Raw genomic sequence first — 72,089 nt, 5'->3', positions numbered from 1 at the left:
GGCTATCTTTCATAACGGGGATCCTGGGTAAGTGGAGGCGCTGCACCAGGTAATGGTAAGGGTTTCCCCAGGCTCCCAGCTAGCGGAGGCTCAGATCTCCTGGAGCCACAGGTGTTATGCAGTACTAGTAGTCCCTTAGAGCAGGTGTGTTGCGGGGAAAGGAACCGGTGAGACCACGAGGGGCCAATGTGAGATTGGGTGGGTCGGCCGGTTCACAAAAAGGGCTACATACTCAAGATACACTAACTCAATGGTCATTATGTACAAATGTCACTTAACAACTGATGTTATTGTTCTATATAGTTGCTCCTGGAGGACATGTGTCACCTGAGACTGAGCAAGTGTCTTCACCTGGGTCATGCAGCTCATCGCACCTGGAAGCAGAGTGTATGAGTTGCCGGACATATAATATGTTCAATTGTATATGTTATGTTGTCATGTTAATTAATGGTTTAAGACATGTGGTTTAAATTTGATCACTTAGTGTCACTGAAAAAGAAGTTTTTTTAGAGAACATGTACTGTATTGTGTTTGGGATGTACAGTATCATGTAGGAGTTGTGAGGTTTCAACAACCTTTCATTCATTCTTATTTCACACTGAGTCCAAACATAATTCTTAAGTCAAGGTACATTTTAATGTGACGTCATAAAACGTCTGGAAACATGTTAGGTGATAGTTGTTATCACAGTGTATAATTACATAGTAAAACAGCAGACATTAGCATGCCATTTCATCATGTGTTCATTTATTTTTAGAACATGATGATGCCAAAGACACAGAAATGCAATCAAGTGCGCATGAAGAGGTTCCCATTCAAAGAGTAACACAGGCAATTCCTCCATCAAGTAACACATACGCAGCAATAGCAGCTTCTGAAGAAAAAATTGTTGAAGCAGAAAATCGTCGTCATTCAGATCTGATGTCAGTGTGCGAAAGGATGATATCACTGCAGAAAGAAACCATATCACAATTGGCACATCTTCACAGAGTCTTCATTGAAGTTCCTAAACAAATACAAAAATTAAACACCACATTAGAAGCAGGAGTTGTTCAGCTAACCCAAGCTAATCACTTGAGAATGACTACAACAGCACATCAATTCAACTTCACCCCATCACAGGATGGATCTTTAGATGCTGCTACTTTTTCACCCCATGCATCTGATACTCATTCCCCAGGACGGGATGTTACCGGTACAGTAGCTGAAAGTTCTGTGCATGTTCCTCTCAACATCCAACCGCTGCCATCTGTAGAAAATCTGGAGCTGACACCTACAAAGGAGGCACCAAAAAGAAAAATGCACAAGCAATTACTAATAACCAGTTTTTGGAAACAAACTAAAAAACAAAAACATGAAACGGACCAAGCATCAGTTGTGCACTGTGTACCAACTTGTTCACAACTGGCACTGCCCACAAGCCCTGCCCGTGAAGTGCCACAGGCCAGTCAAACTGGCTCTGTTTTACTTAAAGTTGTTGGCAAACGGAAAGAAAAAACCCAACCGACAACAAGCAGGCCTGTGACTCGGTCTCAAAAGGAAAAAAAATAATACATTTTCTAATTAAGTAAATCTGTATTTGGCCTTGTGTTGTTGACTTGCGATTATCTAATGAATATTGTATGTATGATCAAGAGCTGTTATTTCCAAACATTCAAGTATGTCCTTGTACACGTGAAGGTTTGGAAATGTTCACAGTCCCAATGAATGCATAATGTAATTAATATTTATGTATTAATCATCTGTTCAGTAATGGTCCAACATTACACACTTGCAATGTTTAGAGAAGGTGATATTCACTTAGCTACAAAACATTTTATTGGGGTGTGTTTGGTAGGTAATTTAGGTAGTCATTGCATGTTAATATTAATCACATGCAAGTAAAAAAATATATCTATTTAACTGCTAACATCTTGCATGTAAGTTTATAGCAGGATAACTGTAAAATATTACTTACCTTCACCTTCCTTGAAGCTTCTTAATGTTGTCCTTTCATCATGTATGTGTACTGCTTACAATAACATATCTGTGAATGTGTAGTAATATATATGTAGTATCTATGTATATATGTACACACACACACAGTGTATAACTAATATATATATATATATATATATATATATATATATATATATATATATATATATATATATATATATATATATATATATAAAGATGTAAATTTGTATATTGCTTTTTGTACACAAGATATATATGATGTTTTCTTGTGAAAACACAGTATTGACATAATTCAGGCCTTATGTTAGTGAAATATACATGATCTTACCCTTGAACAATATGGGCCTAATATTATGAAGCACATAATTCACTCACCTTGATCACCATTTAAATAGTTTTCAAACAAGGCCTACTTACTGCCATCAATATGTTCAGTCTAGAACTGGATTAAATAGATATATTATATGTTGTAACACTACAGCCCTTGTAAACTCACAAAAGGCCTTGTTTGATGTTAACTCCAAATTGGACACAGCTGACTGTAATAGGCCCTCAAACATACTTACCCTGTAATGTTTAAACCTTAAAATAAGTCTGACCAATATAACAATCCCTGTTTACATAGAAGGCCTTAACTACAGTAACATACACACACACACATATATATATATATTTATATATATATATATATATATATATATATATATATATATATATATATATATATTTCATTGTTGGTTTTAGATTATATATATATATATATATATATATATATATATATATATATATATATATATATAGACAAATGGAGACCAGGGGATCCTGATAGCCAAAAAGAGACAGCACACTGCAGGTATGGTATCAAAAAAGTGTATTCAGTAACACAAGGCCGCCAACATTTCGGTCCTCCCAACGGGACCTTCCTCAGGTCTGCCAGAGGCTGATCTCTGTGTGAGTGCGGGGCTGATCTCTGTGTCATTGCGGGGCTGATCTCTGTGTGAGTGCTGGGCTGATCTCTGTGTGAGTGCTGGGCTGATCTCTGTGTGAGTACGGGGCTGATCTCTGTGTGAGTGCGGGGCTGATCTCTGTGTGAGTGCTTAGGGAGACGGAGGTCAGGTGCTCCCTTGCGGCCAATAGGGCTGGAGGAAGCTCAGCCCGGGAATATAGAGACATTTCCCGGGCTTTGGCAGAGAGAGAGTCAGGCAGAGGAGAAGGAAGAAGTAGGAAGGGTGCAGGGAGCGCGTGGCTCCTGTACCAGGTAAGGGTTCTCCCTAGATCCCCAGGCAGGCCCCAATTCCCGGTAAGGGCAGGGGGTAACTGAAGAGGGACGGCCCTAGCTAGGGAGGTCACCCTTAGGTGCGGAAGGTGCAGGTTTGGCAGTGCCACAGCGGAGAGGGCTGTGGGCACTGGCAAATAGGCAATGCGTGCAAGCAGTGCAAGCAGTGGATTTGCTGCGGGATTCAGGTGGCTGTGTGTGAGTGCAGCTGCGTGTGTGTGTCGCTGCATGTGCTGGGCGCAGTGTGTGCAGCGTGTGTGAAGTCTGCAGGCTGACAGAGAGCTGTGCTGCAGGCTGTTAGGATTAGTAGATACAGATAGGACTGGGTCGCTAGGGGAGAGGGGGGGCAGGTTATTGTTCCACAGGCCCTAGGAGTTTCCCCCAAGCCATCCCAGGTTGCGGTTCATCAGGGACAGGCCCTAGGTTAGGGTTCCTGTCCTGATAGGGTTAGTTAGGGATAGCGGCGGTTGCTGTTCCCATGCGGTTGGTGTTGCCGTGATTCTGTTGCTGTTCCCGGGAAGCGGTGGGACCCTCGTTGGGGTCCACGGAGAGAAGTACCTGGAAAGGATCAGACGGACGTCTGACCCTTTGAGAAGTGTGTTGCGGTCCCGAGAATCGGAGTGCTCGGAAGGTACTTCTGTATATAAGTGCACCAACTGGGCCCTAGCTTAATTTAGTGACTGCGCAGTCACCCACGACCTCCGTAGGAGTACGGGACATTGGGTGTGGGGGATCACAGGATACTGGGTGGGAACACCAGACATTGGGCTGAGGTGATGCGGATAGAGCATCAGGTTATGTTATGTTATGTGATGTGTGACATGTCGTGTTAGTAAAGTGTTAGTATTATATACGTGTGTTATTGTATTTCTTACCCAGGGCTATCTTTCATAACGGGGATCCTGGGTAAGTGGAGGCGCTGCACCAGGTAATGGTAAGGGTTTCCCCAGGCTCCCAGCTAGCGGAGGCTCAGATCTCCTGGAGCCACAGGTGTTATGCAGTACTAGTAGTCCCTTAGAGCAGGTGTGTTGCGGGGAAAGGAACCGGTGAGACCACGAGGGGCCAATGTGAGATTGGGTGGGTCGGCCAGTTCACAAAAAGGGCTACATACTCAAGATACACTAACTCAATGGTCATTATGTACAAATGTCACTTAACAACTGATGTTATTGTTCTATATAGTTGCTCCTGGAGGACATGTGTCACCTGAGACTGAGCAAGTGTCTTCACCTGGGTCATGCAGCTCATCGCACCTGGAAGCAGAGTGTATGAGTTGCCGGACATATAATATGTTCAATTGTATATGTTATGTTGTCATGTTAATTAATGGTTTAAGACATGTGGTTTAAATTTGATCACTTAGTGTCACTGAAAAAGAAGTTTTTTTAGAGAACATGTATTGTGTTTGGGATGTACAGTATCATGTAGGAGTTGTGAGGTTTCAACAACCTTTCATTCATTCTTATTTCACACTGAGTCCAAACATAATTCTTAAGTCAAGGTACATTTTAATGTGACGTCATAAAACGTCTGGAAACATGTTAGGTGATAGTTGTTATCACAGTGTATAATTACATAGTAAAACAGCAGACATTAGCATGCCATTTCATCATGTGTTCATTTATTTTTAGAACATGATGATGCCAAAGACACAGAAATGCAATCAAGTGCGCATGAAGAGGTTCCCATTCAAAGAGTAACACAGGCAATTCCTCCATCAAGTAACACATACGCAGCAATAGCAGCTTCTGAAGAAAAAATTGTTGAAGCAGAAAATCGTCGTCATTCAGATCTGATGTCAGTGTGCGAAAGGATGATATCACTGCAGGAAGAAACCATATCACAATTGGCACATCTTCACAGAGTCTTCATTGAAGTTCCTAAACAAATACAAAAATTAAACACCACATTAGAAGCAGGAGTTGTTCAGCTAACCCAAGCTAATCACTTGAGAATGACTACAACAGCACATCAATTCAACTTCACCCCATCACAGGATGGATCTTTAGATGCTGCTACTTTTTCACCCCATGCATCTGATACTCATTCCCCAGGACGGGATGTTACCGGTACAGTAGCTGAAAGTTCTGTGCATGTTCCTCTCAACATCCAACCGCTGCCATCTGTAGAAAATCTGGAGCTGACACCTACAAAGGAGGCACCAAAAAGAAAAATGCACAAGCAATTACTAATAACCAGTTTTTGGAAACAAACTAAAAAACAAAAACATGAAACGGACCAAGCATCAGTTGTGCACTGTGTACCAACTTGTTCACAACTGGCACTGCCCACAAGCCCTGCCCGTGAAGTGCCACAGGCCAGTCAAACTGGCTCTGTTTTACTTAAAGTTGTTGGCAGACGGAAAGAAAAAACCCAACCGACAACAAGCAGGCCTGTGACTCGGTCTCAAAAGGAAAAAAAATAATACATTTTCTAATTAAGTAAATCTGTATTTGGCCTTGTGTTGTTGACTTGCGATTATCTAATGAATATTGTATGTATGATCAAGAGCTGTTATTTCCAAACATTCAAGTATGTCCTTGTACACGTGAAGGTTTGGAAATGTTCACAGTCCCAATGAATGCATAATGTAATTAATATTTATGTATTAATCATCTGTTCAGTAATGGTCCAACATTACACACTTGCAATGTTTAGAGAAGGTGATATTCACTTAGCTACAAAACATTTTATTGGGGTGTGTTTGGTAGGTAATTTAGGTAGTCATTGCATGTTAATATTAATCACATGCAAGTAAAAAAATATATCTATTTAACTGCTAACATCTTGCATGTAAGTTTATAGCAGGATAACTGTAAAATATTACTTACCTTCACCTTCCTTGAAGCTTCTTAATGTTGTCCTTTCATCATGTATGTGTACTGCTTACAATAACATATCTGTGAATGTGTAGTAATATATATGTAGTATCTATGTATATATGTACACACACACACAGTGTATAACTAATATATATATATATATATATATATATATATATATATATATATATATATATATATATATATATATATATATATATATATATATAAAGATGTAAATTTGTATATTGCTTTTTGTACACAAGATATATATGATGTTTTCTTGTGAAAACACAGTATTGACATAATTCAGGCCTTATGTTAGTGAAATATACATGATCTTACCCTTGAACAATATGGGCCTAATATTATGAAGCACATAATTCACTCACCTTGATCACCATTTAAATAGTTTTCAAACAAGGCCTACTTACTGCCATCAATATGTTCAGTCTAGAACTGGATTAAATAGATATATTATATGTTGTAACACTACAGCCCTTGTAAACTCACAAAAGGCCTTGTTTGATGTTAACTCCAAATTGGACACAGCTGACTGTAATAGGCCCTCAAACATACTTACCCTGTAATGTTTAAACCTATATATATATATAGACAAATGGAGACCATGGGATCCTGGTAGCCAAAAAGAGACAGCACACTGCAGGTATGGTATCAAAAAAGTGTATTCAGTAACACAAGGCCGCCAACATTTCGGTCCTCCCAACGGGACCTTCCTCAGGTCTGCCAGAGGCTGATCTCTGTGTGAGTGCGGGGCTGATCTCTGTGTCATTGCGGGGCTGATCTCTGTGTGAGTGCTGGGCTGATCTCTGTGTGAGTGCTGGGCTGATCTCTGTGTGAGTGCGGGGCTGATCTCCCTTGATAAAGGTCCTGTTTTTAGGACCGAAACGTTGGTGTTTTGTGCCTGCTTCACTAATACAATTCTTTTTGCTAACAAGTGTGCTGTCTCTTCCTTGCTGTGCCTGCTTTGGATTCCCTGGATTCTCTGGTCTGCCTGGTAAGGAGCCTTTGATTATATATATACTGCACCGACACACTTTATTCGAGCAAATACCCGGTATGTACCTGGCAGATACCTGGAATGCGCCGCTCCTCACCTCTGGCAAGCCCCGTTGCATTTGCCTTCCCAGCCTGGGTTCATGCCTGGCTGATGGGCGGCTGATCTGTTAAATGATAATGATTAGGATTTAATAGGCTGCAATGCTTCACGTGTCTACCAGATGGCATAAATTCATGAATTGTAATGCAGTATATATATATGTACTGTGCAGTATTGCAGCCAGCGGGAATAAAATGCTTCAATCCCTGCCGGAAAATAACTCAATGCACTGGGGCAGAAAACAGTCACAAACCTCAAAACACCCGGGTATACCCGAATTCGTGGGACTAGCCGAGCTCGAATAAAGTGTGTCGCCAGTGTATATATATATATATATATATAGCAACTGTAAATATTACTGTATGTTCATTTGCATGACTTAGACAGGTCTGCAACCCTGTCTTTCCCCATTGTCACCCAGCATACAGCGCTTCCACTGCAGCAAGGGATTCTGGGAAATGACATGCAAATGAGCACTCAGTGCCACCTTTTGTCTCAAGCTCGTATTACACAAGCCAATCCTCAAGCCACTGCATGCTGTTTTAAACACAGCTTTTAAACAGAGGCTGGGATGAGATGCAAAGCCATTAGACCTACTCACATACATGTTTCAACCTTGATGGGTATCATCAGTGTGAGGCTGGTCTTAATGGCTTGCAGGTTTGAGACTAGACTAGGTAATCACCACTGTCATTAAGGTTATGGTGGGTAAAAAAAAGTGACAAAAACCCTCCACAGTAAAGCATAAAGCAACTGTAAATATTACTGTATGTTCATTTGCATGTCTTAGACAGGTCTGCAACCCTGTCTTTCCCCATTGTCACCCAGCATACAGCGCTTCCACTGCAGCAAGGGATTCTGAGAAATGACATGCAAATGAGCACTCAGTGCCACCTTTTGTCTCAAGCTCGTATTACACAAGCCAATATATATATATATATATATATATATATATATATATATATATATATATATATATATATACACACAGATAGTCAAAATGTTTGACACAGACAGAGAGTTAACCAGACAGAAAGATACACACAGTGAAATTTGGAACAAAAGACAGAGAGAAAAACATTAGCAGGTGTGTTTATATCTCATTATGTCAATGTAGGCAGTATTTTCATTATGGGAACACTACATTTTCTCAGCCACATTGTTTTTTAATTAAATTCGAACACTTGTTTTGAGAATGTAGATTACGGGAAAACCAATGGCACTTTCACTACTATCTTATCCCAAAACATGTGTGCCAATTACTTAGACACATTCGAATTGGTGCAGGAAATAAGGAGTGCAACATTGAAATTTTATATTGACCTTGGAGAAAGCCACAAAAGATAAGATTTAAATAGTTTCACATTCAGCTGAAGAAAACTGCAACTCCTGGTTCACACATTATTTGAGAGGCAGCAATGGCAGACCATACTACAGAGAACAGCCATCCACACAAACCTTATAAAATAATGATTGCAGAGGCTATCATGTCAAGTGCACTACAGAAAGCCAACGTTGGTGTAATCTATGACTTGATCAGAACTAAATATCCATATTACCAAGACCCGAGCCGCGCTGAAAATTTTAAATCATCTGTACGATTCACTTTAACAACAAATGAGTTATTTGAACGTGTCCAAGATAACCTACAGGAAAGGTATGGTTTTTGGCAGATTGCACCACAATTTAAACTTACCATGGAACATGGCACATATATTCTGATAAATAGCATATTTATTCCTAATACCAATAGCAATGGATCCGCTACTACTGTTCCGTCAGAATCGATACCTGCTGCAATATCTGCACCCTCCATTCCTGAAGCACAGATGCAAGATGAACATAACTATGATGATGTGTTTCCCAACCTTTTGGGTCAAAACCCATTTGATTGGCAAAACCAAGAACTGTATGTACCTCCGGACGTATCGTTTGAAGAAGGCAGTGCCGATTCCTATGAGCGCCTCATGGAGATGTGTCTCCTACAGGATACAACGGTTGCCTCAACCATGGATGAAAATGCAGTGTCTTTCTGGAGCGAACAGTTGCAGCCAAACGAACTGTTACTTCTACAAGAAAGGTAAATATAATAATCGTTATGCGTTAACTCACCGTTAAAAGTTGTAACTTTTAAATATCCACCATTTTTACGCTAAATGCGTGGATACAGCGTAACATTGCAGACAGCATTACATGTAGCGTTCACAAACACATTGTTTCCTATTACAATATACTACAACCAGAAACCTTACTACACATTGCTAACGGAGAAAATATACCTAGTTTCCTATCTCTTAAAACATATCATTGCAACATGTTACCATAAGTGTAACACACACCTCTTTGTTTATCATGCAACATCTAAAAATAAAGAGGGTCGGCCACATATGACGTGGGACCCTTGTCATGTGCCAAGGCATCCTTAAAAAGGATTACGGATGTAAGCCCCGCCCCCAACTGACGTGCACGCGTCAAAGCCTATTGGCTGTGTGCGTTTGTTATAGTTACGGTCACTGCACTGTGTCATGCGCGCGCGTCTGTGTTTGTGTGCGTGCTAAGGGCGGTAGGCCAATGTTAATTAAGTGGGAGGAGTGTTTGCATGCACTTAACGCTGCCTTATCATCACGTCACACGTATTGTATTCGCTCATTGGCTGATCTGCCGTTGTTTCCGTCCACACACGTCCGTTTAAAAAGTTTATAGAAGTACGTGTTCAGAACGATTTTGGTGTACCGTTCATTGGATTTCAAATACATATTATATGCTTAATGCTAGTAACAACATGTATTGAACGCACAGCGTACACATTGTTTAGCGCATGCGCTAACACTTAGTCGACCCAATCGTGAAGTGCGTGCGCAAATTAAGATGTGCGCGCACATTATTATGTATACAGGCACCGGAAATATCATATCCATAGTTCTGCCTGCAACGCAATTAACAAAAGGATACATAATGATGTTTACTTGTAACCTTGCACTTCTAACATATAAGTGAATTACGCGTGGATATACACAATCATATAGAGATGTGTAACGCGTTGTCACGGCTACACATATATAAAGGTGCCATCTGTGACCATCATGTGTTTGCTGTATTTCAGAGATGTCGGGGAAGAATCAATGGGATCAATGTATGATTTCAGAAGAGTCAAAACTTATATGAGATGATTGTGAGGAGGAGCGACCGACTAATATACTACATATGCAACAATGTTTATAATGCTTGTAGCGCATATTAACAAACAATACAAAATGTGATCCGGTTATGCCTATATTTCATAACCACTTAATTAACATAATGATGTTGCTAAACAGTGCTTTTTTTAAATTTTATGTGTGTACTTTTTTTTGTACTAACATTATATGCCATGCTCTGTTTCATATATAACAACCATTCCCACTCTGCAAACACATTTGTGTATTATATTGTATAATGGGACGTATGAGTGTAGAAAGTATGTAATGGAGACTTAAAACCAAGTAGCCATTTTATGTATAACTTCTCATGTTACATGGGGATGTTGTTTCAATTGTTTAGGAGTGTGGCAAAAAAGTTTTATGCCAACATGTAGTACTGAACTATAATGCATGATGTTAGGAAAATTAGGTAATGATATTGTAAACATTAAAGTTTCTGTGTATATTTCATTTAGCAAACTAACTACACTACCGACACACTTTATTGAAGTGTGGTCGGTACCGCAAGCCGGGAAATCTCCCGGCTTGCTAGTGGCCGCCCCTCGGCGTGCCGCGCGTCATAGACGCGCGGTCACGCGTCATCGGGAGCGTGCGCCCCCTGCACGCGTGTCCAGGGGCTCCCCGAGGGAGCCCTGGTGTCCCGCGATCGCGGGACAGCGGCAGGGGGTTCCGGGGGACCCGGCGGACCCGGCAGCGGTAGGGAGAGCGCCCCGATCGGAGGGCGCTCTTCCGCTGCTTCGGCGCGCGCCCGTCACACTCGGGCGCGCGCCAGGCTACTGCTGCGGCACAGAACGGGCAAATGCTCGAATAAACTGTGCCGCAGCAGTATAGTTTACTGTGTTTAGTAAACGTTCAACACATACAGAGTAAAGTGAGTATGATGATATAAGCTAACATAATAAACCTGATGTTATGATTTGACGGTTTAATACATGCATCATACACAAATTGATACAGACACAAACAGTGGTCTTGAAATGTCTGCCTATGCAAATGTGCACGTGATTTACGTTCATATGTTGAGAATACTTGTAAATGATCATCATAATAATGATGAACTGACGTGTATGACATTCCAACTATATTAACAACATTGTCATTGGGTGAAATGAATTATGCAAAATTACTAATACGTTTTTGGAATATTTTGCTTTGTGTTAACAGTTTGACACTTGTTACATGTAGGTCACATCAACACACATGTGTGACTTATACATACACATGTGACAATGTAAAAATAATCTTTACCATTAATTGATAGCATTAATAATCACATACATTGCAACATACAAGATGTACAAAGCATTGGTGTGATTACAGACATTCATGTATGGAGTGTTATGATCACTCATGTGCATCCGTGGTTAATCACCTCCTCTAAGCAAAACACTTGCAGCATTTATCCCCTTGTCTCCACCCACCCCTATATTAGAATAATGGAATTTTTAAGGGTACATACATTAAATGTGATGTCATGTCACTAATAATTTTCACATACAATGCACATGAAACATCAAGAGTATCTATGCATGTACATGATAGAGAAACGAGATGTATGTAAGATTTCAAGTTGACAACTATGTTGGGTTTATACATCCTATAATTATACGTATATAGAGGTAGGCACATCTCATGACAGATGTCAGTTCATATACATACCATGGTCAGTCATAGAGGAGATATACCTATAACAAAATAGAACAATACATAAATTGCTAACATTGACATGACATCTTCATTAACATAAGCAACACACCAAAGTGTCTATTTGGTGTTACATATGAAACACCATGTATATTTTATCACATAAAATATGAAAAGCTGCCTGGTGTACACATCATATTGATGCACATGTAACACTGTAACAATAAGATTGTATGTAACCATACTGCAATAATGAATGACTATGGCCATACTATGTGTATTGAGTTTGCATAATCAACAACACAATGTTACTAAATTACTTGTTTCTAACACTTGTTGTAATCACATACACACAACTAGTTTACATTCGAACAAGGATTATATAACCTGAGCAAGAATAACATACCGGTGCCACATGCCTTTGTCAACACAGCAGAGAAGAGAAAGATGTGCGACCCATATTCATCTGTGTCCTAACAGAAGGTTATTATAATAAATGTAGTGTTAATATAACATAATTAATATATGAAAGTAGTACTAGGAACATATATGTATTTACTTACATGAAAAAAAAGTATTTATGACATTCTGGCGTGTCTCTGCACCACTGGCTGTTTGTTCATTTTCAGCTGCTACATTGGTGGAATGCTTCTCTTCCAAAGCCTGACCTATGTCTGTGTGTACATTATGTCTGAGTGCCACATTGTGCAAAATGCAACAGGTAATGATAATATCAGACACTTTTTGTGGCTTATATTGAAGAGAACCACCAGTTCTGTCGAGACACCTAAATCTAGTTTTGAGAAGGCCAAATGTCCTCTCTATAACGGATCTGGTAGATATATGGGCAGCATTGTAGCTCTCCTCTGCTTCAGTTTGAGGGTTTAGCACCGGTGTCAACAGCCACGGCCTAATTCCGTATCCTGAGTCACCTATAATCAATGTAGCACACATAAGGTAACATTAGTGATAACATTCTAACATAAAATCATTCCTAAACAAAAAAGAGGTTTGTGTTACAACATCCAAATATGTACTCACCCAACAGCCAACCAGGTCCAAAATGGGCTTCTTCGAAAGCATGGAAGACTGATGAGTTCCTCAGGATAGAGGAATCGTGACTGGAACCAGGGAATTTGGCTACCACATGCATAATCTTCATCGTGGCATCGCATACCACCTGTACATTCAGGGAATGGTAGTGCTTACGGTTGCGGTAAGCATGCTCACTCTGACTAGGCACAATCAAAGCAACATGGGTGCAATCGATTGCACCCATCATACATGGTATCCCTGCTATGGCATAAAAGCCATTCCTGACTTCCAGCCACTGTGTATGCTCTTTAGGAAAATAAATATAATTCCTAGCGCGTCTATTGAGTGCATAGAGAAACTGGGTAAAGGCCCGCGAGAATGTAGATTGTGAGACCCCGCCCACTATGCCCACAGTTGTCTGGAATGACGCGGAAGCAAGATAATATAATGAGCACAGCATTTTAACAAGCCCAGGGACTGCACGACCTCTGGCTGTCACAAAATCTAAATCTCCCCTTATCTCTTCATAAAGAGATAAGATTGCTGCAGAACTCAACCAATAGCGACTTACTATCTCCTCCTCACTCATCCCATCTAACAGGGTTCTCTCCCTGTACACACGCGGGCGAGCCACAACTTCTCTCCTCTGTCTTCTCCTCTGATCTCCTGTCCCTCTCCCTGTCCCTCTCCCGGTCCCTCTCCCTGTCCCTGTCGTGTCCGCACGCCTGTCACTGTCACTGTCCCTGCCTCTGTCCCTCCCTTGCCCTATGTCATTCTGTTCATCAGCAAGCCACTCGTGCAAAAGAATGTTCCTCCGTCTCCTAAACATGCGCATCATTTTGAAATCTGTAGCTGTGAATAAGCAGGTAATGGCCGTCCTTTAAATAGCTATGTGATGATGTCAGGTGAGTTTGTAAAATGCAACGTGTTACATTAACATATTAAAGTACTTGGCTCCCAAGCTGTCTCCATTTGATCTAACAAGTGTAACCATGCTGTAAAATGGTTGCAGTCATCTCTCCTGCTGACAGTAAGGCCTGGTAAGTTATGGGCATGCCAGCAGTAATTATGGAGGTTTGCCCTCACACCCTGTTGAGGTGCCCTGTGTATGGATGGGAGTGGTCACAAGCTCTGACTCCATGGTTAGTGATGTCAGAGTTGTGCCAGCCCCCAGAGAATACATAAGGCACAGCACTGTGTCAAAAAGCAGTTCTAATGCTGTAGGAGTTGTTGGAGAGTAGGAGAAGGAGTAGATACAAGGATTATGTTATAGGAGCTGATTAATGAGACTGTGACCAGGGACCTGGCACAGAGTAGTTATCCCTGCGGGGATAGGGAATCCCTAATTCAGGAGGACATTACCTTTCAAAGGGAAGTACGGTGAACGATGGAGGGCTGATTACACCCCATTGTGGAGGGCAGCATGGCCCACCGTACAATAAAGATGTCCTTGATTATCAACACTCTCGTGTGCAAGTGTGGAGTTATTGCACAGAGAGGGGCACCACGGAGGAGTTCCTCATCAGACTCATCCCCATGCGGACGCAGGGATCCTGATGAGGTGGAGGCGCTGCACTGGATATAGGTAGGACTCAGCACACTACCTCAGCTGCCTGTCTGGACGGGTCTTCCCCACACACCATCATGCGGGAGACTCAGGAGTCCTGTAGCCAACAGGTGCACCACCAGACATCACACTGTAATGGGGACTGGTTAGACCACAGGGGCCAATATGAGATTGGGTGGGTCAGGCCAGTTCAGAAAACCCGTTACATTTGGAGGCGCTGCTGAGATACCAGACCTGTCAACAGGACAGGCTTTAGCTAGGTCACTTGGAAACAGGGAGAAGTGTCTGCTGCCACTTTGTGCTGCGTTGGGACGGTGCCTAGGGGTAGTCAGGGGGCTGATGGTGTTTGTCAGTTCGCAGGGACGACCTAGGGGCCGGAAAGGAGTGAGGGGTTTGGAGCAGGGCTATAGCTGACCGAGTCACCTTGAGGCAGTGCTAGTTGGTAGGATGCCTAAAGGGATAGCCTGTTAACGTGGTCAGGAATCCTGGAGAGGGTCTGCGCTAGGCTGACCAAGAAAGGTAGACGCCCCAGTACTGCATGGAAGCCCCAGAGTACTCTAGCCCATTCCAGATCACTTACTGTAGGGAGCACAGACTGGGAGGAAGGAGATACAGCAGACACTGAGAGAGTGAGCCTAGCCTGAGGTAGTGCAACACGAGTCTAGCCTACATCAGGTACACAAGGTGGTGCATCAGGGCAAATCTTTATTGTACCGGTGTGGTGGCTTCCCCGCAGAACGGAGCCCCATGTACGATAATTGTTACGAAAGAATGCCGACCCCAAGAATGGAGTATCCGCGCGGCGCGGATAGTCCAAAATGGCGTCCGGAGGCTGATGGGGAAAGCACACGTGGCGTGCGCCCCACTGAAGAGCAAACTGTTGCGGAAATGTCTTTGACAAGCCTGCTCTGGAGTGGAGCGAAAGCTGTGGCCGCACCATTTTGGTCCTGCCTAGGACACCGAGGCGCCCCCCTAGAGAACTGTATTGAGGACATTGTGGTAACCGGAGAAGAACACAGTGAGAATGAATGTCAGTTGACTTGCAAACAGATTGACAGTGCTACCCAAAATGGCAGCTCCAACTTAACTGGGAGGCCGCGTGGGCCAGTTGCAGAAAATTCTGCAAATGGGAAAATTGCAGAGAGTTGGCCAGGAGCAGCGCGAACAGGAGAGCCCCGCCCTGAGGGGGGGTATGGCGCGAAAGCTGTGGCCGCGCCTTCCGGGACAGTGACTCACTCAGTCCCAGTGCTGAGCCAACCGATTAGTCTGTGGAACCCTCCCCTGATTTCAACCAGGGGGAGTGGCTTTCAGCTATGGCCTGTGGGTATGCATCCGCTGGGCCCAGGGACTGAAGTACGGACGGCGCAACTACCTGAAGTAGTTCCGGCCGCGGAGGTAGCGTGCAAAAAGATGGGCTACTTTGCACGCAAGGCAGCTGAAAGGAAGAGGCTGGAATTGGCGGCAAAAGAAGAACCCCACCCTGTTGAGGACAAGGGTGCGAAAACTCTGACCGCGCCCGCTAGGACTGAGAAGGGCACGGCCTTAATTAAGGGACATCCTATTCCCTTGTGGGACCCACCCATAATTACTACCATTGGGGGCGGGTTTCAACTGTGTCAGAGCAAGGAGGAGCCGAACCAGGGAGTGGCTGGTCCTGCAACTTCTGCTGGTCATTCACGAGGAACCAGCTCCAAGGACAGACCTGTGCAAAGAGTGGCTCCCACTAAGACCATGGCCTGCTCCTCGACCGTGACCACCATGGTAACCACACAGCCTTATGCGGTGCCCGGCGGGGTACTAGTGGTCAGGGTGGCCAACACTGAGACCGTGGTGGGGCTCTGCTTACAATGCAGACTGCCCGGAGGCACTGTGGGCACGGCATCGCGCTGTCCGCAATGTGGGACTCAATATCTTTGGCCGATGCCTACTTTCGTACTGATACAATTCAGCGACCCCCCGGGGGATACGGCAAGGCTGTCCGCCAATTCCCCTCGTGCACTGTGGCTTAACAGTGCAGGTCCCGGAGAACGGGGATCGGAGCCGATTCAATCGGCTGTGTCAGAGACAAAGGAAAGCCGGAGGCAGTCGCCCCGAGCGGTGACCCCTAAGCAAGGGAAAGGAGACTCCTCCGACGAGGATCTCCGAGAACTATCAAGGTCCCGGCCTGGAATCAAGGAGGCCTCCGGTAAGGAGAAAGGGAGAGCGACACCCCTCGCCGTGAGTAGCGGTCAGGAGAGTCGGGCGTCACCCGCAGAACGGCGGATCGAAAGGCGGAGTCCTTCCGTTCTAGGGATCGGCAGATCCGGTGGCAACAGGCGAGACACGTCTACCCCCCTGCGGAGTAGTAAGAACAGCCCTTGTACTTACCTAGCTCCGGTCGCAGGTGTTGCGGAGGAGAGGCCGTGCCAGGCCCGAGCGGAGCGGAGAACAGAACCATCACTTCCGGCGGCGGATGTCGTAGTGGAGGAAGAGATCCCGCATGGGGGTCCCACCCAAGATGGCCGCACATCCGGATCCGGGGAGGACGTCATTTCCGGCAGATGCAGCGGAACGGCCGGAAGAGGAGAACCAACGCTTCGGCAATCGGGTGGATGTCCCCGATCATCACAATGGACACGGAGCTGGCAGACCGAGCAACGGTCTGCGGAGGGTGAGATCTCATCTAATGAACAGTCCACTGACAGCCGGGAATGGGTCGTAACCCCATGGCGGCCGATCGCTTGTCCCTATGCCCAACCCCACGCCCTAGATAAGACCATTGTCCCTGCCACTTGTCCCCGGGGTTCCCTGCCTAGCTTGGAGGTGGTGGAGGTGTCCTTGGGGGTGGATGATGAACGGACTGGGGAGAGACTAAGTAGTTGCGCTACGGAAGGTGTTTCCAGGGGTGGCGGGCAACTGGGTAAAGCAGCTGTGGACTGGTGGGTGTCTAACGTACCTGAGCAGCCAGAGGGAAAAGCACCGGGGTCATCCTGTTGGTCCAAACCGCGCTCTGAACGGACATCGGGGGTATTTTCATGGGGGGATGCGGAGGAAGGCAACTCCATGGACTCAGATAAGTTTAAGGAGACCCGATGGTGGGCCCCCTTATTTGAGGGCTATGTGGCCTGGATGGATCGTACGCGATTCCTCATCCGAAGGGAGGACGTGGTAGATTATTGGTGGGCCGTAGGAGAGTTCACACCTGCACAGAGGGATAGGGAACTACAGGAGAGGTGGTTCAAAATCGAGCGTAGGGAGATAGAGCCTATGGGCCCTGACACCTTATCGGACCCAGTAGACCCTGATGAACCCCTATCATGGGTGCTGCCTGGTCAAGCAGGGAATGCTGAGCTGACCAGAATAAGCAGGGCTGAGAGGGCCATTATTTCCAAATACAAAGCATCCCACGGGTTGGAGTACCCGTATGTCCCAGAACCCCTCATGGAGGAAATTGAGGAGAATAGGGATAGGTGGCTACGGGAAACTATTGAGGGATACCTGGTAAATAAGGGGAGTGCTATAACTGGACGCAAGGCCGAGGATAGGATAGATCACCTAATGAGGGTTTGGAGTATTGGGCGGAATATCCACAAGCACAGGGTAACATATAGACCCGAGAGGGGATTGCCGCGCCATTACCACGTTACTGTCCAGGACATGGGTGGTTGGGAGGTTAAAAAGCCTGACCCTAGTCACTATTATTAGGAGGTACTAGCTATATTGTTGTGCAAGTTTGCGGCTGCTGGACGGGGTGGGCTTGGCGCAATGGGATGTCAATTATGTAAAATGTTATGTGTTCACTAATGATGTGTATGTTTCCATTTTACAGTGCTTCCTGGAGAAAGGTACTTCAAATTTAGGTCCCAGCCAGGGACGGTGGGATTCACCAAGGGGAGAATGTAACCATTCTGTAAAATGGTTGCAGTCATCTCTCCTGCTGACAGTAAGACCTGGTAAGTTATTGGCATGCCAGCAGTAATTATGGAGGTTTGCCCTCACACCCTGGTGAGGTGCCCTGTGTATGGATGGGAGTGGTCACAAGCTCTGACTCCATGGTTAGTGATGTCAGAGTTGTGCCACCCCCAGAGAATACATAAGGCACAGCACTGTGTCAAAAAGCAGTTCTAATGCTGTAGGAGTTGTTGGAGAGTAGAAGAAGGAGTAGTTACAAGGATTATGTTATAGGAGCTGATTAATGAGACTGTGACCAGGGACCTGGCACAGAGTAGTTATCCCTGCGGGGATAGGGAATCCCTAATTCAGGAGGACATTACCTTTCAAAGGGAAGTACGGTGAACGATGGAGGGCTGATTACACCCCATTGTGGAGGGCAGCATGGCCCACCGTACAATAAAGATGTCCTTGATTATCAACACTCTCGTGTGCAAGTGTGGAGTTATTGCACAGAGAGGGGCACCACGGAGGAGTTCCTCATCAGACTCATCCCCATGCGGACGCAGGGATCCTGATGAGGTGGAGGCGCTGCACTGGATATAGGTAGGACTCAGCACACTACCTCAGCTGCCTGTCTGGACGGGTCTTCCCCACACACCATCATGCGGGAGACTCAGGAGTCCTGTAGCCAACAGGTGCACCACCAGACATCACACTGTAATGGGGACTGGTTAGACCACAGGGGCCAATATGAGATTGGTGGGTCAGGCCAGTTCAGAAAACCCGTTACACAAGTATTATTTCTGTGTATTCAGCAGCCAATCGTGATATTTGACAATGATGTAACGTGAAGCTTTGTTCAAGCATTCATTGTAAATTCTTAGTGTAATGTGTAATGCATGTAGCACTTATGAACGCAACAATCAGTCATGTAATGATGCTAAAAGCATGAGATTGACGTAGAAAAAGTTTGCTGCAACATGTCTAATTTGCCATGTTAGTGTCACATGTTCCCAACAATTAAATCTCGTGTGCATATGCATACATTGATGGCATCAGGATAGTTGCTATTGAATCAGTTTGAAAGGTGTAACAATGAGTAAGTATTGTAGATGTGTGTATAAGTTAGCATGAAGTGCTTGTAATGCAACGTTTACAATGTAAACATGCAATGTGATTGACTGTCCAATAGCGGACGTCATGAAAAAAGGGAGGACACAAAGTACATGTAAACATGAGAAGAAAGATGTACATGAACGTTTGATGATGCGTTACACATTACAAGCATTGTGTAATGTAAAGCAACATGAATATACGGTGGCTGTGTTAGATGTGTGACATGGGTAACATCATATAATAAATTGTCGCACAGTTCAGTAACATGTCTGATATGATGTGATCTTCTCCTTTAAGAGTTGAGTATAGGGTTTTCCATTGACACATCATCACATGATGAGTAATGTGAGACGCAAATGATGAAAACATATAAAAGTACAATGTTATGCAAATAATAAACGTCAGCTGTGACACAATGCAGTGAATGCCCCCGACACTGTAATGCTCAACACATTTGTATTGTGAGCAATCGAACGTAAACAGTACTATAATGTTATACGTCCCCGCTCCATTGACTCCATTGAATTACAGATGAGTTTTTTTTTCTAAATGCCGTTCCAGCAACCTTAGCGATCGTTCTCCCCTCCAACTTGCCAACTTTAGTTGGCGGGACAAATTGGCCATGAAGTCTCAATTTCTTCGTGCCGATCAGCCCCGATAAGCTGATTTTGCTACTTGAATACAGCCGAATTAAAAAAGTAGCGAAAAGTGCCAAAAAACGGCTTATCGCCAGGCGACTGGCCATAACAAATTTATCGGACACCAAAACTGGCGAATTCAAGCACTTATCGGCGCAAACTGAATCTCAAACCCAATTTTGGCGTAGAAATGGCGAAAAAAGCCTTATCAACGCTTACTGCATAGAGCCCAAAGTCTTTATTAAAACAGAAATAAAATAAAAAAAGGTAAACAAAAGAATGCTGCGAACTATAAGAGTAAGCAGCACCAAAACGGATAAGAAAGCCAGTCTCTGTGGAATATAATGCAGGACTCGTGGTGCACTGCAAACTTTTTCTGCGTCCGGATACAGTGCTGTGCTTCCGTTGTCCCACTCCAGACGGTGGCTGTGAAGGTTCAAAATACTGGGGGATTTCGAGCTCTGGGGCAGGATTTTATCACTCCAAACTTCCTTTGGACCATGGTTTGAAGATTGCAGGAGGAGCAACAAAGATACCATTCCAAGTGTGGGCTCACACTTGGCCGTGTGAGTATTAGTACTCTGTTACAACGTTTTATCCCATTCTCACTGTCCATTCAGTTTTAATAGAGATTTCATCCCTATTTGAGAGGCTAATCTGTTTGCTGAAGTTTAAAGAAACCTCCCCAAAGACTGCACTCACACGTGCCCGTGTGAGTGTTATACTGCCTTTTTAGCCCTGTTTCTTTCTTTTAGACATTTTAACTATTTTTGTCTGTTCATTATGTTCATTCGTTTATTCTGAGGGTGATACTGCATTAAAGAACCAGGAGCAGAAGTACACAGACGGAGAGAGAAGAAGAACTACACAAGACAGAGAGGAGAAGACCGAAAGATACCTTGATGCGACAGCATTTGCACAAGGCCGTGTAAGTGTTAAGAGTTAATACACACGTTGACACCACTACCGTCATTGTTTCAGGGATTAACACACCTGAATCATATTTTGTTCCATTTCCCCCCTCTACCTGTGCTCCCTCTTCTCCTTTTATTGTTTCCCTGTACAACTAAGGATCCTGGGTAGATCCTTTTTTGGGGTCTTTTGAGTCACAGGAGGAGACCGAGAAGTGGAGGGACACCTTATGAACTCCTAAGGTTGTAACCACACTTTTATTCCCTCCTACCCTTATCATATACAGAGGTAGCGCCCGGGTTTTCTCTCTCTGACGTTGCTTGCCTGCCATGTGACTACCTACATATGTTCAATTGTTCATTTTAAGTGTCCTCTTCCAGCTGTGGACGTTGAGTTTTGGGATAGCAAAATAACTCTGTGTATGGCTCTTTATTCTTTTCGTTGCTCTGTGACTTATTAGACCCATATTGGGGTATCAGTCCCTCAGCTAGGACCCACCTAGTCCATTTGTATGCATCAAGCGTCCCCATCCATCTATGGACGATATACATTTCTCCCCTTATGATGACTTACCGCAATCCAAATGTATGATTTGTGTCCTCTTCCATCTGTGGACATTGCTTGCCTGCCCTGTGACTACTTACCTATGTTCATATGTTCGATTTAAGTGTCCTCTTCCATCTGTGGACGTAGCGTTTTGGGATAGTATAATAAATCTGTGTATGGCTCTATATTTCTTTTCACCGCTCTATGACTCATTAGACCCATTTTTGGGTATTAACATTTGAGACGACTTCTGATGGATGTATCTGTATATTTCATACCTCATTCCATCAGCAGATCGTTTTATACTAAGTTATTCACTTCCTTTTTCTGTTGTTAAAACATGTATACCCATCAGACTAGATATGTATCTCCCGGTCTCTCAGCACGACATGTCTGTCTATTTTATGAGTTATTACGACTCCAATAGACTCCCTGTATTGATTCCCTGTTGTGCCATGCTCACATGCACCTATTGAGAGGCTTGGCCTGGTATTCACTTACCATTGGCCGGTATCACGGCTCCTCCTAGACATTAGACTTTAAATACGGCATCCACTATTCTGATACGTGACTCCTCCCCCTGAAGAAGCGTGCCAAGCACATGAAACGTACATCGGGGTATGGTGACGTCAGACGCATGACGTACACTAGGAGAGACGGCTTGTTTGTACAGTATGGCGATATGAAGAGAAGGTAGTATAGCGGCAGACACATTGAGATGTTTATATTTTCCCTTATATAGGAGTATATACATGTCCGGGGAGGATATATATATTACATATGTTTATACCCCTTGGTGGCGAGATCTATATACACCCGATAACCCGAATATTAATTTATTTATACGTTTATGGTATATACCCCCTATTATTATTATTCACGCTGCGATTATGTCCCAAAATCATTTTGGGTTCATGGAGAAACCATTATATGTGTCTTATGCCGCTCCACTCTGATGGTGATCACACCTTACCTGGCAACCTTACGTTCTGCTAGGTGTAACTGTGTTTGACATACTATCACTATCATACTATACACCTTCTATCCATATGGGACATTGTCTCCTTTAGAACTGAGTATATATATACTAGTTCATCTCCATACTATAGCCGTCTCTTTCACTGAGGATTTTAACATCCTGTGTATTTATGTTCCCTATATGTTGGTTTGGTTTGTTTGTCACATTGATTTATTAAAATGTTGTTATTTTTTGGTTTTATCTGCCCTTTAAGTCTGTTGTCCTAGGGTCAGTAGACCCTTCTTTTTGTCCTTGTAATTATACAGTTTACTATCCTACCCTGTACCTACTAGTACAGTGTAACTTTGAGTGCAATTGATAGGGCTTATAGTGACCCCTGGTGGTCACTGGTTCAAGTGTCGGGGAATAAAGTGAGCCTGCTTTGAAAATCTATCAACCACGACCAAAATAGTGTTTATTCCCTTGGAAATAGGTAGTTCAACGATAAAGTCCATCGAAATGTGTTTCCAGGGTTGTTCAGGGATGGGAAGTGATAGAAGAAGTCCAGAAGGTTTATGATGGAGGGGTTTACTCTGGGCACATACAGGACAGGCGGAAGTAAATTCGAGAATGTCTTGATTCATCTTAGGCTATCAAAAAGTCCGTTTAATGAGATCTGCGGTCCTTTTGAAGCCTGGATGGCCAACTGCTCTAGAGGAATGACCCCAAAGTAGGACTTTATGGCGGAAACTTGGAGCCGCGTAGAGACGTCCTTCTGGTACCCTGAACCTGCTGGGAATATGTGCTTGTGCCTTGTGAATCTCATCCAATACATCAAAGTTGTTGGCAGCGATTATGCACTTGGCCGGAAGAATAGGTTCCGAGATTTCTTTAGCTTCGGTCTCAGAGGCAAACTGACGGGAAAGAGCGTCCGCTTTAACATTTTTGGTCCCAGGAATGTAAGATATGGTGTAGTTGAAGCGGGAAAAGAAAAGTGACCAGCGAGCCCAGGCGACGAGCCCCTTCAATATATAACACATTTTTGTGGTCGGTGAGAATAGCGATTGGGTCCTTGGAACCCTCCAAAAGATTTCTCCATTCCTGGAGCGCCAATTTAATGGCCAAAAGTTCACGATTACCGACATCATAATTCCTTTCTGCTGCTGAGAATTTCCGTGAAAAAAACCACAAGGATGGAGTTTCTCTTGGGGAGAAGTCCTCTGTGAAAGAACTGCACCAGCTCCTACGTCTGAGGCGTCTACCTCTAAAGTAAAGGGGAGGGAGGTATCTGGATGACGAAGGATGGGGGCAGACACGAACGCCTTCTTGAGAGTCTCAAAGGCTGCAATGGCCTCAGGTGACCAGGATGAGACGTTGACGCCCTTTTTGGTAAAGGCGGTGATGGAAAGAGCAATAGAAGAATTTTTTTTTAATAAACTTCCTGTAGTAATTGGCAAAGCCAAGAAAACGTTGCACAGCCTTGAGCGAATTAGGGAGTGGCCAGTCGAGAACCGCCTTCAACTTCTCTGGGTCCATGGAAAAACCTTGGCTGGAGATAATATAGCCTAGGAAGGACATGGAAGCCTGGTGAAACAGACATTTCTCCATTTTGGCGTAAAGACGGTTAGAACGAAGACTGGAGAGCACAAGTTTCGTATGTTGAATATGTTCCTCCAAATTTTTAGAAAAAATAAGAATGTCGTCTAGATAGACAATGACAAAAGTTCCCAATACATCACGGAAGATGTCATTCATAAATTCCTGAAATACGGCCGGGGCGTTGCACAGCTCAAAAGGCATAACATGATATTCATAGTGTCCAGAACGGGTTTTAAATGCTGTTTTCCACTCGTCTCCTTCCCTTATGCGAATGAGATTATAGGCACCTCTTAAGTCAAGTTTTGAGAAGATAGAGGCTCCTTGGAGACGATCGAACAGTTCAGAAATGAGCGGGAGCGGATACCAGTTTTTCACCGTGATCTTATTGAGACCGCGGAAGTCAATGCATGGCCTCAGTGATCCATCCTTCTTCTTCACAAAGAAAAAGCCAGCCCCGGCAGGAGAGGTGGAGTTGCGGATGAATCCCTTTTCCAGATTTTCCTGGATATACAGTAAGCAGTCATGGCCTCGGTCTCCGGAATGGAGAGTGGATAAGACTTAGACTTCGGCAGAACAGTCCCTGGGATAAGGTCGACCGGGCAATCGTACGGGCGGTGAGGAGGAAGGACCTCTGCTTGTACCTTGTTGAACACATCCAAGTACTCATGGTACACGACAGGCAGGGACAAACGATTGGCAGGTACAGCGTCGAGTCCAGCAAGCACAACCACGGGAGGATCCGCTGCCAAAGTATCTGCAGACGAGGGCCACTGGATAGGTAGAGTACCGGACCAATCAATGTGCGGATTGTGGAGTTGAAGCCAAGGCATTCCTAAAATAATTTGTACGGAAGGGGATTGGAAAACATCAAAGACAATTACCTCCTTGTGACCATCAGCCAGGGTCAAGGTAAGAGGAATAGACTCCCAAATGATGAAAGCCGGCTGGAGTGGTCATCCGTCGATGGCTTCAAGGCCAACTGGGCTCTTCCTTCTGACCATGGGGATTTGATTCTCCAATGCGAACTGTTGGTCCAGGAAATTACCGCCCGATCCGGAATCGATGAACGCTTTGACGTTTACGAGAAGGTTGGGACCCTCCAGCGTGGCTGGTAGTACAAACCTCTTAGAGAGAGTTTTGGGAGGAGAGGGGTTAGGAGAGACAGTACTCAGTAGAAGCCCCTCTACCTTTACTGGGTGTGCCCGTTTCCCGGCTGATAGGGACAATTCTGGAGATGATGTTAAGAGGAAGCACAGTAGAAACACAGCCTGTTCTGGCGCCGGCGCGCTCTCTCAATTGCCTGGAGTTGTTGGCTGCCAACCTGCAAAGGTTCCGATGCCTCCAGAGCCAGGAGAGGAGTAGCGGCTGACCTGTGAGAAAGAACAGGGGGAGAAGACCGGGAACAATGTTTCTCATGTCGTCGCTCCTGCGTACGCTGGTCCATGCGTACGCTCAGGGTGATGAGTTCCTCCAGGGACGTAGGCCGGACGTGAGTAGCCAGATCGTCTTTCAGCATATCGGAGAGTCCGTGCCAGTATGCAGTGGTGAGGGCTTCATAATTCCATTGTACTTTGGCGGCCAGTGTACCGAACACGATGGCGTATTTGGCAGCTAAATTTCGACCCTGAGAAATATGAAAGAGGGAGAATGCGGCTGTCTCGCGCAGTGCAGGGGTATTAAACACAAGTTGGAATTCACGTCTGAATAAAGAATAATCTTGCGTTATTTCGCATCTATGCTCCCAAAGGGGAGAAGCCCAGGCAAGAGCATCTCCGGTGAGCAGGGCGTAGATATACGCAATTTTGGCACGGCCAGTAGGAAACAGAGAGGGAGACATTTCAAACTGCACTTCACATTGGTTTATGAAACTGCGGCAGTTGAGGGGGTTCCCATCATAGCGATTCGGAGAAGGAATCCGTGGGCCAGGGCTAGCGTAGGTAGTGGCCATTATTGGCGCGGGGGCCATGGAGCCCTTCTGACGTGCAAAGGTGGCCAATTGCTGGGAGATAGTGGACAGCTGATCGCTAACAAAGTGTAAGGCCTCTATGGTGATACTTGTACCCACCTCAGGGGGTTCTGCGTTTGTTGGGCTCTGCATAATGTCACGCCTGGATGCCCGCAGACCTGGCTAGACCCCAGAACTGAGGTAGGAAGGTATGATACCACACACCCACAGCAGTGGGAGCAAGCCCGGAGTGTGGTATGGCGTTGCTGGGCCTGTTGGAAGAGTTGTTAGTTATACTTGTAACGCTTGGGGATGTCCATAAGAATAGTCGTGTCCGTGTGCCAAAGTCCAGAAGTCTAGAGGTTAGAATCGTCAGAGTATAAGCCAAGTCCTAGGGAGCCAGAAGTACACGAGGTAGGATGCGTAGCCGGGTTCAAATGGATACCAGAGAGCAGAGTAGTCCAGGACAAGCAGGGGTCAAAGCCAGGGAAATCCAAGATAACACGGGAGCAGGAAACCACAGGAACACAAGGGAGCACAGCATAGGTCAGGTACACACAGGGAAACAGGAACTATGCAGAGCGGGGAAGAAGTGGACAGACAGGAGTTATAAAGGAGGGCTTACCAATGGGAGAGAGGGGAGGAGCAGATAGAGAAGTGGGAGACGACAGGGATAGGACAGGGAGAGAAGAGGAGGAGACAGAAGGGGCAGTCAGGGTAATGGCCTGTATGGACTGGGAGGCGGAGACAGGGGAACCAGGACAAGAAGAGCCTGTGCGCGTGCCCTCTGTAAGGTGGGAGTGCGCTAGCACCGGTTGCAACACAGAGAGGGATCGCACAGAGCAAGGGAAGACCGCAGGGGGCGCACGGAGCCCAGAGAAGGGGATCGCGCGAGTGACCTGAGACCGCGAGATGGTATGCAGCGGCAGAACGGAGGAAGCAGGTGAGTCATGGCGAGCCGTGGCAGAGCGTGTGCGCGTGCCCTCCGAGGGGTGAGGGAGCGCACGCACCGGACGCGTCACCAGGCGTGCGGAACGCAGCGCCGCGGGCACCACGCCAGGAAGAGGCAACTGGACGGATGGCATCACAGGGGAAGGTAACTCGGTGACCGTGGGAGAGAGGGAGCGGGGAGGATCAAAGTAGGGACTCCGGGAGCGCATGGGTATGCGGGACCTGCGGGGAACACGATGGGGCAAGGGGAGAGAGGTAGAAGGTAAAGGAGAGGAGTGATAAGGGGTAGAAGGGACAACAGGAGATGGGAGAGAGGGACATGGGGGGGAAGGAATCTCCTGAGTCGTCACAGATCCTAGCCAAACCAATAGAGGATCTAGAGACGCAGGAGAGTAAAATGATCAACCATGTTCTCACAGCAGCACGGTGCTCGATTGCTGCGGCATGGAAAAAGATCAATGCCCCCTCCAAACAGACAGTATTGAGAAGAATCAGAGAAATCAGGGTGATGGAACTCCTATCTGCACAACTTAGCCAAAAGGTGGATACATTTCATAAGTCCTGGGAAATTTGGCCAGATGCTTGACAACCATAGGAGTTGAGCCGTAGAAGAACAGGACTGACTACTTCCTACACCCCTCCCTCCCCTTGTCCACCCCCCCCCACCCCCTTCTTACCTTTACCCCTCTTTTCCCACTCTACTCTCTCCTTTCCTTTATCTTACCACAGAGAGATACACAAGGAAGCAGCCGCTTCCCCAATAAGCCATGAAAAAATGTATTAGAACACAACAAAAGAAGGATGAAACTGGCGAAATAAACGACAACAACTCATTGTGTATGATTCAAAACACTGTTTAATTTACTTGATGTGTAAGACTGTCTATATATATCACTTTTTTGGAAATCCCAAATGTACAATGTATATCTCTCTAAAATGCAATAAAAAATTGAAACAAAAAAAACATACTGGGGACAAAACAAAGGGGTTGTTACCTCGCATGACGGCTGGGCCATGTGAGCGGTTCGCCCAATGAGTGTGAATCAACTTCCTGACGTTACAGCCACGCCATGCCCCCCTCGTCGCGTCCAACTACAGGGCACACATCGCTCCAGCCAAGCGTGAAGCCCCTAGCACGGTCGCGTGCACGGATCTGCCATGGACGCTAACAGTTATATGCTTCTTAAATCGCTTATGTTACTGTATGTCTAAAACGTGTAATGTTTCCGGTAATAAAGCCTAACAATGCATTGTATGCTGCTGCAAGTCATTGATAGATAATAAAAATCATCCAACGCAAATACATGGGGATTTCCCATCATAATCCTGGTGCTGTTTTGTCCTGCAAGCTTGGAGCGGGGAAACTTAGAACCAGCACCCCATATATTTCATAGGGGAAAAGGCTCTCTCTTCTCCCCCCTCCCTCTCTTCTACCCCCCCCCTCTCTCTCTTCTCCCCCCTCTATCTCTTTCTTCTCCCCCCTCTCTCTATTCTCCCCCCCTCTCTCTCTCTCTTCTCCCCCCCTCTCTCTCTTTCTTCTCCCCTCTCTCTCTCTTCTCCCCCCCTCTCTCTCTTTCTTCTCCCCTCTCTCTCTCTTCTCCCCCCCCCTCTCTCTCTTCTCCCCTCTCTCTCTCTCTCTCTTCTCCCCCTCTCTCTCTCTCTTCTCCCCCCCTCTCTCTCTCTCTTCTCCCCCCCCTCTCTCTCTCTTCTCCCACCTCTCTCTCTTTTCACTTAAGCTGCTTCAGTTCCTTTCTTTTGATAGCAATGAGGTAACCTTGTCTTTGTTAAATTAGCTCAAGTAAACTGAGATAAACCATTGTAATAAATTAATATTGATCAGCGACGACTCTGTCTGCAACAATTGTCACCAGCGTTAGTTATAAATAGTAGAAATGACGTAAGGTAATATATATGTAACGGGTATTCCCTCGTGTATGACCCACCCAATCTCATATTGGCCCGTGTGGTCTAACCAAGCCCCATTACATGGTCGTGTCTGGTGGTGCACCTGTAGGCAACAGGACTCCTGAGTCTCCCGTATGGTGTTATTCGGGGATTGTCACGCCAGACAGGCAGCTGAGGTAGTGGGTGCGAGTCCTACCTATATCATGTGCAGCGCCTCCACCTCATCAGGATCTATGTGTCCGCAGGGAGAGGGTCCTGATGAGGAACACCTTCTTGGTGGTGCCTTCCACTGGAGAGTAACTTCACGCTCACACAGTGGGGGTATCTTTGAACAGGGCATCTTTATTGTAGACGTTGGTATGGACAGACTGCCCCTCGCAGTGATCAGCTCAGCCGCACATCTCTCCGTGCTGTCCCTTTGAAAGGTACGCCCTCCCCAATGGAGTGGGATCCCTTCTCCCCGCAGGGAGATCACTCCTGCGCCAGGTCACTGGACACAGTGTGCCTTCTCTGGCTGGCAACTAATTGATGCAGGAATGGGCCACTAGTTACTGCACTAGTGGGCCCCTTTATTCCACCGCAAACTTCCCAACGTCCTCCACACAACACTAACTTTGGACAGTGCTGTGCCTTATATACCTCAGGAGGCAGGCACATATCTGATGTAACTAACGGTGGACTCAGAGTATGTAGCCACTCCCATCCATACATAGGGCACCTCACCAGGGTGTAAGGGCAAACCTCCATAATTACTGCTGGCATCCCTGTAACTTACCAGGTTTACTGCCAGCAGGAGAAACAACTGCAGACCATTTTACAGCATGGCTACATACAATTCCATATACCATTAACGCAACAATAGTGCCCGCAACGGAAATGTCTCCCGGCATCTCCCCCTGCAACTACTGGCAATATGGCTGCGCGGCGTCAAATGGCGCTGCGTTGCCATGCCAACGGGAACGTCACGTGACGTAACAGCATCACGTGATGCGCGTTGCCATGTCAGTGTGACGTCATGCGGTGCCACGTTGTCATGGCAACTTGAGGTCGCGTGACAGTACATAGCATCCCGTTGTCATGGCAACATTGTGTAATTAAAAAAAAATCTCCAAGTTGACCGTCAGTCAAAGGTGGCAAACCTGCCCCCTTCATATCAACATTGGCCAAAAGGGAGGAACTGAAGCAGCTTTACTGAAGTATATTAAGGATAAGGAGGAGTATACACATCTACATGCAGAAGAAACTATCTTTCCCTAGCACAGTGCCTGGGAAATGTTACTGTCTTGTTTCTAATCTACACAGTATGTGACACGTGATCTGTTTTGAAGTCTAAAAACTACAACTCCCATGATCCCCTTAGTGTGAGCATGCGCAGTAGGACACAGAGCAGTGACCTGGATGTAGTCAGTGTCTCCACTTCCGGGAAAGAGAAGATGAAGAAATAAAGTGGTGGAGGAAGCACACAGGAGGCTTTTCTGTAAGTAACTTACTTTGTATTCAAAGCATCAGAGCAGGTATATGCAAACACGTGGCGTTTCAGGACAGACACGTCCTCTCCTCAGACCATACACCTTACTGCAATAAAATAACTATTTACTTACACAAAGCGCTTACCCTAAAAAATACCGGTTGGGCAAACGTGCCTAGTGTACTGCAATAGTGACACTAACAAGTTTATATCTACTCCTAGGGCAGTGGTGGAATTAAAAAAAAAATAGCAACAAGTTCTCTCTAGGAGGGGGGGAGATCATCTCCCCCAGCCACTTAACGTCTTAACCCATCCCCCATTCCCCAGCCCCCCCCTCACATCTCTCCCAGCCCCCCCCCTCACATCTCTCCCAGCCCCCCCCCTCACATCTCTCCCAGCCCCCCCCCACATCTCTCCCAGACACCCCCCCCTCACATCTCTCCCAGACACCCCCCCTCACATCTCTCCCAGACCCCCCCTCACATTTCTCCCAGACCCCCCCCCTCACATCTCTCCCAGACCCCCCCCTCACATCTCTCAAAGACCCCCCCCCTCACATCTCTCCCAGACCCCCCCTCACATCTCTCCCAGACCCCCCCTCACGTCTCTCCCAGACCCCCCCTCACGTCTTTCCCAGACCCCCCCTCACGTCTTTCCCAGACCCCCCCTCACGTCTTTCCAGACCCCCCCTCACGTCTCTCCCAGACCCCCCCTCACGTCTCTCCCAGACCCCCCCTCACGTCTCTCCCAGACCCCCCTCACGTCTCTCCCAGACCCCCCCTCACGTCTCTCCCAGACCCCCCCCTCACGTCTCTCCCAGACCCCCCCTCACGTCTCTCCCAGACCCCCCCCTCACGTCTCTCCCAGACCCCCCCCTCACGTCTCTCCCAGACCCCCCCTCACGTCTCTCCCAGACCCCCCCCTCACGTCTCTCCCAGACCCCCCCCTCACGTCTCTCCCAGACCCCTCTCACGTCTCTCCCAGACCCCTCTCACATCTCTCATAGACCCCCCTCACGTCTCTCATAGATCCCCCCCTCACGTCTCTCATAGACCCCCCCTCACATCCTCCCACTCACATCTCTCCCAGACCCCCCCCCTCACATCTCTCCCAGACCCCCCCTCTCACACATATCTCCCAGACCCCCCCCCCCTCACACATCTCTCCCAGACCCCCCCCCCCTCACACATCTCTCCCAGACCCCCCCCCCCTCACACATCTCTCCCAGACCCCCCCCCCTCACACATCTCTCCCAGACCCCCCCCTCACACATCTCTCCCAGACCCCCCCTCACATCTCTCCCAGACCCCCCCCCTCGCATCTCTTCCAGACCCCCCTCCTCGCATCTCTCCCAGACCCCTCCCTCACATCTCTCCCAGACCCCCCCTCACATCTCTCCCAGACGCCCCCTCACATCTCTACCAGCCCCCCCCTCACATCTCTCCCAGACACCCCCTCACATCTCTCCCAGACCCCCCACCCTCACACCTCTCCCAGACCCCCCTCACACCTCTCCCAGCCCCCCCTAACATGTCTCCCAGACCCCCCTCACATAGACCCCCCCTCACATCCTCCCACTCACATCTCTCCCAGCCCCCCGTCACAGCCTCCCCCTCACAGCCTCCCCCTCACATCTCTCCCAGACACCCCCCCCTCACATCTCTCCCAGACCCCCCCCCCTCACATCTCTCCCAGACCCCCTCACATCTCTCCCAGACCCCCCCTCGCATCTCTCCGAGACCCCCCCCTCACATCACTCCCAGACCCCCCCTCACATCTCTCCCAGACCCCCCCACTCACATCTCTCCCAGACCCCCCCCCTCACATTTCTCCCAGACCCCCCCCCTCACATCTCTCCCAGACCCCCCCCCCTCACATCTCTCCCAGACCCCCCCCCTCACATCTCTCCCAGACCCCCCCCCCTCACATCTCTCCCAGACCCCCCCCCCTCACATCTCTCCCAGACCCCCCCCCCTCACATCTCTCCCAGACCCCCCCCCCTCACATCTCTCCCAGACCCCCCCCCCTCACATCTCTCCCAGACCCCCCCCCCTCACATCTCTCCCAGACCCCCCCCCCCTCACATCTCTCCCAGACCCCCCCCCCTCACATCTCTCCCAGACCCCCCCCCCTCACATCTCTCCCAGACCCCCCCCCTCACATCTCTCCCAGAACCCCCCCCCTCACATCTCTACCAGACCCCCCCCCCTCACATCTCTACCAGACCCCCCCCCCCCCTCACATCTCTACCAGACCCCCCCCCTCACATCTCTACCAGACCCCCCCCCTCACATCTCTACCAGACCCCCCCCCTCACATCTCTACCAGACCCCCCTCTCACATCTCTCCCAGACCCATACTCACATCTCTCCCAGACCCCCCCCTCACATCTCTCCCAGCCCTCCCCTCACATCTCTCCCAGCCCTCCCCTCACATCTCTCCCAGCCCTCCCCTCACATCTCTCCCAGACCCGCCCCCCCCCCCCTCACATCTCTCCCAGACCCGCCCCCCCCCCCCCTCACATCTCTCCCAGACCCGCCCCCCCCCCTCACATCTCTCCCAGACCCGCCCCCCCCCCTCACATCTCTCCCAGACCCGCCCCCCCCCCCTCACATCTCTCCCAGACCCGCCCCCCCCCCTCACATCTCTCCCAGACCCGCCCCCCCCTCACATCTCTTCCAGACCCCCTCACATTTCTCCCAGACCCCCCCTGACATTTCTCCCAGACCCCCCCTCACATATCTCCCAGACCCTCCCCCTCACATATCTCCCAGACCCCCCCCCTCACACAGACCCCCCCCTCACACAGACCCCCCCCCTCACACAGACCCCCCCCTCACACAGACCCCCCCCCTCACACAGACCCCCCCCCTCACACAGACCCCCCCCCTCACACAGACCCCCCCCCTCACACAGACCCCCCCCCTCACACAGACCCCCCCTCACATATCTCCCAGACCCCCCCTCACATCTCTCCCAGACCCTCCCCCCTCACATCTCTCCCAGCCCTCCCCCCTCACATCTCTCCCAGCCCTCCCCTCACATCTCTCCCAGACCCACCCCTCCTTCACATCTCTTCCAGACCCCCCTCACATCTCTCCCAGCCCCCCCCTCATATCTCTCCCAGACGCCCCACCCTCACATCTCTCCCAGACGCCCCTCCCCTCACGTCTCTCCCAGCCCCCCTCATGTCTCTCATAGACCCCCCCACCCTCACATCTCTCCCAGACCCCCCCTCACATCTCTCCCAGACCCCCCTCACATCTCTCCCAGACCCCCCTCACATCTCTCCCAGACCCCCCTCACATCTCTCCCAGACCCCCCCTCACATCTCTCCTAGACTCGCCCCCCCTTCACATTTCTCCCAGACCCCCCCTCACATTTCTCCCAGACCCCCCCTCACATTTCTCCCAGACCCCCCCTCACACAGCCCCCCCTCACATATCTCCCAGACCCCCCCCCTCACACAGACCCCCCTCACATCTCTCCCAGCCCCCCCCTCACATCTCTCCCAGACCCCCCCTCACATCTCTCCCAGACCCCCCCCCACATCTCTCCCAGACCCCCCCTCACGTCTCTCCCAGCCCCCCTCACGTCTCTCCCAGCCCCCCCTCACGTCTCTCCCAGCCCCCCACTCACGTCTCTCCCAGCCCCCCCCTCACATCTCTCCCAGCCCCCCCCTCACGTCTCTCCCAACCCCCCCATACGTCTCTCCCAGCCCCCCCCCTCACGTCTCTCATGGACCCAACCTCACATCCTCCCCCTCACATCTCTCCCAGACCCCCCCTCACATCTCTCCCAGACCCCCCCCTCACATCTCTCCCAGACCCCCCCTCACATCTCTCCCAGACCCCCCCCTCACACAGACCCCCCTCACATATCTCCCAGACCCCCCCCTCACACAGACCCCCCTCACATCTCTCCCACCCCCCCCTCACATATCTCCCAGACCCACCCCTCACATCTCTCCTAGACCCCCCTCCCCTCACATCTCTCCCAGACCCCCCCTCACATCTCTCCCAGACCCCCCCCCTCACGTCTCTCCCAGACCCCCCCTCACGTCTCTCCCAGCCCCCCCTCACGTCTCTCCCAGCCCCCCCCACGTCTCTCCCAGCCCCCCCCTCACGTCTCTCCCAGCCCCCCCCTCACGTCTCTCCCAGCCCCCCCCTCACGTCTCTCCCACCCCCCCCCTCACGTCTCTCCCAGCCCCCCCCCTCACGTCTCTCATGGACCCCACCTCACATCCTCCCCCTCACATCTCTCCCAGACCCCCCCCTCACATCTCTCCCAGACCCCCCCCTCACATCTCTCCCAGACCCCCCCTCACATCTCTCCCAGACCCCCCCTCACATCTCTCCCAGACCCCCCCTCACATCTCTCCCAGACCCCCCTCGCGTCTCTCCCAGACCCCCCTCACGTCTCTCCCAGCCCCCCCTCACGTCTCTCCCAGCCCCCCCTCACGTCTCTCCCAGACCCCCCTCACGTCTCTCCCAGACCCCCCTCACGCCTCTCCCAGACCCCCCTCACGCCTCTCCCAGACCCCCCTCACGTCTCTCTCAGACCCCCCTCACGTCTCTCCCAGACCCCCCTCACGTCTCTCCCAGACCCCCCTCACGTCTCTCCCAGACCCCCCTCACGTCTCTCCCAGACCCCCCTCACGTCTCTCCCAGACCCCCCTCACGTCTCTCCCAGACCCCCCTCACGTCTCTCCCAGAGCCCCCCTCACGTCTCTCCCAGACCCCCCCCTCACGTCTCTCCCAGACCCCCCCTCACGTAACTCCCAGACCCCCCCTCACGTCTCTCCCAGACCCCCCCCTCACGTCTCTCCCAGACCCCCCCCTCACGTCTCTCCCAGACCCCCCCCTCACGTCTTTCCCAGACCCCCCCTCACGTCTTTCCCAGACCCCCTCCTCACGTCTTTCCCAGCCCCCCCCATCACGTCTCTCCCAGACCCCCCTCACGTCTCTCCCAGACCCCCCTCACGTCTCTCCCAGACCCCCCTCACATCTCTCCCAGACCCCCCTCACGTCTCTCCCAGACCCCCCTCACGTCTCTCCCAGACCCCCCTCACGTCTCTCCCAGACCCCCCTCACGTCTCTCCCAGACCACCCTCACGTCTCCCATAGACCCCCCCCCTCACGTCTCATAGACCCCCCCCCACATCCTCCCACTCACATCTCTCCCAGACCCCCCACCTCACACATCTCTCCCAGACCCCCCCCTCACAAATCTCTCCCAGACGCCCCCTCACATCTCTCCCAGCCCCCCCCTCACATCTCTCCCAGACCCCCCACCCTCACACCTCTCCCAGACCCCCCACCCTCACACCTCTCCCAGCCCCCCCTCACATATCTCCCAGCCCTCCCTCACATCTCTCCCAGCCCCCCTCACATCTCTCCCAGACCCCCCTCACATCTCTCCCAGACCCCCCTCACATAGACCCCCACTCACATCTCTCCCAGACCCCCCTCACATAGACCCCCACTCACATCTCTCCCAGCCCCCCCGTCACAGCCTCCCCCTCACAGCCTCCCCCTCACATGTCTTCCAGCCTCCCCCTCACATCTCTTCCAGCCCCCCCCCCTCACATCTCTCCGAGACCCCCCTCACATCTCTCCCAGACCCCCCCTCACATCTCTCCCAGAACCCCCCCTCACATCTCTCCCAGACCCCCCCCCTCACATCTCTCCCAGACCCCCCCCCTCACATCTCTACCAGACCCCCCCCCTCACATCTCTACCAGACCCCCCCCCTCACATCTCTACCAGACCCCCCCCCTCACATCTCTACCAGACCCCCCCCCTCACATCTCTACCAGACCCCCCCCCTCACATCTCTACCAGACCCCCCTCTCACATCTCTCCCAGACCCATACTCACATCTCTCCCAGACCCCCCCCTCACATCTCTCCCAGCCCTCCCCTCACATCTCTCCCAGCCCTCCCCTCACATCTCTCCCAGACCCGCCCCCCCCCCCTCACATCTCTCCCAGACCCGCCCCCCCCCCTCACATCTCTCCCAGACCCGCCCCCCCCCTCACATCTCTCCCAGACCCGCCCCCCCCTCACATCTCTCCCAGACCCGCCCCCCCTTCACATCTCTTCCAGACCCCCTCACATTTCTCCCAGACCCCCCCTGACATTTCTCCCAGACCCCCCCTCACATATCTCCCAGACCCTCCCCCTCACATATCTCCCAGACCCCCCCCCTCACACAGACCCCCCCCTCACACAGACCCCCCCCTCACACAGACCCCCCCCCTCACACAGACCCCCCCCCTCACACAGACCCCCCCCTCACACAGACCCCCCCCCTCACACAGACCCCCCCTCACATATCTCCCAGACCCCCCCTCACATCTCTCCCAGACCCTCCCCCCTCACATCTCTCCCAGCCCTCCCCCCTCACATCTCTCCCAGCCCTCCCCTCACATCTCTCCCAGACCCACCCCTCCTTCACATCTCTTCCAGACCCCCCTCACATCTCTCCCAGCCCCCCCCTCATATCTCTCCCAGACGCCCCACCCTCACATCTCTCCCAGACGCCCCTCCCCTCACGTCTCTCCCAGCCCCCCTCATGTCTCTCATAGACCCCCCCACCCTCACATCTCTCCCAGACCCCCCCTCACATCTCTCCCAGACCCCCCTCACATCTCTCCCAGACCCCCCTCACATCTCTCCCAGACCCCCCTCACATCTCTCCCAGACCCCCCCTCACATCTCTCCTAGACTCGCCCCCCCTTCACATTTCTCCCAGACCCCCCCTCACATTTCTCCCAGACCCCCCCTCACATTTCTCCCAGACCCCCCCTCACACAGCCCCCCCTCACATATCTCCCAGACCCCCCCCCTCACACAGACCCCCCTCACATCTCTCCCAGCCCCCCCCTCACATCTCTCCCAGACCCCCCCTCACATCTCTCCCAGACCCCCCCCACATCTCTCCCAGACCCCCCCTCACGTCTCTCCCAGCCCCCCTCACGTCTCTCCCAGCCCCCCCTCACGTCTCTCCCAGCCCCCCCCTCACGTCTCTCCCAGCCCCCCCCTCACATCTCTCCCAGCCCCCCCCTCACGTCTCTCCCAACCCCCCCATACGTCTCTCCCAGCCCCCCCCTCACGTCTCTCATGGACCCAACCTCACATCCTCCCCCTCACATCTCTCCCAGACCCCCCCTCACATCTCTCCCAGACCCCCCCCTCACATCTCTCCCAGACCCCCCCTCACATCTCTCCCAGACCCCCCCCTCACACAGACCCCCCTCACATATCTCCAGACCCCCCCCTCACACAGACCCCCCTCACATCTCTCCCACCCCCCCCCTCACATATCTCCCAGACCCACCCCTCACATCTCTCCTAGACCCCCCTCCCCTCACATCTCTCCCAGACCCCCCCTCACATCTCTCCCAGACCCCCCCCCCTCACGTCTCTCCCAGACCCCCCCTCACGTCTCTCCCAGCCCCCCCTCACGTCTCTCCCAGCCCCCCCCACGTCTCTCCCAGCCCCCTCCTCACGTCTCTCCCAGCCCCCCCCTCACGTCTCTCCCAGCCCCCCCCTCACGTCTCTCCCAACCCCCCCCTCACGTCTCTCCCAGCCCCCCCCCTCACGTCTCTCATGGACCCCACCTCACATCCTCCCCCTCACATCTCTCCCAGACCCCCCCCTCACATCTCTCCCAGACCCCCCCCTCACATCTCTCCCAGACCCCCCCTCACATCTCTCCCAGACCCCCCCTCACATCTCTCCCAGACCCCCCCTCACATCTCTCCAGACCCCCCTCGCGTCTCTCCCAGACCCCCCTCACGTCTCTCCCAGCCCCCCCTCACGTCTCTCCCAGCCCCCCCTCACGTCTCTCCCAGACCCCCCTCACGTCTCTCCCAGACCCCCCTCACGCCTCTCCCAGACCCCCCTCACGTCTCTCTCAGACCCCCCTCACGTCTCTCCCAGACCCCCCTCACGTCTCTCCCAGACCCCCCTCACGTCTCTCCCAGACCCCCCTCACGTCTCTCCCAGACCCCCCTCACGTCTCTCCCAGACCCCCCTCACGTCTCTCCCAGACCCCCCCTCACGTCTCTCCCAGACCCCCCCCTCACGTCTCTCCCAGACCCCCCCCTCACGTAACTCCCAGACCCCCCCTCACGTCTCTCCCAGACCCCCCCCTCACGTCTCTCCCAGACCCCCCCCTCACGTCTCTCCCAGACCCCCCCCTCACGTCTTTCCCAGACCCCCCCTCACGTCTTTCCCAGACCCCCTCCTCACGTCTTTCCCAGCCCCCCCCATCACGTCTCTCCCAGACCCCCCTCACGTCTCTCCCAGACCCCCTCACATCTCTCCCAGACCCCCCTCACGTCTCTCCCAGACCCCCCTCACGTCTCTCCCAGACCCCCCTCACGTCTCTCCCAGACCCCCCTCACGTCTCTCCCAGACCCCCCTCACGTCTCCCATAGACCCCCCCCCTCACGTCTCATAGACCCCCCCCCACATCCTCCCACTCACATCTCTCCCAGACCCCCCACCTCACACATCTCTCCCAGACCCCCCCCTCACAAATCTCTCCCAGACGCCCCCTCACATCTCTCCCAGCCCCCCCCTCACATCTCTCCCAGACCCCCCACCCTCACACCTCTCCCAGACCCCCCACCCTCACACCTCTCCCAGCCCCCCCTCACATATCTCCCAGCCCTCCCTCACATCTCTCCCAGCCCCCCTCACATCTCTCCCAGACCCCCCTCACATCTCTCCCAGACCCCCCTCACATAGACCCCCACTCACATCTCTCCCAGACCCCCCTCACATAGACCCCCACTCACATCTCTCCCAGCCCCCCCGTCACAGCCTCCCCCTCACAGCCTCCCCCTCACATGTCTTCCAGCCTCCCCCTCACATCTCTTCCAGCCCCCCCCCTCACATCTCTCCGAGACCCCCTTCACATCTCTCCCAGACCCCCCCTCACATCTCTCCCAGAACCCCCCCTCACATCTCTCCCAGAATCCCCCCTCACATCTCTCCCAGACCCTCCCCCCTCACACCTCTCCCAGCCCCCCCTCACATCTTTCCCAGACCCCCCTCACATCCTCCCACTCACATCTCTCCCAGCCCCCCGTCACAGCCTCCCCCTCACAGCCTCCCCCTCACATCTCTCCCCCTCACATCTCTCCCAGACGCCCCTCCCCTCACGTCTCTCCCAGCCCCCCTCATGTCTCTCATAGACCCCCCCACCCTCACATCTCTCCCAGACCCCCCCTCACATCTCTCCCAGACCCCCCTCACATCTCTCCCAGACCCCCCCCTCACATCTCTCCCAGACCCCCCCCTCACATCTCTCCCAGACCCCCCCCTCACATCTCTCCCAGACCCCCCTCACATCTCTCCCAGACCCCCCCTCACATCTCTCCCAGACCCCCTCTCACATCTCTCCCAGACCTCCACCCGCACATCTCTCCCAGCCCCCGCCTCACATCTCTCCCAGACCCCCCCCTCACATCTCTCCCAGCCCTCCCCTCACATCTCTCCCAGACCCGCCCCCCTCACATCTCTCCTAGACTCGCCCCCCCTTCACATTTCTCCCAGACCCCCCTTCACATTTCTCCCAGACCCCCCCTCACATTTCTCCCAGACCCCCCCCTCACATATCTCCCAGACCCTCCCCCCTCACATATCTCCTAGACCCCCCCCCCTCACACAGACCCCCTTCACATATCTCCCAGACCCCCCCCCTCACACAGACCCCCTCACGTCTCCCATAGACCCCCCCCTCACATCTCTCATAGACCCCCCCCCACATCCTCCCACTCACATCTCTCCCAGACCCCCCCCCCCTCACACATCTCTCCCAGACCCCCCCCCCTCACAAATCTCTCCCAGACGCCCCCTCACATCTCTCCCAGCCCCCCCCCTCACATCTCTCCCAGACCCCCCACCCTCACACCTCTCCCAGACCCCCCACCCTCACACCTCTCCCAGCCCCCCCCTCACATCTCTCCCAGCCCCCCCTCACATCTCTCCCAGCCCCCCTCACATCTCTCCCAGACCCCCCTCACATCCTCCCACTCACATCTCTCCCAGCCCCCCCGTCACAGCCTCCCCCTCACAGCCTCCCCCTCACATGTCTTCCAGCCTCCCCCTCACATGTCTTCCAGCCTCCCCCTCACATCTCTTCCAGCCTCCCCCTCACATCTCTCCGAGACCCCCCTCACATCTCTCCCAGACCCCCCCCTCACATCTCTCCCAGAACCCCCCCTCACATCTCTCCCAGAATCCCCCCTCACATCTCTCCCAGACCCTCCCCCTCACATCTCTCCCAGACCCCCCCTCACATCTCTCCCTGACCCCCCCCTCACATCTCTCCCAGACCCCCCCCCACATCTCTGCCAGACCTCCCCCCCCACATCTCTCCCAGACCCCCCCTCACATCTCTCCCAGACCCACCCCTCACATCTCTCCCAGACCCCCCCCTCACATCTCTCCCAGACCCCCCCCTCACATCTCTCCTAGACCCCCCCTCACATCTCTCCCAGACCCCCCCCTCACACATCTCTCCCAGACCCCCCCCCTCACAAATCTCTCCCAGACGCCCCCTCACATCTCTCCCAGCCCCCCCCCCTCACATCTCTCCCAGACCCCCCACCCTCACACCTCTCCCAGACCCCCCACCCTCACACCTCTCCCAGCCCCCCCCTCACATCTCTCCCAGCCCCCCCTCACATCTCTCCCAGCCCCCCTCACATCTCTCCCAGACCCCCCTCACATCCTCCCACTCACATCTCTCCCAGCCCCCCCGTCACAGCCTCCCCCTCACAGCCTCCCCCTCACATGTCTTCCAGCCTCCCCCTCACATGTCTTCCAGCCTCCCCCTCACATCTCTTCCAGCCTCCCCCTCACATCTCTCCGAGACCCCCCTCACATCTCTCCCAGACCCCCCCCTCACATCTCTCCCAGAACCCCCCCTCACATCTCTCCCAGAATCCCCCCTCACATCTCTCCCAGACCCTCCCCCTCACATCTCTCCCAGACCCCCCCTCACATCTCTCCCTGACCCCCCCCTCACATCTCTCCCAGACCCCCCCCCCACATCTCTGCCAGACCCCCCCCCCCACATCTCTCCCAGACCCCCCCTCACATCTCTCCCAGACCCACCCCTCACATCTCTCCCAGACCCCCCCCTCACATCTCTCCCAGACCCCCCCCCTCACATCTCTCCTAGACCCCCCCTCACATCTCTCCCAGACCCCCCCCTCACATCTCTCCCAGACCCCCCCTCACATCTCTCCCAGACCCCCCCTCACATCTCTCCCAGACCCCCCCTCACATCTCTCCCAGACCCCCCCCCTCACATCTCTCCCAGACCCCCCCCTCACATCTCTCCCAGACCCCCCCCCTCACATCTCTCCCAGACCCCCCGCTCACATCTCTTTCAGACACCCCCTCACATCTCTTTCAGACCCCCCCTCACATCTCTTCCAGACCCCCCCTCACATCTCTCCCAGACCCCCCCTCACATATCGCCCAGACCCTCCCCCCTCACATATCTCCCAGACCCCCCCCTCACATCTCTCCCAGCCCTCCCCTCACATCTTTCCCAGACCCGCCACCCCCCTCACATCTCTCCCAGACCCGCCCCCCCTTCACATCTCTCCCAGACCCCCCTCACATCTCTCCCAGACCCCCCCTCACATTTCTCCCAGACCCCCCCCCCCTCACATATCTCCCAGACCCTCCCCCCTCACATCTCTCCCAGCCCTCCCCTCACATCTCTCCCAGACCCCCCCCCTCACAGCTCTACCAGCCCTCCCCCTCACATCTCTCCCAGCCCCCCCCCTCACATCTCTCCCAGCCCCCCCCCCCCCTCACATCTCTTCCAGACCCCCCTCACATCTCTCCCAGACCCTCCCCCTTCATGCCTACATGGGTGGACACAGGCACGGGGAGGGCTCCCCCGGCTTAAAGAATTAGCTGGTAGTAGAATCTCTTGAGTCCGAGCAGGAGCAGCACGGGGAGAGGAGCGCTCTATAGCAGCAGACAGCGGAAGTTCCGGGTCAGACTGCTAGATGGCGCACCTCCCCTGCAGTCTGATCTGACTCTCGCTCAGTGATTCTACTACCGGCTAATACTTTAAGCCCACCGCATCCCGTCTCCCACCACCGCATCCCGTCTCTCACCGCCGCATCCCGTCTCCCACCGCCGCATCCCGTCTCCCACCGCCGCATCCCGTCTCCCACCGCCGCCGCATCCCGTCTCCCACCGCCGCCGCATCCCATCTCCCACCGCCGCCGCATCCCGTCTCCCACCGCCGCCGCATCCCGTCTCCCACCGCCGCCGTCTCCCAGCGCCGCCGCATCCCGTCTCCCAGCGCCGCCGCATCCCGTCTCCCAGCGCCGCCGCATCCCGTCTCCCAGCGCCGCCGCATCCCGTCTCCCAGCGCCGCAGCATCCCGTCTCCCAGCGCCGCCGCATCCCGTCTCCCAGCGCCGCCGCATCCCGTCTCCCAGCGCCGCCGGATCCCGTCTCCCACCGCCGCCGCATCCCGTGTCCCACCTACGCCGCATCCCGTCTCCCACCACCGCCTCATACCATCTCCCACAGCCTGTTAAGCACCGGTTCGCCGAACTTCAGAAATCCTAGGACCAGGTTTGCACGAACCGGTGCGAAGCGACTGAATCCCACCTCTGCCCTAGGGGTTACAAAATCACCTCATACCCATCACCTGTGTTTACAGCCGGGCAGCCACTGCAGCCTCAGTGCTTTCTGGTTGACGTCTGACGTCATTGCAGGGTTATATGACACTGATGACGTCACATTGCCAAGCAACTTGGAAATCCAATAACAAAATTGTCACACAGGGACAGCTCAGCACACTTGCTGAACTGTGGAGAAGTCAAATTGCATAAATTAAACTTAAGTAACAGTAAATTGAAGCAACATGTATGCACTGTATTGGTGCCATAAAGCAGCGCTGCGCAAAAATTTCAGCGGCGGCCTCCTTCCTGGGAGCCCCCCCCCCCCTTCCCCTGAAGGCATGGCGTCAAATGACGTTGCGTGTCATGTGACGTCACGTCACGTGACCCCATCGTGCCATTGGACGAGCGTTGACATGGCGACACTTTGCTGAAGACCCAGCTGCCAGTAGGTAAGTTAGTTACAGAGGCCTCGCTCCTCCCCCGGCATTTAATTTAATGCCTGGGGGAAGAGCGCAAGACCTCTGTAACTGCCCGCGCCCCCCCCAGAAAATCTCCCCCCCCAGTTTGCGCACCACTACCATAAAGGATATTTAGTTACAATAAATTAGTCTGAAGAACTGGGAGCTGCCGTGCTGATAATTTCTTTCTTAGATGATTTTTCTGCCAAAACGAAGGGGTTAAAGCTGAAAAGGAGCAAGTTAAAAGATGGTTCAATGTTATGAGCTTACAGTCAAAAGCAGCATTATTACACACATTTATCTGGGCATAAGATAACAAGGCAAACTACAAACCATTAGGGATATATAGATTAAAAGACATAACTCCTATTATAGATAGTGTAGACACAGAGGTATATAGGCTAGATCATAAGTGTTATCTAGTAGCTTATTGAAGTGAAACTTCTTTAGTGGCATGTACTACATTTTGATGCCTACATTCGTCCGCGGCCGCATAACTGTCTGGCGTCGTTCGCATATGCCGCGCATGTGCGCACACATGTTACCATGCCCTGTCACCTCTCACGGCTCCGGTAACAGGGGGAACAGGGGGGTCTGAGCGCGCCGCGTCCCACGCAGCACTGTCAGAGGGGAGGGGAGGGGGGGGGGAAGGAAGAGTGCTGAGCGCGCGTTACCGTGCCCTGTCGCCTCCTTGTACGTAACGGGGAGAGGGGGGGTTTGAGCGCGTTGCGTCCCCCGCAGCACCACCAGGGGCGGGGAGGAAGAGCGCTGAGCGCCCCACGCGCATTACGGTGCCCTTGAGTACCCCCCGTGGCCCATACCTCCGCCAGGGGGCTGGCTGCAGCAGGACACACAGCCGTGTCCGCAGCTCCGCCGGGGTTAGAGAATGGGGGCTGCTCCAGTCATGTTCCTCCGTGGGGAGGGCTGCTCAGGAGACTCAGACAGAGCCCCCCGTGTCTGCAGCTCCGCTGGGGGTGGGGGGAGTCAGGAGAGAGGGGGGGCAGGACACAGACAGAGAGACATACACACCACTCACACAGAGACACACACACACACACACACACACACACACACACACACACACACACACACACACACACTGACTGACACACACACACACATACACTGACTGACACACACACCTCTGTGATGCACTGAACACCGCCCCCAAGTGATGTGCCTATCCCCCACCCCAAGAGAGCCGGGGGGCTGGCTGCAGCAGGACACTTAGTGTCACCCGCCGGGGTGGTGGGAGTCAGGAGTGAGGGGGGTGGGGGGCAGAACACAGAGAGAGCCATACACACCCCACACAGAGAGAGAGACACACATACAAACACCGACTGACAGAGACACACACACACACACACACACACACACACACACACACACACACACACACACACACACACACACACACACTGACTGACTGACACGCACACACTGACTGAAAACACACGCACACACTGACTGACACATACGCACACACTGACTGACACGCACACACTGACTGACACACACACACACACACTGACTGACACCCCCCTCCCGCGAGTGATGCGCCGAACACCGCTACCCGAGTGATGTGCTTATCTCCCCCCCCCCCCAGTGAGCTGCCGAGCACCCCCCCCCCTATGTCCCCGTACCTCCGCGGGGGGCTGGCTGCAGCAGCACACACCCCCTGCAGCTCCGCAGGAGGTGGGGGGGGGCTCAGACAGAGCCCCCCGTGTCTGCAGCTCCGGCAGGACAGTGGGATTCAGGAGTGAGGGGGGGGGCAGGACACAGAGAGAGGAATACACACCACACACAGAGAGAGACACACACTGACTGACTGACACAGACACACGGAATTCAGTTACTATAAATATAGACTTGCAAATAGCTAAAACATGCGGTCAAACTTCTTTGTGTTTTTGAACTGAAATTGTGTTTTGATTTTTAATTAAAAACATCACCATCACAAATACAATTTCTGTGACAAAAGACAAAGAAGTTTCACTTAAAATGCGCGTGCTCGGCATACACACTTTTTTTTTTTTAATAATAATTGAGTAGACTTACGTGGGATAAACAGAATAGTAGAATCCATCGCAGTCGTGGGCCAGAGTGACAGAGGTTTAAACTTGTGTCTCTGGTACAGGAGGGCCACGGGTATACGGCGGGTTCCGTTCCAGGGGTCCGCCGTATAGTGAAAATCGCCGAAAAGCGGATCCGGCGATTTTCAGTTATGTAACTATGGTCTGCGCATGTGCGGCCTACGTCTGCGCATGCGCAGGCTACGGTCTGCGCATGCGCGCTGGGCCCACCCACCCGTTCTACGCATGCGCGGCGTATTATCCAACATGGCGGCCCCCTTCTCGGTGTATATCCACCCGCATATATCTGGGTTAATAGTAGAGGCTGCCTTACCCGAGGAACCAGTTTAGTTCAAGTCACAATACTTACTTCAACAGAGAGATTCTGCTGCTGCTGGAGAAGCCCTAGGAGACAGGACCAGGGCTCGGGAGCGAGCACACGTCCGTGGAACACATATGAATCTAAATATATTCCACAGGGATTTAGTGACCCCTTGAGCCGAATCTTCGCCGATTGATCACAGGAGAACGGATCGATCGGCAATTTAGCTAATCACTTGTCAGTGTTGGGATTGCATTGATGCGCATATTGAAGGGAAACATATATATATATATATATATGTATATATATGTATATATATATATATATATATATATATATATATGTGTATATATATATATATGTGTATATATATATATATATATATATATACATAAAACTCACCTTTATGTTATTTGTGTCTTCTTGTTGGGGAATTTTTAATTATAACTGTTTTTATTTATTTTTTAAGTAATAAGAAAGTAGTCACTGGTATATACTGTACATTGCTCTCCATTAACTTCTGTTCACCTCAAAAACTGTAGAGAAGAAAGGAAAGACAAGTCACATTATTAACAACTTGTATCTTTTTTCAGCTCTTGTATAAAATAGACATTACTTTGAGACCTCACTAACTGTCCCAATTTTAGATTTGTAAATTGTGCGAGAAACGAGGAAAAACAGAACCTTGAGGCGTTCCAGTACCATAGGAAAATCTACTACAGAACCTGCACAGACCTCCCCCCACACACAGCTCCTGGTCTGGAGATTAATATGGGAAAGAGCTTGGTATCAAGGTGGGTACGCTATGGAAAAGTAACACACTAGCACAAGGTAATCAGGAATACAGTTAGGTCCAGAAATAATTGGACACTGACACAATTTTCATAATTTTGGCTCTGTACGCCACCACAATGGATTTGAAATGAAACAACCGAGATGCAATAGACGTGCAGACTTTCAGCTTTAATTCAAGGGGTTGAGCAATTATATTGTATGAAACGTTTAGGAATTGCAACCATTTTCATACACAGTCCCCTTATTTCAGGGGCACAAATGTAATTGGTCAAATTAACACAATCATAAATAAAATGTTCATTTTTAATACTTTGTCAAGAATCCTTTGCAGGAAATAACTGCTTGAAGTCTGGAACGCATGAACATCACCAAATGCTGGGTTTCCTCCTTTGTGATTCTTTGCCAGGCCTTTACTGCAGCTGTCTTCAGTTGTTGTTTGTTCGTGGGTCTTTCTGCCTTAAGTTTTGTCTTCAGCAAGTGAAATGCATGCTCAATCGGGTTGAGATCAGTTGATTGACTCGACCATTGCAGAATATTCCACTTCTTTGCCTTAAAAAACTCCTGGGTTGCTTTCGCAGTATGTTTTGGGTCATTGTCCATCTGTAAAGTGAAGCGCTGTCCAATCAACTTCGCTGAATCTGAGCAGACAATATATCCCTATACACTTCAGAATTCATCCGACTGCTTCGGTCTTCTGTCACATCATCAATAAACACTAGTGACCCAGTGCCATTGTAAGCCATGCATGCCCATGCCATCACATTGCCTCCACCGTGTTTTACAAATGATGTGGTATGCTGCGGATCATGAGCCGTTTCAAGCCTTCTCCATACTTTTTTCTTCCCATCATTCTGGTACAGGTTGATCTTGGTTTCATCTGTCCAAAGAATGCTGTTCCGGAACTGGGCTGGCTTTTTTAGATATTGTTTGGCAAAGTCTAATCTGGCCTTTCTATTCTTGAGGCTTATGAATGGTTTGCAGCTTGTGGTGAACCCTCTGTATTTGCTCTCGTGGAGTCTTCTCTTTATGGTTGACTTGGATAATGATATGCCTACCTCCTGGAGAGTGTTCTTCACTTGGCTGGATGTTGTGAAGGGGTTTTTCTTTACCATGGAAAGGATCCTACGATCATCCACCACTGTTGTCTCCCGTGGACGTCCAGGCCTTTTTGTGTTACAGAGCTCACCAGTGCGTTCTTTTTTTCTGAGAATGTACCAAACTGTTGATTTGGCCACTCCTAATGTTCCTGCTATCTCTCTGATGGATTTTCTTTTTTTTTGCAGCCTAAGGATGCCCTGTTTCACTTGCATTGAGAGCTCCTTTGACCGCATGTTGTGGGTTCACAGCAACAGCTTCCAATGTGAATGCCACACCTGGAATCAACTCCAGACCTTTTACCTGCTTAATTGATGATGAAATAACGAAGGAATAGCCCACACCTGTCCATGAAACAGGTTTTGAGTCAATTGTCTAATTACTTTTGGTCCCTTGACTAAGAGGGGGCTACATATTAAAGAGATGTAATTCCTAAACCCTTCCTCCAATTTGGATGTGAATACCCTCAAATTAAAGCTGATAGACTGCACTTTAAGCCCATATTCATTATTTAACAGTAATTGTAAAGAACAGAAGCCTGGGGCGCTCCCTCTAAGTCAAATAATGCTGTAGTAATAGAAAATAACAGTGGACCATACTAACACAAACAAAGCTGTTTTGATTGCTGCTCGACCCCAAACCAAGGATCTTCCCGCGATTGACAATTGACAACACACAGTTTAGGTATTGGTGAAGGGAATATAAATATATAATATATCAAAATGTACTCACACGGCCAAGTGTGGTACTGGACAGAGGTGATAGTATCTTTCATGGTTGTCGTCAAAGACCTTTCCTCTATGGAGCTCAGCAGTCTCATGTCAAACCCATGTTTCTCAACAGATAGTTATTGCAATCCACTTTTTAAAAGAACGTTTTAGTTTTGAGCACCCCCTGCCCCCCCCCTACATATATCGTGAGATCCCAAAAATCTATACTCACTTTAATCCACTCTTGCGTGAATACGAGGTTAACATCGTTGGTATTAATGGAGGCCAAAAATACCTGAAGATCCTCATCTGTTCCTCTCCAAACAAAGAATACATCATCGATGTAACGCCGCCAGAGGACCAGGTCTGCGCCAAATGCGGGGTTACACCAAATGGTTTTACGCTCCAACGCATCCATGAACAGATAAGCATAACTTGGTACAAACCTGGTCCCCATGGCCGGACCACATTGCTGCAAATAGTAGGTGCCATTAAAATTAAAGACATTATGCTCCAATACAAACATAATACTGTCTAATAGAAACTCCCGTTGTTCCTTCAAAATATCTTGATCTCTTTCTAGAGTGCTATTAATAGCTTCACACCCGTCAGTGTGCCCAATGACGGTGTACAGAGAAGTTACATCACATGTAACTAGTGTGTATTCTGGCTTCCAATCTATACTTGCCAGCATTGTCAATACCTCTGTAGTGTCCTTTAAATAGGATCCTGTATTGGAGCATAATGTCTTTAATTTTAATGAAAGATACTTCAGCGCGACGCGGGAGTTTACTGCATGTACCGGAACGGTCTCACATGTGAGTGTACAGTTGCTCACTTTTTATTTCAATAAATTACATCTTTATACAATGATGTGTGGTGTCACCCCTGTATACGTATACACCACTGTGTGAGCTGGGGAAGATTCGTGTTAGGACGCAGACGAGCATTTGACATCAGACTGCTGAGCTCCATAGAGGAAAGGTCTTTGACGACAGCCGGCAGCTATGAAAGATACCATCACCTCTGTCCAGTACCACACTTGGCCGTGTGAGTACATTGTGATATATTATTTATTCCCTTCACCAATACCTAAACTGTGTGTTGTCAATTGTGTGTTAAGGATATCTTCTGATTCCCTGTAAACTGGTATTGCGCCCCCCAAATCTTCTTTCTACAGACTGCACTTTAAGCCCATATTCATTATTTAACTGTAACCTGAATTTATTTTGGTGCACAGCCGAAATAACAACTTGTATCAGTGTCCAATTATTTCCGGACCTAACTGTATGTGTGTTATGTGGTTTTTACACCTCTATTGTCTTATTAATGATGTTAAATTGCAAATCGTGATAGATCTGCATACACCATTACGGGTCATCAAGAACTTAATATCACAAAACTTGACTTGAGTCGAAGGGCCGGATACATCAAGCTGCGGTAACAAAAAATGCCATATTACCGCCCATATAAAAAGTGCCTTATCGTGCAATGAATCAGCGTTGCAGCGCCAAAAATAAAGCACTTTTTATCGGACCCGTTAAAAGCACCAGATCCGATACAAAACAGGCATAATATCACATTTTCAAGTAAAAACTGCCGTACATCAAGTTCCGATATTTATCGGAACGGGATGAACGGCAGAAATACCGCAATTTTTAAAAAAAATGTAATTCAAATTTTTTTGAGATTTTTGACATGTATCAGTACATATTTTCATATCCGTAAACACAGCAGTTGTATAAATGATATACATATAGAAATAATAATCAGATTTGTAAACAAGAAAATTTGAACCTAAATCAGGAGGGGTGGGTGAAAAAGAAGGGGGGGGGGGAGAAATCAGTCCTATATCCAAGTGTCTCCTCCAGACTTCCGTTGTACGCCTCCCGCGTGGCCCGGCTCACTGAACTCTAACCAAAGGACCGTCCTTTTCTTCCTCTGACTATTGTCTGTCTTTCGTAGGTCAGCGGAGAATGCGTTTCCTGTACTATCATAGCACAATTGTAGTACCATCCACCCCGGGGATGTCTGTTTGTGCTTGCCACATTGTCCAGACTCTTAGAAATGTAGCGCCAGTATCATTAATCATACTAGTTAATTTTTCCATCTGGCATACGGTGGCGAAAATGGGGGCAATCAGCGCATTAATAAAGGCAGTGCAACATATATTTTTGATGAAGTGCCTTTCTGTTGCAGTTTTAAAATGTACCTGCAGGATGCTATTTTTTTCTGCCTGCCTTTGTAATACATTAAGGAACAAATGTTATGCATTCATGAGCCCCTTGTTGGGGAGATGCCGATGCGTCTAGGGGATGAAAGACCCCAGAGTCTTACAGTGTCACTTAATTAGGATGTTTCTGAGTAGCAGATCCTGTTACTCATCCTAGATATTTCACACCTTGGGACCAAACTCCAGACATTGCGTCCCCAGCAATGAGTGGCCCCTTTTTACTTAGCAGTGCTACCAAGCTGCTTACTGAGCATGCTCAGATTTACCTGGGCTGGCTGTAGCATTTGCCCATGTGACAGGGCAGGTTCTGGTAGGAGGAAGATAATTCCTTGCCAATGGGATGAGGCTAATGTAAACCCCACAGGCCCTTATCCTTAAAAAGGCCTGTAACCCTCATTCCTGTGTTGTTGTTGCTGTTGTTACCTGATTTCTTCAAGCGGATAAGATCTAAGTACAGCGGCTACGATTCCAGAACGCAAGGGGTTAAAAACATCGCAACAAGGAAACTTGCCCTGCTTCAGGATTTCGTTAGCCCTGGGGATTCCAGAACGAACCCCAAAGAACCAGAAAAGACTTTGCACTTTCACAGAAGGATTGGACTGGCTATTTATTTGGCAATTTGCAAAAGGACTACATTTTAAAAGACAATCTTCTGGTGCTTTGCACCTTTCTGGACATTATCTCCTGTTCCTATACCCGTAAGTGTAATTATTAAGTGTATTCTGCAGTTGTCGTGTGTTTGCCTATCAAGGGAATAAATCTCAGTTTATTTTGCTCAACCTGTTCTGCTCAATCAGGATCCACGAAATATAAATGTGTTATTAAATGCGTCTCCCGTCACAAGCGTTTAAAACTGGTGGCAGCTGGTGAGATACTGATTGAGCCTATATTGCAGTGTCCTGCGGGGCTCTGTAATATAGTGAGGACCTTGTAGAGTGCATGCTCCTCAGACAAGTGGCAACTTACACACTTCCAAAGAGCACAAGATAATTCACTGGTCTCTGGACCCATACCCCAGTGGCGCCATGAGTCCACGCTCAGGAAGGTTTTGTACCTGGAACCGGGCGCAGATAGTGGAGAGATGTGTGGGGTACGGGTTCACGACAGACGGTCGTTCAAAGAGTCAGCTGGAGGAGGATTTAGAATAATATGAGGGCAAGATGGCCCCGCCAGCTGCTTTGGCAGCAGACAGTACTCAGCCCTGAGTGCAGGAGGTCCCTCCAGCTCCGGGGCTGCAAGGACAGCGGGAGGATGTCAGTGACCGCCTGGAAGAGGGTGGCGTGGTGCCAGGGGGTGCAGATGGATCAGTCGCTGCGGTGACCGGTCTTGCTCCCTCTGAGCTCATTGCACTCCTCACCGCCTGTGGAGAAGGGCTTAGCTATGAACACCGACTCCAGCTCCTGTCGACAGCGCTTGGAAGGCCCCCTCACTCCCACCTTGTCAGCGGGGAACAGGACGTTCCAAGAGTAACTGCTGTGGAAGCAGCAGAGCCAGCAAATGAATATGTAACCAGCAGAGCCTTGGTGAGCAACGCAGCAGTCCCCAGAGAGGCAGCCATTCCAGCTAGAGGGGACCAGTCTGCACCTCAGCGGACTCCCAAACATACAGTGGGCAGCAACACGTCCTATACTGGGGAGTTCAAGCTTGAGAGACGGTGCTATCATTGCCACAAGGTGGGCCACATCCGGCCACATTGCCCAGACCGTGAGCGGTCTGGGGGACCCCATCAGGGGCAACGTTCACAAGCTGCAGGGCCAGTAACCCAGATTGGGCTGGCCCACACAGAGGAACAGAGCACAGCCATGGAGCCACAACCAACAGGGATGTCCCAGGCAGATGCTGCTTTTGTCACCTCAGAGCCAGCAGCAGTGAGCAGAGGATGTCCAAGTGCATCAGTCGAGATGCAGCCTGCTGATGTCCTGAGCAGGCACCCACGGATGATTACCTTTGGTGACTGGCAAGCAGGGAGCTTGCCAGATTTGGGTGCGGCTGTTATTCTGGTGCAGCCAGAAGATTTGTTCCAGGGCACCGGGGTGCAAAGAACCATGCCTGATGGAGGGCTGCGGTCATTCCAGGGTGCCCAGATCATTTTGGATGGGGGTGCCAATCATGTCATGAGGGAGGTGGGGTTTTTGTCCAGGGAAACTGCTGAGGTGCGCCTTAGCAATAACCTGGAGCCTGTGATCTGTGTGGTTGCTGCAGAATTGCCTGCTGTTGCGGCAATTCCTAAGAGCCTGTCATCAGGAATCACAGCAGAATCAACCTCTGTCCCCCTGCATTTGGGACCAACGGTTCCAGTGGCCTCTGCGGAGACCAGACAGGTAAGCCAGACTACTGAGTCGCGACCAGTGACTGACTTACTGTTCCCTTTACCTGTTCCTGTTACCCCTGACTTAGAGACTAAGGGTGGGTGGTTAGAATTAGGGACAGCAGATAAGGATGCGGTGAAAGCTAACCCCAGCTTAGAAGGTATGGGACTGCGGGCGTCCGAGTCCTGGGAAAGCAGGGGGTCAGACCACAGGCTGTGGCACCGCGGGCTCTGGGGTAGGGAGCCAGGTTCTACCGGGTTAGCCAGGGGCTGGACAGGTAGAAGACGGTTAGTGGGACCCAGGGAGGGTAGGCAGCAAGTGTTGCAGGTAGCCTTCCCCAGTCCACTAGTGGGGCATCAGGGGGTCACTCACATGAGAACCCAGCTGTTGCAGCCTTACTTCTGGCTGGAGGCAGCAGGGGCAGTGGCAGACTTTGGCCACCCCTGGGACGCCTGCCAGCCAGAGGGTAAAGCGGGTGATTATGTGCAGATGCTCCTGAACCTGTTACCAGGAATGGGGAACATGTTTCAGGAAGTAGCTCAGGCAGTGCCAGGCCTCTTAGGTAGGATAGGGTTTCCTAGGGGGGTCCTAGTTGAGCTAGGGGCCCTGGGAGGTAGGCAGGCAGGGGCAGAAGACGGGGTTAGGGTAGAGCAGGCTAGGGTCCTGTTCTCAGACAAGCTGGGCAGGGCACATAGTACAGATCAGCCTGTGCTCCCAGGTGATCTGCATCCTCTGCATAAGAATACCTATGGAGTATCAGCAGAGGTGGCAAAGGGGGAGTCAGTCTTCAGCCTTCAGAATGGCCTCTGAGTTTTTCAGGGTGCCATTCAGGATGAGGAATGCTCTGGCTACCTCCCACCGCCTGGTCAGGAGGGCACTAGAGAGAGTGCAGAGGTATGTGGGGAGATACAGGGAGAGGATATTTGGCTTCAGGCAGATCTGGGGTTTGTATCCAGGACAGGTAGCAGCAGTGCTAGCCAGGGTTAGGGAGACAGGGAGGACCAAAGGTTATCACATCAATATGCTCAAGGAGTACATAGCACAGAGTGTGGCATCGGTGCTGGCCATTTGCAGCCCACCAATGGGGGATCCGGCGAGCAATGCTCTGCCAGATCTCCTAGGGGAGGCTAGGCAGGGAGGTACCATAGAGCAGGTGGAGATAGGGGCTCAGCTGAGTGTCAGGCAAAGAGCAGATGCCAGGGCTATGCTAGAACAGTATAGGGCTCTGTTCACGGACAAGCCAGAGAGGACACATCACTGAGCACCCAGTGCTTACAGGGGATCTGAGACCTCTGCATAAGCACGCTTATAGAGTGTCAGCAGAGGTGAAGGGCAGTATAGAGAGGGAGGTGGAGGAGATGCTGGCCCTAGGGGTAATTGTACCATCCCAGAGCCCTTGGGCTTGTCCGGTAGTCCTAATGCCTAAGAAGGATGGGACCAGCCAGTTCTACTGCTGCGGCCAAGTTTATTCGAGCATTTGCCCGCTCTTGGCCGCAGCAGTAGCCTGGCGCGCGCCGGAGGGTGACGGGCGCGCGCCGAAGCAGCGGAAGAGCGCCCTCCGATCGGGGCGCTCTCCCTACCGCTGCCGGGTCCGCCGGGTCCCCCGGAACCCCCTGCCGCCGTCCCTCGGGGAGCCCTGGACGCGCGTGCAGGGGGCGCAGGCTCCCGAAGACGCGTGACCGCGCGTCTATGACGCGCGGCACGCCGAGGGGCGGCCACTAGCAAGCCGGGAAATCTTGTGTATGTGGACTACCGGCAGCTCAATGCAGGGACGGTTTCAGATGCCTACCCCATGCCCCGCATGGATGAGTTGCTGGATGAACTCGCGGGGGCAAGGTATCTGACCACCATGGATCTCAGTAAAGGGTACTGGCAGATCCCTTTGACCCAGGAGGCTAGGGAGAAGTCGGCATTCATCACCCCAAGTGGCCTCTATGAGTTCTTAGTGATGCCATTTGGGATGAAGAATGCACCGGCTACCTTCCAACGCCTGGTCAATCGTTTGCTAGAGGGCATGCAAGGGTTTGCAAGGGCTTATCTGGATGATATTGCCGTGTTCAGTAACTCCTGGGAATCACACTTAATTCATGTAGCTGTGGTGCTAGCCAGGATTAGGGAGGCAGGTCTCACCTTAAAACCCACCAAGTGCTTACTAGGGATGGCTGAAGTCTTATACCTAGGGCATAGGGTGGGTGGAGGGCACCTCAAGTCAGAACAAGCTAAGGTAGAGGCAGTAGTGCAGTGGCCCACTCCCAACACCAAGAAGCAGGTCATGGCTTTCCTAGGCACTGCAGGCTACTATAGGAAGTTTGTTCCCCAGTATAGTGCCATTGCTAAACCCCTGACTGACTTGACCCAGAAGCAACTGTCTGTTTTGGTAGTCTGGTCTCCAGCCTGTGAAGCTGCATTTCAGGCTTTGAAGACTGCACTAGCCAGCGCTCCTATGCTGGCCGCTCCAGATTATTCCAAGAAGTTTCTGGTGCAGACTGATGCCTCAGACTTTGGCATTGGTGCTGTGCTCAGCCAGGTGGGGGAGGAGGTCAGGGAACCACCAATGATGTTTCTGTTCCGCAAGCGGCTGCCCAGAGAAGTGGCATATGCCACTATTGGGGAGGAGTGTCTGGCCATAGTATGAGCTCTAAAGAAGCTACAGCCCTCTCTGTATGGCAGAACCTTCACTTTTATCACTGACCATAACCCCCTAAGTTGGTTACAGCAGGTGTCGGGAGAGAATGCCAAGCTATTGCGCGGGAGCCTTGCCTGGCAGGAGTTTGATATCACCATACAGCACCAGAAAGGCAGTGAGCATGGAAACGCTGATGGCCTCTCCCGGCAGGACAATCCCCAAGACCTAATGACTTCAAAAACCCTCCGGTCAGCCCAACCATCAGAGGAGGTGGCCAGGGCAAACCTTGGGCTTTGAGTGGGGGAGATGTGGCGAAAATGGGGGCAATCGGCGCATTAATAAAGGCAGTGTGCTCAGCTGGTTACACCTATTTCGTTTTGGGGATGAAGGGGTTAATTTTATATGCTGTTCCCATGTACCATTCTCCCCTCTATGCATTGTTGTCCCTACCTGCAGTGCTGAATAACAGGGGCCGTTCCATTAAGACTGCTAATTTTGGAACAGAGTGAGCCAGCACCCTGATTTTTGATGTGCAGCCTCAGTGTAACACCCCAAAAACACATATATTAAAAATATAACTTTGTCATAAGGGAAACATATATTTTTGATGAAGTGCCTTTCTGTTGCAGTTTTAAAATGTACCGGCAGTATGCTATTTTTTTCTGCCTGCCTTTGTAATGCATTAAGGAACAAATGTTATGCATACATGAGCCCCCTGTTGGGGAGATGCCGATGCGTCTAGGGGATGAAAGACCCCAGAGTTTTACAATGTCACTTAATCAGGATGTTTCTGAGTAGCAGATCCTGTTACTCATCCCATATGGCCATCCCCTGACCTCACCAGGGAGGCAAGGGGTTAACTGGACTGCGGTCCAGGAATGTGGCTTACACCTTGTCATGTTAGGAAAATGTATGTTCCCATGTTTCATTATAATCCTGTATTTGAAAAATGTTTTAAAGTGCATTTCTGTATCTCCGGTTCTGGAGGTCGCAGAGAGTTGAAATTTGGCCAATATGTAGAGTCACTGTAGGCATTAAAAACAGGCAAATTTAGACCCACTGGGCCCACCAGAACGGAACTTATTAATATGTGAAGATATTAACCTGTGAATAGTATTTTGGATCTGATATGAGGATGCAGACTCCATCTGCTATGCTAATAGGTCAGGAAGGGCAGCCGGATGATTTAGCATAAGCCCTGTGATCAAAAGTTAACTGCCCTGATTGTTTACACTAGGAACCAAGTACTGATCAAAAGACTCTGCCACTCTAATTGTTTACCTGAGGGTGGAGAAGCATCAAACTGGAGTGGTTTGTAAGTGTTATATCTACACCTACAAACAATGAAGATCCTGCCCGATACTTCATCTGGTAGACTGGTCGTCGCCCCTGATTTAATTATGGGGCTACAGAAATAGGACCTTCAGAGTCCCAGTACGCATGGGCTAACTAGCTGGGGGGCATGGGTTAAACTGTGTCTCCACGTTAGGGATTGGATACAGATAATTGTTCACCAATAGTCTGTATTCAATGTTAAGAATAGGGTTACAAAGTATATAAACTGGGTCAACCCTACAGTTTTTGTTGTTCTTCTGATTTCACCTTGAATGTCACCGGATTGCTGGAGAATTGCTAGCTGATACTTCTCCATTCCCCAACCCTAAGTAAGTGTTACCTTCTTGCCTGTTAATTGTACTATATTGCTGTGTTCACCTTTTTAAGGAATAAATATATTTTATTATATCTAAGCCTCGTTCAGTTCAACCCAGATATTTGGTGTTTGTTATATCTTGTCATAAGTTACCGTGACAACGTGGCTTAAATTTCTTGTAAAAATGCTCTGATCTGGAGGAATCTAAAGAATTCCGTCTGTGGCATGTCCTTTTCGGACTTAATTTGTTCGACAGATTTGATGCTGTTTCTACCCTCCAGATCTTTTGAGTCGAAAAAAACCCCTTCTGTTTCCAAATTAGCAAGTCTCTACTAGTTAAACCTGGAGCGAAATCTGGATTCCCATATATAGGGGACATTAATGATTTTTTTGTCGTCAGAAAGCACCTAAATTCAGTCGCGTCCCAGATGGCAATTGAGTTGGTCATTGAGGACAGCGGCTCTTTAATGGATTTATAAATCCTTTTAGAGGTCCAAATCAGGTTGTGCAATTCCAGTGGGGCACATACTTCTGTTTCTAATTCTACCCACCTTTTTAAGACTAGACTCTGTGTGCCATTGTATAATTTGACATACTTGGGCCGCTTTGTAATAGGATAACAAGCAAGGTACCGCTAACCCCCCCTGCCAATGTTGGTCTTCGTAGAATCGCTCCCTTAACTCTTGGTCTCTTGTATCCCCAAATGAATTTAGATATTAACGATTGGAGCGAGGTTATGTCCTTATTCCTTAATGGGATTGGGAGAGTTTGAAATAAATATAAAATACGGAGGAGATTCACTTTAATACATAATACTCTACCCATCCATGAAATTCCGTATGCGGACCATCTTCTGAAGTCCTCCCAGAGTGTTTGTATTAGTTTAGGAAAATGTGCTCGATTTAAAGTTATTTGTGACTTGGACCCCTAAATATTTAATATCTTCAGTCTGTCATTTGAAGTTGAAATTGATGGATATCAATTTCTCTGTTCTTTTTGGCAAGTTTATATTCAGTGCCTGCGACTTTGTTTGATTAATCTTAAAACCCGAAATCCTGTTAAATTTGTCCATGAAGTTAAATAAATTTGGCATTGAGGTGAGTGGCCTTGATACAATGAGGAAGATGTCATCTGCATATAACGCCACGTTATGGGTCTGATTGTTCAGATGGATACCTGTGATATTTGGTTTTGACCGAATCTGTACCGCCAAAGGTTCCATACATAGGGTGAATTACAAAGACAGCAGAGGGCATCTTTGCCTTGTGACACTCTTCATTTTAAAAGATCCCTAGAGGTATCCCTGATGTATCGCTTTTGCTGCTGGGGAGCCATACAGTGCCATAATTGCTTGTAATATTTTACCCCCAAATCCAAATGCTCCAAGCGTGGCCCTTATATATGGCCAGTCTATCCTGTCAAAAACTTTTTCCACATCTAGACTCAATGCCATCACCCGGATCTTTTTGGTGTTTGCTATTTCAATTAAGTCAATTATACGTCTAGTGTTATCGGTCACTTGTCTATCTTGAATAAACCCCACTTGGTCCGGTGAATCGGTCCAGGCAGGATATGACAAATGGCCAACATTTTAGAGAAGATTTTAATGACCGAATTGATTAAAGAAATCGGCCTATAGCTTTTACAGTTTGCTGGGTCTTTCCCCTGTTTATATATTAACGAGATGGACGCCTGGAGCATCAGATCCAGGAATGAATATCCTGCTAACACTGCATTGAACATCCAGAGCATATGGGGGCTAATTGTTTAATAAATTTTTTGTAGTATAAATTTGAATAACCACCCGGTCCTAGTGCTTTGGAGGGTTTCAAGTGTTTAATCACTTTTATCAGTTCTTCCTTTGAGAAGTCCCTCTGAAGCGTTTCCCTCTCCTCTCTACTTAATCTTGGTAAATGTGAGTCTGTATGAAGTGTAGAAAAAAAACCCTGCTCTACACCAGGAGGGAATAAATTATAGCCAAACAGTGTAGGGAGGGCGGTGCTCACAGGGAAGTAGAGACAATTGGTAAACTAGGAAAGAAAGGATCCTTTTGTGTGGCACTAGAGAGACACCCTAAATTAAAATATTACATCTTTATTAGGATCAACTAAAAATATAACTGTTTGGACACCACGAATATTGAACAAAATACAGTTAAAAACAATGAAAAATAAACCGAAGAGGTGTGGGTAAGTGTAGCTAATCTTACTAGTTGTGCAGTGGTTTATAATATAACAGACAACTAGATAATCTGTACACTTAATATCAAGATGGTATTTGACAATGTAACCAAATTTCCTCTTTGACCAACTTAATGACTTTTCAGCCTGGGAGGTAAATAACAGATTTAATTCTATTCTAACATCTTTGAGTTCCTTCAAAATATCTCTACTTCCTGAATTCTTATGCAGTAACCAAAAATGCCATATTACCGCCCATAAAAGAAGTGCCTTATTGCCATGCAAAAATAATGCATTTCCTCACTGAAATTGTGTTTGGATTTTAAATAAAAACATCCCCATCATAAATATTTCTGTAAAAAGGACACAGAAGTTTCACTTAAAAATGTGTGTGCTTGGCACGCGCACACTTTTTAAAATAACTAATACCTAATTTCACCCAATTTTCTAATTATATATATTTTTTGTCTCGTCTAGTACAAAGACAAGCTCCAATAATCCACCCATGCCAACACTGCAAGGTTGCTTTTAGCAGTCAGGATTACCTCCTCAAACATCGGCAGTTCAAACACCCAAATGAGTATATGGAAAAGATGAGGACAGACCAATCTTGCAACATTCCAGAAAATGCATCTTTCAACCAGTCAAGGCAATTAATAAACAATGTAACTGCTTCTCATTACAAAAGGTATATATTAGCAGCTGCCTCAGAAAAAGATCTTGGAGAAAGTGGGAAGAGTCTGACTTGGTTATCAGACCAGAACGCACAGAAGAGAACAGAGACCAGGGAGAGACCGCATGTATGTGGGGAATGTGGGAAGGGATTTAGTGACTTAACCCACCTGAACATACACAAGAGGATACACACAGCGGAGAGACCACATGTATGTGGGGAATGTGGGAAGGGATTTAGTCTGTTATCCACCCTGAGGATACACAAAAGGACACACACAGGGGAGAAACCGCATATATGTGGGGAATGTGGGAAGGAATTTAGTCATTTATCCAGCCTGAACACACACAAGAGGACACACACAGGGGAAAGACCGCATGTATGTGGGGAGTGTGGGAAGGGATTTAGTCATTTATCCGACCTGAACACACACAAGATGACACACACAGGGGAGAGACCGCATGTATGTGGGGAATGTGGGAAGGGATTTAGTCAGTTATCCGCCCTGAACAAACACATGAGGACACACACAGGGGAGAGACCTCATGTATGTGGGGAGTGTAGGAAGGGATTTAGTCAGTTATCCAACCTGAACAAACACAAGAGGACACACACAGGGGAGAGACCTCATGTATGTGGGGAGTGTGGGAAGGGATTTAGTCAGTTATCCAACCTGAATACACACAAGATGACACACACAGGGGAGAAACCGCATATATGTGGGGAATGTGGGAAGGAATTTAGTCATTTATCCAACCTGAGGATACACAAAAGGACACACACAAGGGAGAAACCGCATATATGTGGGGAATGTGGGAAGGAATTTAGTCATTTATCCAGCCTGAACACACACAAGAGGACACACACAGGGGAGAGACCGCATGTATGTGGGGAGTGTGGGAAGGGATTTATTGACTTAACCCACCTGAACATACACAAGAGGATACACACAGGGGAGAGACCACATGTATGTGGGGAATGTGGTAAGGGATTTAGTCAGGTATCCACCCTGAACAAACATAAGAGGACACACACAGGGGAGAGACCGCATGTATGTGGGGAATGTGGGAAGGGATTTAGTGAATTAGCCCACCTGAATATACACAAGAGGACACACACAGGGGAGAGACCGCATGTATGTGGGGAATGTGGGAAGGGATTTAGTCAGTTATCCACCCTGAACACACACAAGAGGACACACACAGGGGAGAGACCGCATGTATGTGGGGAATGTGGGAAGGGATTTAGTGAATTAGCCAACCTGAATATACACAAGAGGACACACACAGGGGAGAGACCGCATGTATGTGGGGAATGTGGGAAGGGATTTAGTGATTTATCTAACCTGAGGAAACACAAGAGGACACACACAGGGGAGAGACCTATCTTCAAAGCCAGGCATGTGTAGGAATAACCAGCGACTAAGACGCTCACATATAAGTGCACACGTGTATCTGTGTTGCGCTAAATCACAATGAAAAGTGACTTTAGTTTATGGTGCATAGAATAAGCATTTTAAAAGGATAAAAAGTTGTAACGTTTTAAATGCAGGTTATTTGTATCATTCTTATTGTAGTTTTATTTAAAGAAAAATGTTCTTAATAATGTTTTATATTTCTATGCTGTTGGTTCTAATAAAATGTGCTTTTTCCCCATTATGCGGAAGCGATATGTAGTCACACTTAACTTTGAATCAGAATAGTTTTGCAGCGACCATTTGGCCGCCGGCGTTAGGCCGCAGATGGACCCTCCGCCACCAGTTGCTTCTAATGTTAATATTATTACTGTTTAGGGGGTTCATTTAAGTGGTTTTGCGGTTATGGTGGGGTCATTTTAGGGTAAGGGGGACTTAGGATATAGGGGTTTTATGGTCGGGGGTTTAGGCACTTAGCGGCGAAGTGGCTGGCAGAGGGGTGAGTCGCGGCGAAACGGCCGCGACCAAATGTCCAAGAATGTCCTTTGAATACTGAGGTGGAGGACAGAGACACAGACTAACGTCCCATGTGAGGGACATTAATGCAGCCGCCTTTATATACTGTATGTCATGTTCCTTTAATATCTCTAAAGAGCAGCGAGGTCTGACCATCTATTTCACAGGTTACACGTAGATATGAAAATGCACCTGAGGGGGTTGAGTGTCCCTTTATTAATGACATGCAGTAAGGATGTTACAAGTGGTGCCACCTCACACAGGGACCTTTCCCACTGATGGTGACACTTGCACACCTTTATGGCAGAGATTCTTGTTACACATGTGGTGGCGTTACCTCCCCACAAGCATATTGCAAGGCTGAGGGAGGTGTTCATATGGGAATCTGAGGTCAAAACCTATGGTCAGAGTCCAGGAGACACAACCCCAACTTTATTTTGTATTTGTAACTCTAACCCAGAATGAAAAGCATTTAGCTGTGTGGGGCACGGGACACTGGAAGCCCCTCGTTCACCTCTGGGTTTTGATTTGGGCGAGTTCTGTTTTGGCTGGAAAGTGAGCCTTGTGTTACCAGGCAGATGTGGGACAGGTGTCAGGTGATTGGCTGAGGAGTAGATGGTGGGCAGAGGGCGGTGATTTGGGCAGGCCAGAGGGAGGGCGTGGCTAGGGAGTTTAGGCGGGAAAATGAAGGTACAGTATATAGAGACAGAGCAGAAGCAGATAGGGAAATTACCGACGTTAAGGGACGTTGGCTGCCCCACTCCCCTCCCTATGTGTTATAATTATAACAGCTATATATATATATATATATATATATATATATATATATATATATATATATATATATATATATATATATATATATATACAGTGTATAGTGTTTTATGCTGTCGCAGCATGGCGACAGTGGGTTAAAAGTGCTAATGCTGTTTAGCATCATTCTGTGGTTATTGATCATTTTATACTGATTGGGGCCAGGGTAGAGTTGGGCAGTGGGTCTGTCCAACCCAGAAACATGAAAAAACCTTTACTTTAAAAAGTTTAGTGTCCCCTCCTCCCAGGGTTTAAGCTCACCCCACGCCACTTTTTAAAGTAGAAGATTTTTTCATGTTTCTGTGTTGGACAGACCCACTGCTGTCATTCTCCCTCCAGCAGAGGTAAATGAGAATTTTGACAGTTTAGCGTTAGAACCTGCTTTACTGGTCATGCTGTGATGTGGCTGCAGGCTTATAATGCTTTGGCCAAAGGGTAAAAGGGGACGATAGACAGCACACTGATAGTGTTACATTTATGCAATTGCAGGGTGCATGGAACAAAAGGAGACCCTTATTCCCCTGTATAGTACTAACAAATCTACGTAAGTACCAGCACTCGCTGTCTAATGGCTAAATGATGAAACCAGTTGTAATGCAGAAAATACATCTATCTATATATTTCTGAAACCACTGTATGTCTGTCTGTCTGTTCTCTGTCCCTAGGGGAAATCGCATTGGAGCTTTGGCCCGTCACTCCGCGTCAGGCCAATGAGATGGCTCCCTTGGCCCACCTGCCCCCGCACACCTCTCATTGGCCTGAGGCGGAGTGACGGGCCAAAGGTCACACACACACACACTCACCTCGCACAGGCCGCTCCCTTACCCGGCGCTCTCACCTCCCACACCCGGCGCTCTCACCTCCCACACCCGGCGCTCTCACCTCCCACACCCGGCGCTCTCACCTCCCACACCCGGCGCTCTCACCTCCCACACCCGGCGCTCTCACCTCCCACACCCGGCGCTCTCACCTCCCACACCCGGCGCTCTCACCTCCCACACTCGGCGCTCTCACCTCCCACACCCGGCGCTCTCACCTCCCACACCCGGCGCTCTCACCTCCCACACCCGGCGCTCTCACCTCCCACACCCGGCGCTCTCACCTCCCACACCCGGCGCCCTCACCTCCCACACCCGGCGCCCTCACCTCCCACACCCGGCGCTCTCACCTCCCACACCCGGCGCTCTCACCTCCCACACCCGGCGCTCTCACCTCCCACAGGCCGCTCCCACCTCCCTTCTGCTCTCCCTTCCCCTGGGGCTCTCTCCCTTCCCCCTTCCCCCGGCGCTCTCACCCTTCCCCGGCGCTCTCACCCTCTCACACACCAGTCGCCGTCCCCCCACACCCATACACACTCTCTGCGGCTCTCGCCTCCCACACACCGCTCCCCCCCCCCCCACACACACACAGAGCACGCTCTCTGCGGCTCTCACCTCCCACACAACGCTCCCCCCCACACACACACACACACAGAGCACGCTCTCTGCGGCTCTCACCTTCCACACACCGCTCCCCCCCCCCCACACACACATAGAGCACGCTCTCTGCGGCTCACCTCACACAGGCCGCTCCCTTCCCCGAGAGCGCTCCTCCGGCTCTCTTCGCCCCTCCCGTGAAGGGCACAGCACCTCCTCGCCGGGGGTCACGGACACCGCCTGAGGTGGAGGAGGAGGGCGGCCGGTACCCGGAGGAAGAGGAGCGCGGCCGGGTGCAAGGTGAGGAAATGCAGGGGAATGGGTCCCTGACTCCCTCCCCCTCCCTGCCCTTTCTGACTCCCTCCCCCTCCCTGCCCTTTGCCCCCCCCTGCCCTTTGCCCCCCTCCTGCCTCCCCTCCCTGCCCTTTGCCCCCCTCCCTCCCTGCCCTTTGCCCCCCTCCCTCCCTGCTCTTTGCCCACCCTCCCTCCCTGCCCTTTGCCCCCTCTGCCCTTTGCCCCCTCTGCCCTTTGCCCCCCCATCACTCCCTGCCCTTTGCCCCCCTGCCCTTTGCCCCCCCTCCCTCCCTGCCTTCCCTCCCTGCCCTTTGCCCCCCCCCTGCCCTTTGCCCCCCTCCTGCCTCCCTGCCCTTTGCCCCCCTCCCTGCCCTTTGCCCCCCCTGCCCTTTGCCCCTCCCTGCCCTTTGCCCCTCCCTGCCTCCCTACCCTTTGCCCCTCTCTCCCTCCCTGCCCTTTGCCCCTCCCTCCCTGCCCTTTGCACCCTCTCCCTCCCTGCCCTTTGCCCCCTCCCTCCCTGCCCTTTACCCCCCCTCCCTGCCCTTTGCCCCCCCTGCCCTTTGCCCCCCCTCTCTCCCTCCCTGCCCTTTGCCCCCTCCCTCCCTGACCTTTGCCCCCTCCCTCCCTGCCCTTTGCCCCCTCCCTGCCCTTTGCCCCCTCCCCTCTCCCTGCCCTTTGCCCCATCCCTGCCCTTTGCCCCCTCCCTTTTTCCCCCTCCCTCCCTCCCTGCCCTTTGCCCCCTCCCTCCCTGCCCTTTGCCCCCTCCCTCCCTGCCCTTTGCCCCCTCCCTCCCTGCCCTTTGCCCCCTCCCTCCCTCCCTGCCCTTTGCCCCCTCCCTCCCTGCCCTTTGCCCCCTCCCTCCCTCCCTGCCCTTTGCCCCCTCCCTCCCTCCCTGCCCTTTGCCCCCTCCCTCCCTCCCTGCCCTTTGCCCCCTCCCTCCCTCCCTGCCCCCTCCCTCCCTCCCTGCCCTTTGCCCCCTCCCTCCCTGCCCTTTGCCCCCTCCGTCCCTCCCTGCCCTTTGCCCCCTCCCTCCCTCCCTCCCTGCCCTTTGCCCCCTCCCTCCCTGCCCTTTGCCCACTCCCTCCCTGCCCTTTGCCCCCTCCCTCCCTGCCCTTTGCCCCCTCCCTCCCTGCCCTTTGCCCCTCCCTCCCTCCCTGCCCTTTGCCCCTCCCTGCCCTTTACCCCTCCCTCCCTCCCTGCCCTTTGCCCCTCCCTCCCTCCCTGCCCTTTGCCCCTCCCTCCCTCCCTGCCCTTTGCCCCCTCCCCCCTCCCTGCCCTTTGCCCCCTCCCCCCTCCCTGCCCTTTGCCCCCTCCCCCCTCCCTGCCCTTTGCCCCCTCCCCCCTCCCTGCCCTTTGCCCCCTCCCTCCCCTTTTCCCCTTCCCTCCCCTTTGCCCCACCCTCCCTCCCCTTTGCCCCACCCTCCCTCCCCTTTGCCCCACCCTCCCTCCCCTTTGCCCCACCCTCCCTCCCCTTTGCCCCACCCTCCCTCCCCTTTGCCCCAACCTCCCTCCCCTTTGCCCCAACCTCCCTCCCCTTTGCCCCAACCTCCCTCCCCTTTGCCCCAACCTCCCTCCCCTTTGCCCCAACCTCCCTCCCCTTTGCCCCAACCTCCCTCCCCTTTGCCCCAACCTCCCTCCCTGCCCTTTGCCCCAACCTCCCTCCCTGCCCTTTGCCCCAACCTCCCTCCCTGCCCTTTGCCCCAACCTCCCTCCCTGCCCTTTGCCCCAACCTCCCTCCCTGCCCTTTGCCCCAACCTCCCTCCCTGCCCTTTGCCCCCCCCCTCCCTCCCTGCCCTTTGCCCCCCCCCCTCCCTCCCTGCCCTTTGCCCCCCCCTCCCTCCCTGCCCTTTGCCCCCCCCCCTCCCTCCCTGCCCTTTGCCCCCCCCCTCCCTCCCTGCCCTTTGCCCCCCCCCTCCCTCCCTGCCCTTTGCCCCCCCCTCCCTCCCTGCCCTTTGCCCCCTCCCTCCCTGCCCTTTGCCCCCCCCCTCCCTCCCTGCCCTTTGCCCCCCCCTCCCTCCCTGCCCTTTGCCCCCCCCATCCCTCCCTGCCCTTTGCCCCCCCCATCCTCCCTGCCCTTTGCCCCCCCCTCCCTCCCTGCCCTTTGCCCCCCCCTCCCTCCCTGCCCTTTGCCCCCCCTCCCTCCCTGCCCTTTGCCCCCCCTCCCTCCCTGCCCTTTGCCCCCCCCTCCCTCCCTGCCCTTTGCCCCCCCCTCCCTCCCTGCCCTTTGCCCCCCCTCCCTCCCTGCCCTTTGCCCCCCCCTCCCTCCCTGCCCTTTGCCCCCCTCCCTCCCTGCCCTTTGCCCCCCCTCCCTCCCTGCCCCCCCTCCCTCCCTGCCCTTTCTTTGCCCCCCCCTCCTTCCCTGCCCTTTCTTTGCCCCCCCCTCCTTCCCTGCCCTTTCTTTGCCCCCCCCTCCCTCCCTGCCCTTTCTTTGCCCCCCCCCTCCCTCCCTGCCCTTTCTTTGCCCCCCCCCTCCCTCCCTGCCCTTTGCCCCCCCCTCCCTCCCTGCCCTTTGCCCCCCCTCCCTCCCTGCCCTTTGCCCCCCCTCCCTCCCTGCCCTTTGCCCCCCCTCCCTCCCTGCCCTTTGCCCCCCCTCCCTCCCTGCCCTTTGCCCCCCCTCCCTCCCTGCCCTTTGCCCCCCCTCCCTCCCTGCCCTTTGCCCCCCCCTCACTCCCTGCCCTTTGCCCCCCCCCCCTCCCTGCCCTTTGCCCCCCCCCCTCCCTCCCTGCCCTTTGCCCCCCCCCCCTCCCTCCCTGCCCTTTGCCCCCCCCTCCCTCCCTGCCCTTTGCCCCCCCCTCCCTCCCTGCCCTTTGCCCCCCCCTCCCTCCCTGCCCTTTGCCCCCCCCTCCCTCCCTGCCCTTTGCCCCCCCTCCCTCCCTGCCCTTTGCCCCCTCCCTCCCTCCCTGCCCTTTGCCCCCTCCCTCCCTCCCTGCCCTTTGCCCCCTCCCTCCCTCCCTGCCCTTTGCCCCCTCCCTCCCTCCCTGCCCTTTGCCCCCTCCCTCCCTCCCTGCCCTTTGCCCCCTCCCTCCCTGCCCTTTGCCCCCTCCCTCCCTGCCCTTTGCCCCCTCCCTCCCTGCCCTTTGCCCCCTCCCTCCCTGCCCTTTGCCCCCCCCTCCCTCCCTGCCCTTTGCCGCCCCCCCCTCCCTCCCTGCCCTTTGCCCCCCCCCTCCCTCCCTGCCCTTTGCCCCCCCCTCCCTCCCTGCCCTTTGCCCCCCCTCCCTCCCTGCCCATTGCCCCCCCCTCCCTCCCTGCCCTTTGCCCCCCCTCCCTCCCTGCCCTTTGCCCCCCCCTCCCTCCCTGCCCTTTCTTTGCCCCCCCTCCCTCCCTGCCCTTTCTTTGCCCCCCCTCCCTCCCTGCCCTTTCTTTGCCCCCCCTCCCTCCCTGCCCTTTCTTTGCCCCCCCTCCCTCCCTGCCCTTTCTTTGCCCCCTCTCCCTCCCTGCCCTTTCTTTGCCCCCCCTCCCTCCCTGCCCTTTCTTTGCCCCCCCTCCCTCCCTGCCCTTTCTTTGCCCCCCCTCCCTCCCCTTTCTTTGCCCCCCCTCCCTCCCCTTTCTTTGCCCCCCCTCCCTCCCCTTTCTTTGCCCCCCCTCCCTCCCCTTTCTTTGCCCCCCCTCCCTCCCCTTTCTTTGCCCCCCCTCGCTCCCCTTTCTTTGCCCCCCCTCGCTCCCTGCCCTTTCTTTGCCCCCCCTCCCTCCCTGCCCTTTCTTTGCCCCCCTCCCTCCCTGCCCTTTCTTTGCCCCCCTCCCTCCCTGCCCTTTCTTTGCCCCCCCCTCCCTCCCTGCCCCCCCTCCCTCCCTGCCCTTTCTTTGCCCCCCCCCTCCTTCCCTGCCCTTTCTTTGCCCCCCCCTCCTTCCCTGCCCTTTCTTTGCCCCCCCCTCCCTCCCTGCCCTTTCTTTGCCCCCCCCCTCCCTCCCTGCCCTTTCTTTGCCCCCCCCCTCCCTCCCCCCCCTCCCTCCCTGCCCTTTCTTTGCCCCCCCCTCCCTCCCTGCCCTTTCTTTGCCCCCCCTCCCTCCCTGCCCTTCCTTTGCCTCCCTCTTCCCTGCCCTCTGCCCTCCCTGCCCTTCCATGCCCCTTGTCCCCCCGCCCTTCCACGCCCCTTGTCCCCCCGCCCTTCCACGCCCCTTGTCCACCCCCCTTCCACGCCCCTTGCCCCCCCACTTTCTATGCCCCCCCGCCCCACCCTTCCACGCCCCTTGCCCCGCCCTTCCACTCCATGCCCCCTGCCCTTCCACGCCCGGGCAACGCCGGGTATATCAGCTAGTAATATATATTATCTGTAACTGTTACATACGCCTATAATATATATTATCTGTAACTGTTACACACGCCTATAATATATATTATCTGTAACTGTTACATACGCCCATCTATCTATCTATATATTTCTGAAACCACTGTATGTCTGTCTGTCCTCTGTCCCTAATGGAAATCGCATTGGAGCTTTGGCCCGTCACTCCACTTCAGGCCAATGAGATGGCTCCCTTGGCCCGCCCGCCCCCGCACACCTCTCATTGGCCTGAGGCGGAGTGACGGGCCAAAGGTCACACACACACGCACACACACACACACACCCTTCCTCACCCCGAGGCCTGGCCCTCTGGATCCCCCCCCTCACCCAAACCTCACCTCCCCCCCGCCTCATCACCCCCCCTCACCCGCAACTCACCTCCACTCACGGCGCCCTTAACGCTTCTTGGCCACGCGGGTGGGGGGTTTAGCGCCGCCGCCGCTCCCATCACTTCACAGCCCTAAGGGGCGACGCAGCAGCCCTACCGCCGCCTTCCACCCGCCTCACAGCCTGCAAACCTGCTTGGAGGAGCAGGGCAGTGGCGGCCGCAGCGGGGACACCTCACCTCGTGACACCCACCCGCCTCCCCAAAGATTCCCGCTATCTTCAAGCCGCCACGTGAGGTATGGGGGGGGGTTTGAGGGAATGGCGTGCTGCCCGCTATCTTCATGCCCCCAAAGCCGCCGCATGGAGGGGGGGTGCCGCCCTGAAACTAGCTTCATGCCGCTGCGGGGGAGGTAAGATGCAGGGGGGGGGGGGAATGCAGGCCTGCCCGCCTGCTATCTTAGGGCTTCCGCCTGAGGTATGGGGGCTGCGGGGCGGGGGTAGAGGGAGATGTCACTAAATAACCCACCCACCCAGTCACTAAATAACCCACCCAGTCACTAAATAAAGTCACTAAATAATGTCACTAAATAACCCACCCAGTCAATAAATAAAGTCACTAAATAACCCACCCAGTCACTAAATAATAGTCACTAAATAAAAGTCACTAAATAAAGTGTCACTAAATAAACTACCCACCCAGTCATTAAATAACCCACCCAGTCACTAAATAAAAGGTCACTAAATAAAAGTCACTAAATAGTCACTCACCCACCCAGTCACTAAATAACCCACCCACCCACCCAGTCACTAAATAACCCACCCACCCAGTCACTAAATAACCCACCCACCCAGTCACTAAATAACCCACCCACCCACTAAATAACCCACCCACTAAATAACCCACACACGCACTAAATAACCCACACACCCACTAAATAACCAACACACCCACCCAGTCACTAAATAACCCACCCAGTCACTAAATAACCCACCCAGTCACTAAATAGTCACTAAATAACCCACCCAGTCACTAAATAAAGTCACTAAATAACCCACCCAGTCACTAAATAAAGGGTCACTAAATAACCCACCCAGTCACTAAATAACCCACACACCCACACAGTCACTAAATAACCCACACAGTCACTAAATAACCCACCCAGTACTAAATAACCCACCCACCCAGTACTAAATAACCCACCCACCAAATAAAAGTCACAAAATAAAACTAAATAAGTCACAAAATAACCCACCAAGTAACTAACTAACTAACTCAACCACCCACCACATCACTAATGCACACACACACACACACACACTGACGCACACACACAGTGACACCCCCCTCCCTTCTCCCCGCCCCTGCCCTTCCCCTTGCCTTCCCCCCCTTGCCCCTGCTTTTCCCCCCCTTGCCTTCCCCCTTGCCCCTGCCTTCCCCCCTTGCCCCTGCCTTCCCCCCTTGCCCCTGCCTTCCCCCCTTGCCTTTCACCCTTGCCCCTGCCTTCCCCCCCTTGCCCCCGCCTTCCCCCTTGCCTTTCACACCTGCCTTCCCCCCTTTGCCTTTCACCCCCCCTTGCCCCTGCCCTCCCCCCCTTGCCCCTGCCCTCCCCCCCTTGCCCCTGCCCTCCCCCCCTTGCCCCTGCCCTCCCCCCCTTGCCCCTGCTCCCCCTTGCCCCTGCTCCCCCTTGCCCCTGCCTCCCCCCCTTGCCCCTGACTCCCCCCTTGCCCTGACTCCCCCCCCCCTTGCCCCTGACTTTCCCCCCCCCCTTGCCCCTGACTTTCCCCCCCCCTTGCCCCTGACTTTCCCCCCCCTTGCCCCTGACTTTCCCCCCCCCTTGCCCCTGACTTTCCCCCTCCCTTGCCCCTGACTTTCCCCCCCCCCCTTGCCCCTGCCTTCCCCCCCTTGCCCCTGCCTTCCCCCCCCCTTGCCCCTGCCTTCCCCCCCCTTGCCCCTGCCTTCCTCCCCTTGCCCCTGCCTTCCCCCCCTTGCCCCTGCCTTCCCCCCGCCCCTTGCCCCTGCCTTCCCCCCGCCCCTTGCCCCTGCCTTCCTCCCACTTGCCCCTGCCTTCCCCCCCATTGCCCCTGCCTTCCTCCCCCCTCCTGCCCCTGCCTTTCACCCCCCACCTCACACCCCTTCCCACCGTAGTCGGACCGCCACACCGCACTCACCAGCCACTCGCCAACTCACAATAACTTTACAATAAACCATTTTTAAACAACATCAGATTACAGTTTCTTCCATGTTTCTTTTCAACATTATTATACAACCTTTCCACCAAATACTCAACCTATTCTTACCCTATTTACAAATACTACCTATTACGGATTTACATCCCGGACAACGCCGGGTATATCAGCTAGTATATATATATATATATATATATAAAAGAGACAACAGCGCACAACCCTTGTGCATTACCAAAAATAGGAGTTTATTATAGGGTAAAAAATGGTAATGCGCACTTACAAGAAAACAAGAGGTAAAAATCACATACGGGTTTCTTTGCTTTTAAGAGGTACAATACCACTGCTGAGGCTTGAAATCATCTGGCACTCTGTAGGAGAAGTCAGTGTTTGTTGGTGTCAAATGACACTTGCTCCAATGTGCTCAGCTTTCCCCCAGCCTCTGTGTTAAATCAATAGCTCTATAATAGCTAATTACAGCAGCTGAAGCTGACAAAACATCGGGTGACGT

At 51.5% G+C, this 72,089-nt stretch overlaps 1 protein-coding gene across 1 annotated transcript; it reads left to right on the top strand.

Moving 5' to 3' along the window:
- The first annotated feature begins 30,399 nt into the window (after window positions 1-30,399).
- Window positions 30,400-62,172, top strand: LOC142466685 (uncharacterized). Its single transcript, XM_075571986.1, has 3 exons — window positions 30,400-30,543; window positions 46,708-46,854; window positions 60,137-62,172. Exon 3 carries the CDS (start codon window positions 60,244-60,246, stop codon window positions 61,738-61,740), a length of 1,497 nt encoding a protein of 498 aa, XP_075428101.1. The 5' UTR covers window positions 30,400-30,543; window positions 46,708-46,854; window positions 60,137-60,243; the 3' UTR covers window positions 61,741-62,172.
- The last annotated feature ends 9,917 nt before the right edge of the window (window positions 62,173-72,089 follow it).

Source organism: Ascaphus truei, chromosome 15, assembly GCF_040206685.1.
Source record: "Ascaphus truei isolate aAscTru1 chromosome 15, aAscTru1.hap1, whole genome shotgun sequence".
NCBI classification, from domain to species: domain Eukaryota; kingdom Metazoa; phylum Chordata; class Amphibia; order Anura; family Ascaphidae; genus Ascaphus; species Ascaphus truei.
Note: the sequence above shows the minus strand (reverse complement) of the source record. Positions and strands in the feature narration are given on the sequence as shown.

Coding starts and splice junctions, on each gene's coding strand:
- LOC142466685 (XM_075571986.1), top strand. CDS start 60,244: ATGGAAAAGATGAGGACAGACCAATCTTGCAACATTCCAGAAAATGCA.